This window comes from Typopeltis vanoorti, chromosome 11 (genome assembly GCF_054136105.1).
Source record: "Typopeltis vanoorti isolate ZY-2024b chromosome 11, IOZ_Tvanoo_1.0, whole genome shotgun sequence".
NCBI classification, from domain to species: domain Eukaryota; kingdom Metazoa; phylum Arthropoda; class Arachnida; order Uropygi; family Thelyphonidae; genus Typopeltis; species Typopeltis vanoorti.
The window spans coordinates 47,358,459-47,430,547 of record NC_143559.1 but is presented as its reverse complement, the minus strand read 5'-3'; the positions used below and the strand labels follow the sequence as shown (position 1 = coordinate 47,430,547).

The 72,089-nt window shown below is 35.1% G+C and overlaps 2 protein-coding genes across 2 annotated transcripts in view; one reads left to right on the top strand and one right to left on the bottom strand.

Annotated features, from left to right (window-relative positions):
- LOC150101533 (cytochrome P450 2J4-like) overlaps positions 1 to 1,753 on the top strand; it is a 19,075-nt gene extending 17,322 nt beyond the window's left edge. Inside the window, exon 8 of the mRNA XM_090400737.1 lies at positions 605 to 1,753. Within this exon, the coding sequence (XP_090256863.1) occupies positions 605 to 783 (179 nt within the window). The 3' untranslated portion in view covers positions 784 to 1,753. The remainder of the gene's footprint in view (positions 1 to 604) is intronic.
- Positions 1,754 to 32,797: 31,044 nt separating this feature from the next.
- On the bottom strand, positions 32,798 to 59,773 carry LOC150101532 (cytochrome P450 2J6-like). The gene is made up of 8 exons (XM_090400629.1): positions 59,547 to 59,773; positions 42,457 to 42,581; positions 38,847 to 38,953; positions 36,348 to 36,649; positions 35,596 to 35,714; positions 34,190 to 34,445; positions 33,573 to 33,760; positions 32,798 to 33,229 (listed from the first exon to the last, which is right to left on the bottom strand). Exons 1-8 carry the CDS (start codon positions 59,756 to 59,758, stop codon positions 33,048 to 33,050), a joined length of 1,491 nt encoding a protein of 496 aa, XP_090256755.1. The 5' UTR covers positions 59,759 to 59,773; the 3' UTR covers positions 32,798 to 33,047.
- Positions 59,774 to 72,089: the final 12,316 nt, after the last annotated feature.

Here is a 72,089-nt window from a genome sequence, read left to right as displayed (position 1 = left end):
TATCCACAAAGCCTGATCTGTTCCACAATAATTCTATCCACTTGGACTTAGGTAAAATCACTAAATCGCAAACGAAGCAAAGAAATGTGATGTCTGCTCTCCACTTTATTTTACTCTAGATATATAGGAAACGTTGACAATGAAATGCATCGTCAAAACGCAAACTTCGTTCTCAATTTTTAATTATCATTTTGTTGAACACAACTTCTAATGTCTTCGATGAAAGAAATATCCTAAGGATCTCAATAATTATGCCTAATTTTAAAATAACTTATGCTTGTGTTAACACAGAGGAAAGTGATGAAATGGAAAATTGTATCCTACATTATCGATATAAGATTATAAGAGAAGACTGACCAACAAGCACTGCGAAGTAAAATCAGGCATCAGCTAAATATTGTACTTTGAATACTTTATATCATTCTACTGTTTTATAGCTGCTATATATTATTTGTTTTATTTATTGGGTTCAACCTCCTCTCCATCACTTGATATGTATGACTATGGAAGAGGAGGATACTTTTTTCCAGGCAGACTTTTTTTGTCTTTTGTACTCAATGATCAGGAAATATAATAAATCGTGATTTTTACCTTTACTTTATAGGAAAACGAAATTGTCCAGGAGAAGGTGCTGCCTATATGAGTATCTTCATGTACGCATCCTCAATATTACAACACTTTGTGGTGAAATCTCCCGATGGTGGGAAACCAAATATGAACGTCGAACAACTGCATACTTTCTATATGCCTATAAAACAGAATCTGTGCTTTATACCAAGATAACTGCCAGGGCATGATGGATAAAGAAGATGTGTATGATATAAAAATACAGAAATGTGTACAAATAGTCTAAATTTTAAAATACATACTTCAGTAATTACCGCTGAAAGTTTTAATTCTAGGTTCCATGTAATCTGTTCATTAATGAGTCAGTCACGAAATGAGTTATCATTAGTCAATATTATCCTGTTTACATAATATCGTAATTTATTATGGTTATTTAAATGAGAATTAAATATCTTCTTTTCTGCAATTATTGTACGTATGTGACACCTTCAAGGAGTCCAAAGATTCATCGTGAGAGGGAACCTATTCCACAACTCTCCGTCTAAACCACTCAATCCACCAACTACAGAAAATCGATTATTGGAGATTAAAAGTGGGTTGAAAAAAATTCCCGTAAAGTTCTAAATTCCACGTTACAGTCTTTCTAATAGGAATTCCTTTAAAAACATGGATAATTTTAATGAATCCTCCAAATATTTCAAAGATTAAAGTAATGACTGCAGCGAATTAAATAATAATAACAATAAAAAAAATTGCCGTTCTCATCAGCATTCATTAATGAAATAGTGAACTTTCCACTTTTCTCTTAATATCCACTTTTTCTCTTTTCTCTTAATATCTCTAAATTTCCACTTCACACTTTCCTCTTAATCCTCGATAAAGTGTCATTAATGTCTTTGATAATTCATTATTATTAATAATTATTACAGAACTTTATGTATATTAATACTTAATTAAGAATTAAGAATGATGAAAACGAATGAATAAAATAAAGGTGAGTAAATCATAGATTTAATAACTTAAACTATGATTAACTGTTTGTCTATCGCTTATTTTCTTTAAAAACTGTGTAATAATAATAATTGCCTAATATTGTGTACATAAGATTATGTACACCATCAATAATATGTTGAATTTCTACAGCAGCCGTTATTTTTTATATCACTGCACATAGACAACATTCGTTAACTAAAAATGCTCATATACGAAATTAAAAATTGTAAACTTTGATATAATATAGGTTTAAATAGAAAAACAAAAAACAAATGACTCTAAACTGAAAATGCAGTTTTGTGTTTTCTATTTTGCATTTTGTTCTAAATTTTTGCAATTTATTTCACCTAATTGAAATAATATTAAATGATTCATAAATAACACTTCCACACAAATTATGTTTTCATATATATAATATGATAAATCTGGATTTCATTTAGTGCAATGAATGCATGAAACGGTTGATGTACTTGAAATTCTTGAATTATGACTTTATTAATGACTTATGACTTAATTATTAATTCTTGAATTAATAATTGACTAGAATTTTTACATTCTTCATAATTCTAGTTATTCTGATAAGTATGTTAAGCCAATTGCTATTATATCTAGCGTCCAGAGTAGAGAGGCTTGAAATTACATAATTAAATAAACATAATCTAAAGAAGAGAAGAAGAGTAAAAACGTTTAGATACCTAAATCCGTGGTTCTTAACCGGTGTTCTCCGAAAGGCTTGTGTTCCGCAAAATGATTACTAGTGTTCCGCCAGTGAAAGAAGTCACATAACACAGTTCTGAGTGTAATTAATACATCGAGTTGTGAATTTTCCTTACAAGAAAAAGAACAGTTTGTTACCTTGTCAACGGATCGTACTCTAAAAATGAAATTCTCTGAAATAGCTCTTGAGGAAGTTTGGAATTTTGTCCAAGCAGAATACCCAGCTCTCTACTATGGCACTGAAAATTTTGTTAACGTTTTCAACATCATATTTGTTGTTTTTATCTATTCAAGGAGGTTTTACTCGAGTACGCTTTTTTCATCAAATTAATTAAAATAAATTCATTTTTGAATGATAAATATGTAGTGAATTAATTAGTTCAATGTGAAAATTTTTCGTTTTATCATTTATAACACCAAAAAAGATATTTTTCGTTTAAAATATTTGAAATTTGAATTTGAATGATTATTTCTAAATGCATATTACCCTATTGAGAATGTCATAACTACCAACTCTCACGGCAAAAGGGGAAATGAATCCATATTCGGCAACGGACCATTGAAAAAAATGAATATTCTGCAGCTTCATCTCATTTTTCTTTATTTTTTTTTTAAATATTTTTTTCTTTTAATCTTTAAGACTGCGTAGACAGACATTACACATTAATAAACTGTCTTTTTGTATCTTTTTGGAAAAATCTTTTTGGATTATATTAGGTGTTTTTTTAGAAATCAGCTTTGGTATACAGGTCTTACAATGGCTGCACTGCATAGTTCAGAAGGCCTGGACAGAGCGACGAATTCCCGATAATTGGAGTAGAGCTCTCTTAGTACCCGTATATAAAAAGGGAAATAAAACTGAATGTGAAAATTACAGAGGTATTTCCCTACTGAGTGTTGCTGGTAAGATTTATGCAATTATTATTATTATTATTATTATTATTACGGGCAACTCCAAGGAGTCCTTAGACTCATGGAGGGAGGCCCTAAACATCGTGTCAAGAACAACTATTCAACATCCACACAATATCTATCATACTTTGTCTTGAACTATCTTTCTTTCATCTTTTTTAATTAGAAAATTATTTTTATTGATTACAGCGGCGATGTAAAATGAAAACTTTTAATCAAGATTAACTGAATACTTTCCCATATTTTTTGGACAGTTCATAAAATTTCAAATGAGGTCCTTTTCCAAATAAAAATATATTTCCTAAAAATGGAATTCCTGGTGGACCTGGAGGAAACCTTTTTGGATTTCTTGATGTTTTCCATATGATAAGCATTAATAGACTTATTACAATTGAGAGCAGTAATTGCTGAGTAGAGAGCACTGCATCGTAAAACATGTTGGCATTAAGTGTGGATTCTCTTCAGTACAACAGGGAATCGAAGTGGTCCTATCACGAAAACAGTTCACCCTTGATTTCACGTCCAAGCCCCAGTGTATTGTGTTTTATCTCTAATATCTATTTATAGAGATAAGAAATCTGATGACTAAATTACAATGTAGTGGTAATATAAAAATGCTTCATAGTAAGTAGCTCCATCTATAGTTTTTGATTTGTGCAATACTCTTGCAAAGGCATCAGATAACTAATATAAAACAGCTGTATTTGGATAAGAATTTAACGAAAGTTCATATCTGGGATATTCACTAGCATCCCAGCACTAGATGATTAGATTTCAGTGAACAATTCCACATCGCTATATAATAATGCCACTATAACTAGCCTTTTTATTAGTATTATCTCTGATAATATATTATCGGATACTGAGGATAATAATAAAACTATATTCGGATATCACATATCCGAAATCCATCTATGTAAATTTAACGGCTCCAGATACGAAGAGCTTAGAAAGAAAGGCCCAGCGCACCCCTCCCCCATCCCGATTACCTCCAACACAATTAATAAATAAAGAGTCCACGGTTTAACCAAAGGAGTTAACAATTATTTATCAATGGATATCCTGAATCGCTGTTAGCGATCTATTGTTACGAACAATTTCATGTTATTTATATACATATATAGATGAAAATTATGACAAAGAAAGCACTTATCAATAATCCATCTCATAACATATTACATTTCATCGTATATATTAAATAGTGCGAAGGTTATCCTTTATGTTGAACTGGGACTATATGAACAAACATTTTCGGAAATTGAATCCACACTATTAGCTCAAAACAGAAGTTATACATGTATGCATTTAAATTACAAACCAGGATCAATATTATAGATTTCTTCATTATAATCAATATAATCGATTGTTTTACAAGAGAGCGCTCGGTTAAAAAGGATTCTAGTTGGAGTCGTCACATGATATTGATAGCAGCTATATGTTATCAACGTCACCGCACAACTCCATGAACATAAAATTTTAAATTAAGATCGTTTCAATGCGAAATACTTAAGTGTAAGTTCAGAACAGACAAAGAAAGTGAAAATACAAAATTGTGAAGTTTATTCGTAGCGTTACAGAAGAAAATTGACTTATAACACTTTAACGATTAGGAAATATAATTAAAACAAATTACAGAGCATAAGAATTCATTCGTGAAAGGAACTTCACACTTGTACATAACATAACAACAAAGGTTATTAAATTTATGCAAATATGATATCATTTTATAATAGGTGCGATAAAATAGTCATAAATTGGAAATACAATTTGAAATGTAAGAATTGTGATCATAAAATTTATAATCCTTTTTTAACATGCTATATTATTATAGGTATTATAATAAACTATATGTGCACAGTGGATTAAACAGCTGAAAATATGAGAGGAATAGTTTTCTGATCATTAATTTTACATTTTCCTCCATAATTCTTACTTTCTCAATTATAAAATATTAATTTAATAATTACTAAAATTAATAAAACGGTTGATTATTAAAAATATTAATCATTCTTACTTAATTCTGACACTAACTGAAACCATTAAATTGTTCTCTATAGAAAATATTTAAATATCAGACTCACGGCTATGACACAACTGGTCTAACCGCTCAATGTTTAGTCTTAATTACTAGAATCGTTCGGGCAAAAATTCAACCTTCTCTAACTTCCACTCTAAGACGTATGATATCGGTCGACCGCTTTTTCTACAGAGATACTGAACAATCGTAAAAGGGATACAAGGGGTGTAGAAAAGACTTTCCTTCCAGAAATTAGGGTTTTTTATTCCTCAAATCATGCAAAAGGCAGCAAGAAGATCAAACTCAATTGACAAACATAAGATAGACAGGTTGCCTAATAGAAAAGCGAACATAGAATGGGTTATTCAAAAGTATATATTCTTCCAAAGTTTAAAAGTAAAGTTAATTAATAATAAACTAAAGCTCTCCGATAAGGTCGAAATTCAGTCCAATCCCAATCAAATGAAATGGGCAATTGGGTTACTTTTCCCTTCGTTTCATTATCTTTGAAATCTCTTAAGGATTTTCTATAAAAAAGTAGGCATATCGTTGTTTCATTATTTTTTTTTCATATCCTGTAGAAAATTCTGTATGGTGTTCATATCCTGTAGAAAATTCTGTATGGTGGATCAAAAATAAAATAAAATAGAATAGATAAATGGAATCGATAAATACCAAACAACATTAACAATGCCATTAGTGTAGCCTAACTTACCGGTATCTGTGGCTATTCAGCAATATGTTCAGGATTTAGAAAGGCACAAATACACGATTCATATTTCCTCAAGCTTCCGAAGATATTCTGGAGAAAAAGTTATAGCAAAAGCTTTATAATAGTTAAATAATAGTTTTGATGAATTTTGATTATTAGGTGAATTATAGATTTCTGATTATTTGCCTTTCGATAAATTGTGTTTCAGATTATTTTCCGATGAACGAGTTGTGTTACTTCGAGAAACTATTTTTATATAAACTGCTTTTTCGATTAATTGCTGATCAATGTAATGTTTTCGATTAATTCCTAATTCGATGAATTATTTATTTTATAAATTGAAATTGCCATTCGGTAAATTGTTTTCATTGATTTTTCTTCGTATAGAAAACCTTCATGAATTTAGGATAAAATTAACATGGTTTAAATCTTTGTAATCATTCACACAAATAAGAAAATACAGCTTACAATATATCATCAGGTATTTAATATTTCACTCACTTCCTAAACAGTACATAAGAAGCTCCAACAAATTCCTAAACTCCTCTATAGGTGATTATTACATTTGTGCGAGGCTCTTTCTCGATGAAATAATAGCCTCGATGCAATATGTTAGAAGCACTAAAATAATTTCAGATTTCGATTTTCTCGTTTTCTGTGTTTTGAATTTCGATTTATGTTTTATCTTAAAGGAGTACTAATTTCAGTTTTCAGTTTTTCTCTGTAATTTCGTCTTAACCAGATTATAAGATTATAATACACTAATAAATTTGTTGATATAATATGCTAAAACTAAAATATATCAATAAAACACATCTATAAATTAATGAATAACATTTTATGGCTATCTGACTTCCATTCATAACATAATTTAAAAAGCAGATTAAGAATATATTGTTGATTCAACAACCATGTTAAAAACTATTGCAAGTTCAAATAATTTTTCAGAGAAATTTAATAACTAATCTCTTCTTTCTTTCCTCTTTCTTCCTTTGGTCTTTTAAGGGAATTTAATGACATGACTTGCCAATTGTCATTCGTTTCCATAACCTTAATATCATATCTTTATATAGTCAGAGAAAGTCTTGTCTAGATCGCACGTGTTTTTTCTGGCATGTTTATTCGTTTTCAGTTATGAAATATCTAATTTTTATGGAGAACAAACTTCCACGTCTGCAAGAGACTCAAAGAATCTTCAAACGGACTTTTCAGCTACAAATGAAAAGCACTTTCAAAGAATCTTGGTGTTCTGGACGGGAATCGAACCTAGGATTCTCACCTAAAGCATATATCACTAAGTGAGAATAAATAGGTACGAATGTCTAAAAGGAGAAAAGAATGGTGTTTAAGAGAGAAAGAATGACGACAAGTATGCTTACAGTATTAGATTAATTAATATATATATATATACATCATATTTATGAGAACTCAATCAAAATAAAAAATTTTACAATACAGTATAAATAAGTGAATATAAAGGGAATTAAGTCTTCTTATTCCATAAAACTTCCTCTTGAATACATATGAAAGTACATTACTATAAAAAGATTGAAAATTTAGTCAGATTGTGCACAGAGAACTCTGGCACGACATATCCCTCATTGTATCATAATTACATTGCTGACAATGTAATTATGATATTACATTGCCAGCTGATAATTACTTGTTTATTTTACAAGGTTTATATGCTGTTTCTTAGAATACAATTTTTCCTAAGAGTAATTATACAATTTATACTAATATATTTTTTTATTAATATTAATTAATTAATTAATTAATATATTTCGAGTAATGAATCAAAATATGCAATCAAAGGAAGCCTATCGTTTATAGATTTTTAAACATAAAACAAAATATGCTCACTTTCATAGGATTTGGGGACATTTTATTAACAGGTATCATTATTATTAGTATGCCAATTGCCCTTTTTGTAACAGTTTTATCTATCAAGACATGTGAAGTAGTAAACTAAAACGAACTGAAGAACCTCTTTTGTATATCTGAACTCATCTGACTTTCCGAAAAAAAAGTTGTCAATACAAGTACAGCAGCCAACATAAACACTTGACGGCGTAAGTGTGTTAAGGTCAGATCATAGCATCTGTCACTTCTGAAAAGTAAACAGTGCCAATTTAACTTTGTACAGTTCTTGTTGTAGAAACAACGAGGCGTTTTTTTTTGTTTTTTTTTTAATTTTTGTGTTACAATGTTTTTTATGCTAGCAGGCGTTCTTATGTAACATTTTTAAAAGTTAGTTTTTTGTTTACCCAAAAGTTGCGCTACTACCAATTGAAATAAAATTAACACTTTGACACAATTGTATGAGGTTGGTTTGACAGTTGAAAACACAAACATAATCTCTCATATTTCGTTGTTTCTTTTTCTCTGCTTGTGACTGAAGACTTTAAATTTTTACTTTTTTATTATTTACATTTTTTTTTTATTACATGTTTTATTATATGTGTTTTTAGTAGTATAAATACGTGCAGTATTTATTAATTAATTTCCTTGTATAATCCACACATGTGTACAGCATAGTTTATAAACTTATTTTTTTAACCAATGTGTCAGAGATAAATTATTATTATTATTATTTAATACAAGTCGTGTATACCCAAGGAACCATGCAAGCTCGTTTAGAGCAGACTTTTACAAACAGTGGCCAGCATCGACCGTGAGATGCGGTGATTAATACCTTGGAGGGTAATGGATGGCAATGCTGTAGCCAATGAAGTTCTAACTGAGGCTTGGCTATTGTTGTTACCCTCCTGCCGTGATCAAAGCTTTAATAGTTCAAAAACACCTTATCTCTACACTGTTCTCTACAGATAACGGGGAAGATGAAAATAATTCTTGCTTCGCCCCTTTAAGCCAGTCCTTATAAGGACTATAAGGACTTTTACAAACATAAAACCGTGCCCTGAGCGGGACTGGAACTCAGGACTTGGTGGAATTGCTCTGCACTCGACCAACCAAGCCAGAAAGATTTTAATTTCTAAAAAATAGAAAAGCTAGAGATTTTAATATCTTTTTAATGGAAATACGGAAAACTAAATATGAAAATGCAACATTTAATGTTCTCGTAATCATATTATTTATAACTGTAGTTGGTTTTTTCGTTATATTACTTACTATAACAGCCACTTCATTTTCACTCAGTATGCGCAGAATGAGAAGAGACAAACGTGGATTACTTAATTTGATATTAACCACTATATATTTAATTTAATTTAAAATAATGGATAAATTTTCACTTTTAGGAAGACATTCACAGATAATTTAGAGAGCATGCATCCATGATCATGAGTACATTTAATTAAAATAAACGTTTCCTTTTTTTTTTTTTTTTGTCTAGATGGGTGAAGCAAGTATGCTTTTCATATTCAGTGCTATCTGTAGAAGAATATCTATGGATGAGGAAATATAGGGCTATAAGCTCTGAACATGGCAGGAGGGTAACAGCAATAGCCGAGTCTCAGTTAAAACTTCATTGGCTACAGTACTGCCAACGATACCCTCCCTGGGTGCCCATTTTAGTCGCCTCGTACGACATGCATGGGCTGCACTGAAGCTATTCATATCCCATCCATCACACGGGGTCATAAACGGTTACTATCACATTCATATTACATTTATATTCCGTTTATAAAATTAAAAGTATGGTGTACTTGTTTAATGCCACATTTCAAATTTTTAAAGTTAGTTTTAATCTTAATTTAATTTTTGAAATATTTTGTATTTATACAAAACTATTGAAATTAAGGGGTTTAATACAATTATTTTTAAGGTGATAGATAAGGATATATATTAATTTAAAAAAGAAGTATATACTACTGCAAATTTCTATAACGCAATGAGGTCCAGAATAAATTTTTCCCTATTATAATTCAGCAAATTTTATATAGTGGTTTATATGGACGTAATAATCTTATACTGTACAGTTTTTATATGCCAGTGATATAGATTTCATGGAAATATAGGTTTTATTGCTAAGAGGGAAAAAATAAGCTAAGAAAACCGTACTTTTATACTTTTATCAATTGAAGCATAACAAGACAAGCATTTCAAATTTCAAAAGTATATCTGAGTGCATTGTCATTTACTTATAAATGAATTGAACAGTTTCATTGAGACTTCCGTTCTTTTATCGTTTTTTTTTATTTCTTGTAATTTAAATATTTTATATTACAAGAAATAAAAATAGACAAGGTGACCTTTGTATATTCGTTAAAACTCCATATATTAACTCTTATACACTTGACTACAATCATCACTGATTCTAGTGTTAGCTTATAAATGCAATTTGAAATGAAATAAAGCTATTCAAAATATTACAAGAACTTAGGGCGGGCACTTGGCATCTGAATGCAAGGAGTCATTAATCAATCTAACTGTTCTCTGTTAACATGCGTGCATAATTTTAAGAAGAATTTTGGGAAATTATAAAGACTGAAAACAATATTGCACACTAAGAGAGAAAGATTTGAAGTTTATCTAGGAAAGCATTCGCCTGGTTAAGAATTATAGTCTAATAAGGTCCAAAGCTGTAAAACTAATATGCTTATGACAGCGTTCCACTCCCCCCCACCCCTGTTCAATCATTGTAGTATATTAATCATGCAAGAAAAAAAAACAGGTACCTTTCTCTAAGCTGGCTTTTAAGTGACAACGATTGAATTTGCTTCTTAATATCTCAATCATATTTATTATTTCAACCTATTTCAGTTTAACTGTAGATTTATTATTTTTATTATTCATAATTTACTGTAAATTTATTTATTTTAGTTATTTTTTTATAATTTATAAACAACTTCAAATGTCCAATTGCATCTTTGAATTGCTCCCACATCTTGAGATCGTAAAATAAACACGCTGGCAATTCTAAAAGTAAAATTTTGAAACATACTTGGAAGGTTTTCATAGTTATTTATAATTCCAATGTGAGAATCGCAACTGCGTCTTATAAAAACACTAGTTGACAGATAGTGATTTAGATACACTTCGAAAAACAGGAAGTGGATAAGTCATCAGGAGTAACCCTAACCTTGATGTATCAATCAAGATAATTGCCTTCCTGAACTCAACATACGCGAAAGAACTATATGTACAATTATAGTTAATAGTTGATAATAACTCAACCAATAGTGATATTGAGTGCTATATTAAAACTTTTCTTGATTAATATTTTTAACACTCCTACAATTCCATTTTATTCTCACCAAAAACGTAGAAGTATGTTCCTTGCGCGATGTCGAGTAACAAAGAGGGTGCTCTAAACCAACGGACGAAAAGGAAAATATCCAGCTGTAGACGGACAGAAGACATTTACCTGTTCCAATCTGTCCGTCTACAGGGGGATATTTTTTTTTTCTTCAGTTGGTTTAGAGCGCCCTCTTTGTTACTCGACATCGCGCACGGAACATACTTCTACGTTTTTGATAAATTTCATCTACGTTTGAAAAAAAAAAATAATGAAAGTAATGAAGGATTTTGCACTTGTTTTGGATAATATTTAAATCTGAAAAATAAAATCACTAACGAGTCATTTCTAACCATAACCTAGGTGCTGAGGGGGGGAAGTTAAAAAAATTAAAAATATTAATAAAAAAATCAACTAAGGCCTTTTATTTCCATATAAAGAGTAGGCGTGGCTGTTTTAGCATTATCTAACTTTTTAAAGGTTGAGTGGCCAGTTCAGTATCCACTGGTTAGCCAATCAGAGAGAGCTGGCCCAAGAAGAGACGTGAAGAGACCGCTCAACAAGTGTCGCCATCTCGTGGTCTCTAACCCTAACACAATATATTTTTAATATCTGAAATAGTGTGGATTCTACGATCGATTTTCTTGAATTTACGGGAAGACAAACCCTGTTTACAGGAGAAAAACCCTCTTGCCCTTGCTAGAGATCGACTAATTCGGAAACACGTCGAAAAAAGGCTTACAAAATTACCTGTAATCACCGACTAGATTTGAAACCAAGTCATCCTTCCTGTGGTCAAGCGTCGTGGTGTGCAAACGCCACATCAACTGAGCTGCACATGCTCTAAAAAAAAGTTCAGACCTTACACTATCCTAAGTCCTCTGCAAGAATTGCTCCAACATCCAACCAATTCATGGAGAAAGAGGTATAATGTAGAGAAATTATGAGCTGAAGCTTTTTCTGATGCTCTGGAGCTACAATGAAGTTGTCACCACCTACATCCGGACTTATCATGTATTGAAAAATTCATCGGTACGTTCAATGTATACTGCGTCAATCCAGCAACCATGAAGATATCTGTCACACCTCACCAAAAGAAGTACATGCTGTGGAAAACTTAATAACAAAAAAGCCCCTGGACCTGACAAAATCTCTAACAAGGTTATAAAATCACTCCCTTATAAAGCTGCCATGCATGTAGTAGCAGATAGCAATGCAACACTAAGGTTCAACTACTTTCCCATCCGGTGGAAACTGGCAGATATAATCCTCGTTCGTAAATCGGGAAAAGCCCCACTCAGTTCCTCCAGAATTACCGACCCATCAGCCTCTTACCATGCTTGGGAAAAATTGCTGAAAAAATAGTCCACAACCCACTATAATTGCAGCAAACATAGCCAACTTCATCCCTAAAGGGCAATTTGAATTTCGTGCAGAACTACATCTCAACAGGTCCACAGGTCAGTAGAATGCATCACAACTGGATTCAACTGGAAACAACATACAAGCGGTCGTCGGCGATGTGGCAAAAACCTTCGATAAGGTCTGGCACAAAGGCCTTATTTACAAATTACTAGCCGATAATTTTCTTATATTCCTAGTCAAACTCATTGATTCCTACTTAAAGAACAGAAAATTAAAATGTGTGGGCTCAGATCCTCTGAGCCCAGGCTCCCTCCTCTCCGCACTACTTTTTAATATTTACATTGGAGAATATTCACAATATCAACCACAATGGCATTAAACACGGACGACATGGTGGTTATGACCAGATCATTCAGTCTGCAACTCGCAACACAACGACTACAAAATGCAGCAATAAAAAATCCAGTATACATAGAGCGAAAACAAAAATTATGAAAGTTCAATTTTCAGTAATAAAATAAAAGTTGAATTGGTCGTTACGTAGAGCCTCTGTTTCTAGTGGCTCCGACAAAACGTTAAGCAAATTTGATCGTGGTTAATAGTTGGAAGGGGTTCAACTGTTCGAATCTGTTGGCTCACAATTTCTCAATGAGTATTTGGAATCCATCCCTGGAGGTGTGACATAAAAATAATAATTTTTTTACTAAAAATAATAATACTTTAATTTTATCTCCGATAAATTGCATATATATGATATAGAATTTAAGCAATGATGCTACATTTTCTTTCATGTGATTCAAGAGCAATTCCTAATTATAATTAGCATATGTGCGCTGCTATAACAGGATGATTCTTGTGTTATTAGTTACAATTATAAAAGCACCATAATTTACATGTACTATTGTTAAAGTTAACATTGCAATGTAAAATTGTAACACTGCGTGCTAAAATTTAAAGTTTTTTTTTTCAAAGTTTGACAAAATATGATCGTATACATACATAATATGATCATTCATGTGAATAATATATTAATATGTTTAATTTCAATATTTCTTTTACTGTAATAACATTTTGTTTATCATAATACAGTGTATTTACATATATACTATAAAGCGTACCATTACAATTTATGTTCTGTACAAAATGTAGAGTACAGTGAATTTTTTATTATTTTTTATTTTTATACAGCCTATTTACATATCCAGAATTTACTATTATTATTATTTTTTTATTATTTCTCAGATAAATTATATACATTATATGAAGACAATTATGCATAACAAATACTTTCTCGTACATAAAGTTTTTTCTTTTGAATAATAATAATAACAACAATAACTGTTTACAACATATATTATTAAAATATTCGTAATGATGATTATTACAGATGTTTCTTTGAAATGTTACACTCTGTATATACAATATCAATCGATATAATCACTCTATATTGCATACTTTTGTTACAGTTATTACATGCATCACATACATTTGATTATATATGATACATTACTTACATTTGTTTACATATGATACTTACATTACTTACATTTGTTTACATGTAATACATACATTATATACATTGGTTTACGTGCAGAACATAGGTTGTACAGAACATAAATGATACGTACATTACATGCATTTGTTTAAATATAATACATCTTGGATGAGAACTGATTTCTCTGCTTTCATCCTCGAGGCTTATTTGAGGATGATACCAGTTGGTTATTATTTATTGTTTTTTTGCAGTGTTGGGAAGCTACGAAATCTATGATTGAGAAATTCGCGCGCGCGGGCGCACACACACAGACATACACACAGACACACGCACACGCACGCACGCACGCACGCACGCACACACACACACACACACACACACACACACACACACACACACACACACACACACACACACACACACACACACACACACACACACACACACACACACACACACACAAATTACTTGTGTGTGTGTGTGTGTATCTGTTGTTGCTTCGCTGAACTGGAAGCCTGAACGAATGTATTTGTTCCATTAAGTTTGTATGGTAATAATGTAATTATAATAATAATATAATAAACCTTGAAAAGTGGTGCAGAAAATGACAAATAGACATCAACCCTAATAAAAGAGAAATTCTATTCACAATAAGACCAGCATCACATGAAGGTGTAATAACAATGTTCACATTGTAATTCCATGACAATTCAAAGTGAAATACCTGTGGATACAACTAGATAGTCGTCTCAGCTTTAATCCCTACATTTTATATATCTGCAACCAAACCAACAAATCAATCGACTTTGCAAGCAGTGAGAACAAGCAGCGAATTTACAAAACAATCATCAGACACCAACTTGAACCTATGGGTCACCTGAATGGGTCACACTTCCCACAGCAACATCAGGAAACTACAAGTGATACAAAACAAATGCCTCCGAATGATATTTGATGCCTCGTGGTTCATCAGAAATGCTCACCTCCATCGAGACGCAGCCATGCCAGATATTCCTACGGTACGAGTACTTCACGAGATAGTCTGTAAATAATTCGTACAGGCAACTCTCCATCCCAACCAACTTGTTCGAGACTCCTCTAACTACAGCGAAAACGACAGCTGGAAAAACTAGCGCCCAAAAGCAGCTCTACTGGCCGGTATACGCGTTCTCACACAGCCCTAAATGGGAAGCCAGGCACTCAAAAATCCTCCCCACCTATACGATAACTCCTAATAGACAAATGCATTGATATCCATTGAAATATGTCAAAACCATTAAGCCTTAGCCGTATATACTTAGATTTGAAGTGGTCTTCAAATCTGTTTTGGCGTATGGATTGATATCCATACACCATATTGCCTAAAACCTAAAATCAGGAGCTTCAAGCAGTCCTGGACGGATGGATAGATGGCCAGTGATATATCGCTATGAAGATTGCAGATCGCTCTATATAGTATATATATAGTATATACAGAGAGAGATCATATATTCCCTAGATAGTATATACAGTGTATTAGTGATGATGATGTGTCAGTAGATAAAGGAGATGATTATGGTATGATGACCTTCACCCCCCCCCCGTGCATGCAAGCTACATTCGTAAAGATGGTCAGATGGATCACCAATGCTTCACATTAGAGAAAATCATTTGATGCTCTCTAATAATAGCTGATTATCATCTTATATGTGTATTATAATGGAAGGCTAAGTCACAACATTTTAATAACTTTGTATTTAACAGTTATTAAAATTTAATTTATCATAATTTAATTTAGTATATTAAAATTTAACGGCTGGTTAAATCTTATAGAAGGAGGATCCATTTGATTTTATGTATAATCCTAGGTATTCACAAATCCGGATTCAGATCTGTGGATGAGAGGGCTATCCATATGCCTACCCTTCTACACCTTGTAATTTCGCGCAATCTTATTCCTCCAATCCTATTTCGTCCAATCTTAATCGTCAAATGCTGTTTGTCCAATTCTCCATATTAGTCCAAGGAATTATAAGTAACTTGTGATCATTAATAATAGTCAGTTGACGTTAAAATGTATTTGTAATTTATCCTTAAAATTTGGCAGTGCTGAAGTTTGAAGGTGAACTCAGCCGAGGAACTCGAGGAAGACTAAATTCTCCAAACTCCATAGTTTGGAGAATTTAGTTTCCTTATTTGATTTGTTATCATTAAATGCTCACATAAATATCTTGTAGAAATTTGTACAAATTAAAGCAAGTGGCTCAGAACCACTCTTGCGTTTTCACTCGGAAAAATCACTAGGTTATACATAGTGATATATAAGATATAGTGATATATAGGACTAATTGAGGTTGGACAAAATGACCGATGGGATAATATATATATGAGAGTCTGTGTAGCTCAGTGGGAGTGGCGCTTGCATCCTCTGCGCTTGGTCGCTTGAAGTCAAACTTAAGTTCAAGTCTAATCGCCGACTGGAGGAACTTTTTCTAAGCCTTTCTTCGACCGATTCCCGAGTTCGTCGATCTCTGGCACGGGCAAGTGGGTTTTTCATCCCGTAATCTCAAGAATATCGACCGTAGTACCCACATTATTTCAGACACTAACATATCTTGTTAGGGTTAGGTACCAAGAGATGGCAGCACTACTCTTCCAACCTCTTCATCGATGGCTGCTGTAATTAGTGATAGACATGAGCCAGCTATCTCTGATTAGCTACCGGTGGAGATTGAACTGCCCACTCAGTCTTCAAAAGCTAGATAGGGTTAAAAGGCCTCACCTACTCCCTATAAGGGAATAAAAGGCGTTAGCTGATTTTTTATATATATAAAATAACTTATATAAGAATAGCATGAAAACAGAATGTGTAAACTTCATGTTAGAGATTTTTATTAAAATATTATGATTCCAAAGTCGTGATAATATTTGTATTAGGATCATCCCATTTTAAAATATTATCATACTTTATTTTAAAAAAAAATCATTTCCACACAATTCCATTTTTATTTGGTCATTCCCCCCCCCCCGAATTTTATTGCCATAATTTGATTTCAACAGTTTTATAATTCATATTATATGAGCAAATTGAGTGTACATGAACTCTCACTAGCTGGTTCACAGCGTCATCATAGATTTTACAACAGTTTTCTCAAAGAATAACATTCCATACTGAATATTCTATTTTTAATGACATCTTATACTTTACAAAATATTGACAGAGACAACAAATTACACTGCTTATTTCTTCTTCTTCCCTTCACGTATTAGACCTAGTGGCCTGTTACGGGACTATCCTTAGCCCTTCTAAGCCGTCCCCGTCCCGAGGATAAGGTGGCTAGCCCTATACCTCCTGGTGTATCCTATGTCTGTAGACGGGGCGGTTTGTCTGCTTGCTGGAGAGAAAACCCTAGATAAACTGGGGAGAAAAACCCTGCTGTCCACACCCAATACCGGTTAACTTGGCTATGTCTGAGAAAGATCCTTAAGTCAAGTCATCAAAGATCCTCCTAATGTCAGCGACGGGAATTGAACCCAGGACACTCCTTTCCCAGGCATACGGTTGCGAAGCGCATAGCCACTCAGTAAACCGTGCAGACTTACTGCTTATTTGAAATGCTAAATGTCAGACATTCAGATGTTAAGATTTTTTAATAGTTTATTTATTTATTTAAATTATTTTATTTTATGTATTACTTTATATTTTGTTTTCGTTTTTATTTTTTGTCATCAACGAAATATTGCTCTTAAATCCGATCGGCCAATTGCGATTTACCTTCTTATCATCTGTAATTTGTAGAATAGTTCAAATTACAGCTATTATACTTTTTAACTGAGGAAAGATGAACATGTCTGTTTTATAACTGGCTTTCTGTACAGTTTACAGCAGTTGTATGTTACGTGTTGATTTCAAATTATTTCTTGAAATTTTCTTTAATATCAGTCGCTTAAGAACTTCTTAACAAATTAAAAGCACTGTACAAGTTTAATTATTTATTTATGCACCTTTTCTGAAATGATACTAATATATTTAATAATGGATGAGAAAAGTGGTTAGAAAATGATTAATATATACATATATAAATTCTTGTTGCTACGAATACCATGAAAACGAATGTAATTCCTTAAGAATTTCAAGAATCATAATAATAATATCAATTTAAATTATATATAAATTCATAATGCTAGAGCCTGTTAGCTCAGTGGATGTGGCGTTGGCACACCACGACGCTTAATCACATGAAGGAAGACTTCTTGGTTTCGAATCTAGTCGGCGACTAAAAGAAATTTTTATAAGCTCTTTTCTACCGAGTTAGTCCATCTCGGGTACGGGCACGGGCATTCGGGTTTTTTCTCGCGGAAACTCGGGTTTTTCGTCCCGTAAACTCAAGAAATTCGACCGTAGAGCCCACATTAATTTCAGACATTAAATACGAGTGTTAGGGTTAGGGAGCACGAGATGGCGACACTTGTTCAGCCGTCTCTCTTCACTGCATGCCTATTAATTAGTGATAGCCTTGGCCAGTTATCTCTGATTGGGTATGTGGAGACTGAACTGCCCACTCAGTCTCCAAGAGTTAGATATGGCTAAACGGCCTTGCCTACTCCCTATATACGGGCCTAGAAGGTGTTAGCTGCTTTTTTTAAAAATCTATCGTTCCTTATAATACTAGAATTGATCTATTTTATTTAAGCTAGAAATACTTGTCTTCTCAATGAAGATCGTAGTCTTCGTCCATTACTATTCTCAGAATTTCTTTGGCAGTTAAAAATGTTAAATATCCATGCAGATGAAATCTTTATGTGCATTGCATAATGCTACTGTCAGGTGGGTGAAGCACATGCTTTTCAAATTCCCCTTTGTTTGTGCTGGAAGTTGTTTGGAAAAGGGAGTTTTGTGAGCAATTAAGCTCGCCCGCTGGGGACAATTGTGTTAGCTAAGAACAGTTGGAGGTAGAATAGCCTTCGGTCTTTTGTATTTGAAGTACTCTGTTTCTTTGTAATTGACAGTTTGTACGATCAGCGGGTTGAATGCGAACTTGATTTGACGAAGAAATTTTCTGTGAGATTACGAAGAAGGGAGAAGATGTATGGAATGCCGGTTTCTCGATGAATCTGTGAATTTCTGATGAACCATAGGCTTATGAAAAAGGAGTTTCTTGTCCAGTATTACCCCGAGATATTTGGTGTCTGATTGCCATGGGATCTTTTGACCAGAAAGCAGGATGTCCTCTTTGTAACAAACCTTTCTTATAGAGAACAGCATTGGCAGAGCTTTTGAGGGAGTTTACTTGAATCCTCCAGCTGGTGAACCAATTTTCCACCGCGTTGATGCTTCCTTGGAGTCTAGACATTGCCAGGCAAGGGCTGAGAGATCTTGCTAGAATAGCAGTGTCATCATCATAAAGGCCGTAATGGTTGTTCTTGAGTTTAGAGGGATGTCTTATACATAAGTTGTGAACAGTAGTGGGGCCAGAAGGGAACCTTGAGGTACACCAGACAGGAGTTTGATGAGACGATTCCGTTAATCTTCACTGCAAAATACATGGTCATTTTGCAAATGACCATGTATCTGTGTTTAAGATATGAGTAAATAAGGTTCACTAGTTAATTCGGATGTTGTTTACATTAAGTCTGAAGATAAGGCATTGATACCAGACCTAACCAAAGGCCTTGGCTACATCCAAAAATACAGCAGCAGTGTGAAGGTGCCAGTTAAAACCGTGGGAGATGTGTTCTGTTAATCGGTGAATTTGCTGTGCTGTGTTGTGAGCTTTTGCGGAAACCAAATTGCTCATTTAAGATTATTTTATGTTTGTCAACTGCTAATTGAAGCCTTGCTAGGATGACTTTTTCTGTTACTTTACCGAGCCAGGAGAGAAGACTGATGGGTCTGTAGCTTTGGGGGAGTTGTGGGTTGATACCAGTCTTTTTCAGAGGGATGATATCAGCAGTTTTCCAGATTCTGAGTGGATTCTGAGTTATCCTTAGGCTGACTTAAAGCTTTTCGGACTTGACGATGAACCTTATAAATGTGATTGATATTTAAGTTTTCTTAAGATGAGCTGCAGCTGCATTGATTTTCCAGATTGTCAATTACGGCTTCTACTTTTTCATCATCTGAATGTGAAGTTCCAAGTATGATCTTTATAGGAGGAAGGGGTTTTCTTTTGTTGAGATTTTAGAAATTTCCACATGGGGTTATCTTCTGTGTTGATTTCCATAAGTTTAGATTCCCATACGGAATTTCTGTGTTTCTGGAGAGCTTCCCGAACCTGTCTATTCAACTTGTGTAAGGTTGTTTTGTCTTGTGGGGCTCTAGTGTTGTGGTATCTCTTTCTGGATTTGTTTTTGGCTCTAATCAGGTCCGTTATCTCTTCTGGGATCCATAGGATGCGTAGAAGACAGTGGTTTGAGTGACTAATGCTACTGCTGTGCTGATTTGCCTAGTTAGGTTGCTTACGGCTATGTGTATGTCATCTTTTTTTGCAAATGACCAGAGATGGGCCGATGTGGACAGGGAGAACCTTAGAGAGCTGGTCCCATGCTAAGAAAGAATGTTGAGGAGAGAGCTGATCCTGGATTCCTAGCTTGAGTTGGATGGGATTATGATCTGAGTTAAGCTCTTCTAGTGCTTCCAGCTGGTATTGATATCTGATGTTCTTGAGGATAACTATGTCTAGTACGTCAGAACTTGCTGATGGGCTGTAGTGGGTGGGCTCAGTAGGTCCAGCTACTATTGAAGAGTTGAGTGACGTGTAGTTAGATAAAGTACGGCCTTTCAAGTTGATTGACGAACTGAACCAAGCTATATGTTTGGAGTTGAGGTCACCTGCTATAATTATGGAATCCTTGGAGCCGAGGATGGAGTCTAAGTGTGTTGTCAATAGTGGAATGCTAGGAGGATTGTACGCCGCATAGATTTTCAGTTTGCCTGCGTTGTTTGTGTGCACCTCTACACCTGTCACTTGAAGGTTTAAAGTTAAGGGGTTGGTCAATACATTGCGGCTTAAAAATAATTTTAAATAAAAATGGCCGTGCAACCACCACTAGAGTTAAGTCGGTCTGTCCTATATAGAATACAACCTCTTAGTTTTGGGTTGTTTGAGGGTCTGAGGTGGGATTTACTGATCAAGATTATGTCTGGATTGCATCTCTTTGCGAACTCTTGCAGCTCAAGAATTTTATGTGTCAAGCCATTGACATTCCAGGCTATTATCAAGAGGGAATTTGGTTTGCATTTTTTAGACATTATAGAGGGCTGTTAATATGGAATGGGTTTCTAAATAGGATCTCTTTCTGTAAGATGGTGAGGTGCTTGCCTTGCTTTGCTGAATTCATGCAGCATTATTCCAAGTGAAGAGGTTGAAGCTGATGTTAGTTTGGAACTTGTTTGCTCTTGAGATGAAGGAACCTGAGTTCGTACCGCCTCCACATACGATTTGTACATTGATGAAGGTAGAGTTCCTTCCTGTGCTGCAGAGTGTGAGGTCTTACGATCAGGAGGGCAACCAACTTGGTTGTTTATGGCGTCATAACGTGGAGGAGAATAGTTCGTTCTTGTTGACCCACGATTTTTTGGGTGGAAAAGGCATCCCTTGTAATTTGCGAGATGTGGTCCTCTACAGTTGGCCCAAATAGCAGGTGCTTATTACTGATTTCTTATGAAATGAAGTGAATCTATAAAATAAAAGGTTTAATATAGATCCTTTGATTTTTATATTAACCCTGTTTCCCTTAGGCATTTCTAATTTTTATTTTTATTTTATTTTTTGTTTTTGATTTCTCGACTAACTAGAAAGAAAGAAAGAATATCAAAGCAAATTAGAAAGACTATTGTATAGTACTCAAGAATGCTGCCTACCTTTAACATAAAGAAATTTCATCATCTTCAACTTTAGTGCTTCTTAATTATAGAGAAGACGAAGAAAGGATCATGTGTGAATAAATGATAAAGACTTATTAATAAATTAAGTAATTATTTTCAACTTAATTAAAAATAAAATTATTAATATTTTGGAATACCTAGAGAGACGCTTATGTTTCAAAATCGTGAAAGATCTGAAATCGATTGTCTTAAACTATTCCTATCCTTCTCATCCCTCTAGGACGGGTTGATTCCCCTCCTAGTGAGGAATTTCAGGCGTATTAATGCAATCGGTTTGCCACTCCTCTCTTGCATCCCCTAAGGGCGATATTCATGACTGTAATCCGTGTGTATACACCTGGGCCAGTTTGCCTGCTTGTGGGATGAAAAACCCTAGTTAAACTTGGGGAAAAACCCTGCTGTCCAAGCCAAAGACCGACTAACTTGGCTATGGCTGATGAAGATACTGGAACTTCTCATATTGTCGACGGAATCGAAACTAGGACACTCCTTCCCCCAGACATATGGTTGCGAAGCACATAGCCACTAGGTTACCCGCGCGGACCTTAAACTGTTGTCTTCAATTATTATTTGTTCCCACTTATTTGAGATTATCACACTGCATAAACCAAAATCTCTTTCAAATTATTTTCGTCTCGTTGTGTGTTATTATCACCTCGTTTCGAGACTTGTTTTACTGTATTATCGTTAAGTCATATTTTCAGTAAATGCATTGGCAATCTATTATTTTTAATATTATTATTTCAGGAGACATTAGTCCACTTAGAATAATAATCGTATCTCTTCTTCTTCTGCAGCTTCTCCCACTTAAGTGGGGTCACTGTTTGTTATGAGTCTCCTCCACACCTTCCTGTCTTGGGCTGTCACCACATCCAAGTTCTTCATCTTCAAGTCCTCTTCTACCAGCTCCCTCCATCTCTTCTTTGGCCGCCCACGCTTCCGCCTTCCTTGCACATCCATCTGCATGACCCTTCTTCCCACATATTCGTCCTCCCTCCTCATCACATGACCAAACCATCTCAACCTTGCCTCCTGTATTTTCGCTCCTAAGTTCGTAACTTTCACTGTTCCCGTGACATAGTCATTTCTCAGATGATCCTTTCTGGTCACACCGCACATCCACCTAAGCATTCTCATCTCTGCTACTTCCATCCTGCTAATGTTATTTTTCCTCAGGGCCACAGTTTCTATAGCATATGTCATAGCTGGTCTCACTACTGTCCTAAAAATTTTGCCTTTCAGATTGATCGGCACCCTCTTATCGCATAACACTCCAGCCATCTCCCTCCAGTTCCTCCAACCTGCTTGTATCCTGCATCCCACTTCCTTCTCACCTCCTCCATCTTCTTCCACTGTCGAACCTAAGTATCTAAAGTCTCTCACCTTCCTGATGACATTTCCTTCCAGCTCCAGGTCTGTCTCCTGGCCACCGCCCACTGCGCAACACATATACTCTGTCTTACTTCTGCTCAGTCTCATACCTCTCTCTTCCAGTACTTTTCTCCATCTTTCCAGTTTAGTTTCTGCTTCTTCTCTTGAATCTACACACAGCAAGATGTCATCTGCATACAACATTGTCCAAGGTGCATCTTCTCTCACCTCCTCTGTTACCACCTCCATCACAATATTAAACAGAAACGGACTTAATGCTGACCCTTGATGCAAGCCAACTGTTAATTGAAAACTTTCTGTCTGTCCCAAACTGGTCCGAACACTTGTCTTCACATTTCTGTACATTTCCTGCACCAACCTGTCATATTTCTTCGGCACCTTCTTCTCCCTCAGACACCTCCAGACTTCTTGCCTTGGCACTCTATCGTATGCTTTCTCCAGATCAATAAATACCAGATGTAGCTCCCTTTGTTTCTCTCGATATTTTTCCATCATCTGTCGTAACCCAAAGATAGCATCTGTTGTTGATCTACCAGGCATGAAGCCAAATTGTTCCTTTGCAATCTCCACCTCCTCCCTCAATCTACCATCAAGAACCCTTTCTAGGATCTTCATTGTGTGGGACACCAACTTTATTCCTCTGTAATTTTTACAGTCTTGTGCATCCCGTTTACCCTTGTAGATGGGAACAAGAGTACTCTCCCTCCATTCCTCGGGTATATTTTCCTGTTGGCAAACTTTCATGAACAGGTCCCACAGCAGGTCAATTCCCTCTTCCCCCAGTGCCTTCCATGCCTCCACTGGAATTCTGTCGGGGCCCACCGATTTTCCATTCCTCATCCTCTTCATGGCCTCCGTCACTTCCATTCTACTGATGTTCTGCACCATCCCCTCAGAAGGCTGCCCATCTCCTCTGTGAGTCCTTGCATTTTCCTCATTCAGAAGTCCCTCAAGGTATATTTTCCATCTGTTTCTTATATCCACATCCCTCCATAATACTCTTCCTTCAGCATCTTTGATCTGCCTCACATGTAAGATGTCCTTAGCTGCTTTATTTCTACATTTCGCTAGTTGGTAAATTTTTCTCTGTCCTTCCTTTGTTTCTAATTGATCATACAGATCTTGATATGCCATGGCCTTCGCCTGTGCCACAACTCTCTTGGCTTCTTGCTTTCTCTCTTTGTACACCTCTCTGTCCTCTTCCACTCTTGACTCATCCCACTTCTGCTTTGCCTTCCTCTTAGCTGTCACTGCCACTTGTACATCATTATTCCACCACCAACCCTCCTTCCGCTCTCTAATCTTTCCAGATGTCTCACCAAGCACCTCGATTGCACAGCTCAGGATTACTTTTGAATTATGTTTCCACCAATCTTGTACACTTTCCAGTCCATCCGAAATCCTCTCTAACACTCTCTCCCTAAAACGATTCCTCACACTCTCTTCTTTTAAGCGAAACCACTTAATTGTCTTCATCCCATGGCAACCAGAAGTTCTTATCTTCGATCTTATTTTAAAGTCTGCGCACAGCAGTCGGTGTTGTTGTGCTACTTGATCTGTTGGAATTACCTTACAATTTGTCACAACCTTAAGATGTTTTCTTCTAGTCAAAATGTAGTCAATTTGTGAGCTGTTGTTACCACTTCTAAATGTTATCAAATGTTCTTCCCTCTTGAAGAAAAACGAGTTCACAATTGCCAGATCAAACGCTACTGCAAAGTCCACAACCCTCTCTCCTTCCTGGTTCATCATTCCCACTCCGTGGCCACCATGCACCCTTTCACAGTCTCTATTCTGTCTTCCTATGTGCCCGTTCAAGTCTCCTCCGACAATCACCATCTCATTTTCTTCCAATTCCCTCATTTCTTCATCTAACACGTTCCAGAACTCATCTTTTTCCTCTGCTGTACAACCAACTTGCGGGGCATATACACATAATACGACCACCCGCTCTTCTCCAAGACCCAATTTCATTCGCATGATCCTGTCGTTCCTTCTACCCACGTCCAGTACTTCACCCTTCATTCTGCCACACACCACAATTCCTACACCATTTCTTCCCTCGTTATTCGCTCCAGAGTAGAACAATTTATATCCATCTCCCAGTTCCTTTGCCTTTCATACGATTATGAAATTAAATATTTCATAATCGTATGAAATATTTAATTTCCAAATTCATATTGTGCCATTAATTTCGCCAAATTCGGTACTGTTTAACCGAAGTGTGTGGCCACAATAGTAGCTGAATGGTAGATATACGTATAGAGATAAAGATTGAGTTTTCATTATAAAAAATGAAATAGATAATTAAAAATTAAAATTAAAAAAAAAATTCCGGTCCAGTTTATGAAGTTACGTTTTCATTCACTCATTGATCTTGACCTTTGGATTGATAACCATTTGTTGCAAAACTTTATTGAGCCATAATCTCTGTCGCCTCATTGGAACATCTTATAGGCCAGTTTTATCTCCTATTCGCATACTTATTTTGAAAATATTTTGTAAACGCGCACATGGATGTGTAAACATATGACAGTATAGAAACTGCATGGATGGAATTTCCTAATATATACACCTGTATTTGGGATTTTATATTAGCATGAGTCGCCTCATGTTGAAAGAACACGAACTGCTGCCATTTCTTGCTCTCTAGTACACTGTTATTATTTCCAATAATGGTGTGAATACAAGTTCATGAGTATTACGCTGTAACATCGCTAAAATGTATTCAAGATCGTGTCATAGTTCAAGGTTATTACTTGACACATGTCAGCTCGTTTTTCTTGTCTAGCTATGTAACACAATAGCTATTGTTTTACGTAACATCACGTACTTACTTCTATGTAACACAATAGAAGTAGGTACGTGATCCAACACCTCTACAGTTTCGCTTGAGTACTTTGTATGTATACCACAGTTGTTATTCATTCTTATATTCAGAACGTGCGTCAACGAGTATGTAAGTGAAACATTTAAATTTCATTCTAACTCTTAAATAAATGGAAGAATGAACATAATAAAACTTGAATGAAGGAAACAAATTGTACTATTTCTTTATATTTTTCATCTATACTTGACTCTATATAACTAATTCCAACCTTGAATTCTGAAAAACGAAAAAAAAAAAAGTCGCAAGGTGGTACGCGATATAGAAAATAATGATGACACCGATGAGTGGAAAGTGAGATGTGGCAGGGCTCTTTACTGTCGCTCTATCTTTTTATTATTTATAGTGAATATATTATGAGAATGGCTAACTTAGACAAAGATCCATCTGGTGGATCTTTGTCTAAGACATCTTAGACAAAGACATCTTAGATGAAATTAAAAGAAGGAAAGTCATGGGAAGAAAGCTGGGTTAGTCTCACAAAAAGTTATGAAAGAGAGGTGTAAGGCCACGAAAGTTAGCATTTTCAAAGCCATGGTATTTCCAGTAGTGATGTCATGTGAAAGCTGGATTATTAAAAAGAAAGACAGAAAGCGAATTGATTCATTTGAATTATGAATGTGCAGAAGACTATTAAGAATTTCGTGGACTGCGAGAATGACCGATAAGAAGGTTTTAGAGAGAATGTAAAGACAGAATACTCCTTGGAGGCGATTATCACTAAACAAAAGTTGATGTACTTTGGATATATGATGCGAGCTGATGAATAATAGGAAAAGGCAGTTATGCTGTGAAAGATTGAGGGAATGAGAAGAAGAGGAAGATCACAAAACAGTTGGATTTACAACATAAAAGAAGTTACCAACTTGAACTTACAATTACTGAAGAAAGATCACCAACAGTCGAAAACAACTGTATGAAATATAACAACAACAATTAACTGAAGAAGAAAAAATGGTTATTGAATACACAAGTATTCTGACATGCGTCAAACTGTTTGCGTTTTTCAGATAGAAAGAAATCATTGTAATACCTTTACTGTAAATGAACTTCCAACAGACAACCGAGTGGTGATATTTGTCTCTTGCTTTATATATATATATATAGTTTTATAGTTTTATGAAAAAAATTGAATGACTAGAACCGAGATTTAATTTAAAAGGTTTTAATATAAACACACTACTAGTTTCGGCCTGTAACAGCCTTCTTCAGGTGACATTATAAAAGAAAAAACACTAAACATTGAGGGTTAAAAGACTATGAACAACATAGACAGTCTTTATACATAATTAGCATGAAAACGTTGTAGTTGTATTTGAAGCTGTTCTTTCATTTGTTGCATTGTTGGGAGAGTGCGTGCTTGCTGCATCACATGAACGCCAGTACATGATTACAGCTGAATGACTATCTGGGAGGTTGTGGCTTAAGTTGTTATTTAGATGAACAGGATTGAAGATGATTTCTCTCGACTCCACAATTTTTCTCTCTATTTCGTCACTGCAACGGAAGATGTTTGTAGATTTTTCCCAGCAGACTTTGTGACTTTGGTTATCATCATTAGGATTAGCCGAGAAGAGGATATGACTTGATAATGCACTTGCTCGCTGTCTCTTGTAAGTAATGTCTCTCATGTGTTCTTCCATACGCATTTCGACAGATTTGTCTATCTTCCCGAAATAAGGAATATCGCAGTCACATAATATTTTATATACGCCAGGGTATTTTATTTGATGATGACAAGGTTTTGGGTGGCTAATTAAGGAACGGATCTTTGGAAGTGGAGTCAACAAGGTTCTGATATTGTATTTTTTTAGAACCTTTGCTAATTTATGTGAAACAGTACTTATGTAAGGAATAGATATATTGCTTTTGAATCTATTTGTTTCTTCTGAGTGATGTCTGGGAGGATTAAGAAGGAATTTGTTAATGGTTTTCTTGGAATATCCATTAACTTCGAAAGAAGTTTTCAGATGGTTTATTTCTGTAAGCAGTTCATTTGGATCATCAAGAAGAGAATGGGCTCTATGTCCCAAGGTGGAAATTATTCCAAGCTTATGAGGAGGGAAATGATGGGACTGACTGTGCAGATATCTGTTGGTATGTGTGGGTTTTCTATATATCGATATTTTTAGTTTACCAGAAGAGCGAGTCAGTTTGACATCAAGAAAAGGCAAGGAATTATCCGTTTCAAGCTCAGCAGTAAACTTAATACTTTGATGTCGGCTATTGAGATGTTCGAGGAAAACCATAAGGGATTCATGTCCATGGCTCCAAACAATGAAGACATCATCCACATAACGTTTCCAAACTTTAGGTGTTAAATTAAAGGAAGAGATAGCCTTGGTTTCAAAATCTTCTAATTAAATATTTGCAAGAACAGGAGATAAAGGATTACCCATAGCCAGTCCATGATTTTGTTTGTATATATTATCTTGAAATTTGAAGTAACCGGACCTAATGCAATGTGTAAGCAAGGCTAACATTTTTTTGGATAACTTGTCCTTGAGTAATGTTAGGACTTCAATTGCGACATTAGTGAACAAAGAAGTTATGTCCAAGCTAGCCATGATGTCATTTTCATCAACTGTAATATCCTTGATGTATGTAACAAATTCTGTAGTGTTCTTGATAAAGGAAGGTGATTTCCCTGAAAAACTTTTGAGGTATTTGGCAAGGTATTTTCAAAGATTGTATGTAGGAGAATCGATACCTTCTACAATTGGGCGTAATGGTGTGTTCACTTTATGGATTTTAAGAACACCATATATGCGAGGAATTAAGGATGGAGAGAGCATAGAGATAAACGGACGTTTCAGGATAATTCAGTTGTTGTTTTTAATAAGTTGTTTGTACGATTTTGAAGTTCACGAGTTGGATCTCTCTCAAGTATTGAGTAGGTATCATTATGTAGTAATTCAATCATTTTATTCTTGTAATCTTCGAAGTTCAGGATGACTATTGCATTTCCTTTATCTGCAGGGAGGATGATTATATCTCCGTTGTTTTTTAAACTTTTAATAGCTTTGCGTTCAGTTGAAGTAATGTTGTCTGCAGGTGGTTTTGCGTTATTGATAATAAAGATTGATTCAATACGTAGAAGGTTTGCATCTTGTGGAGGGAGAAAAGAAGCAGCTCTTTCTATTTTTGTAAGTAGTGTCTCCTTTGGTATTAATTTTGGGGAAGGAATGAAGTTTAGACCTTTACTAAGGATGCTTTGTTCTACATCTGAAAGTATATAGGAGGATTTGTTGATAACGACTTTGTCAATATTGATGTGTGGTTTTGAGTTCCTATTATTTTGTAATCTCTTTAACGTTTCAAATTTTTTTATAAGATTTACTTTGTTATTATATTGTATTCTGGCTGCTTGAGATTCACAGTATGTATTAACGGTATGCCAACTTTCATTATCTAGAGATTCTTCCAGTATTTCAGCTATGATTCTTTTTTTATTGAAAAGAAAAGCGAGAGTGCGTTTAGTATCCGATATTCTTTCAGACAGTAGGTCTAATTTAGCTAATTTAGCAACTCGAAACCTACTTTCTCTACCTCTGCACGAAAACTGCATGAAGTTAAATGGCTGTGTAGGCCCACCTGCTAAGAGGACCAGTGGTGGATACTTGTTTTCATAGGTAGGTAGGAAATTTGAGTTGAGGCTAAGTGAGAACACGGCATTCCCACCTCTTAACTACGCGTTTTCTGATTCACGGCCTTTTGTTAGTAGACTGTCGGGTCTACAGTATTTGCAGTTAGGTCTTTCGATCGATCTACGGGATTTGGCTAGTAGGCTCGGATATACCGGATTATTCGCGGAGCAACGCTCTTGTATTCCAGTAAATCTCAGTTACCTGATAGGAAACTGGCATTAAAACTTCTGAAAACGTTTTTCAGATCTGCAAAGATCTGAAATAGTAGACTACTCTAAGGTCCACTATTTCAGATCTGCACATAACCCACGCAGGGGCTAAAATGGGGATGATGACATAAAGATCCAACCAGACACAGTAGAAGATTGCCGTAAATTAACTAAAACGATTGCTTGCTTGGATATACAACACAACGCATTCTCCCACAGTTAAAGTCAGCAGAATGTTAAGATCTGACAAGAACCCCATGACACTAGTCCTTGTAAAGGTTCATAACTCCTACAAAACTATTTACGATATAACATTAATCTGTGGGCTCAGGATCACACCTGAAAGGGAAAAAAGATTCATTTGGTCAATGTAACAGATGTCAGAAATATACTGCTCAAAAGTTATGTAGAGCTGAATATAAGCGTTTGAAATGTAATGAGGGCTACTCCACCTGCACCAAGTCGAAAACCACTCCAGCCAAAGTGCCAACTGCAGTAGCCCACACCTGGCCATTTATAGAGGATGTCTTTACTATCCGAAAAACAAAAGGGTAGTTTCAAATACACAGTCTACCTCTCTCTTGTATGGAGACATCAGAAGCTTCGGTTCCCCAGTCTCTCAAGTACAACACAAGGAAACAGAATCTCAGCTACAGCAGGTTGAGGTCTTTAAGAGAGTGAATAACCAACGTCAGGGAAGGACATATGCCGACATGGCTCGCCCAATAAAGGTAACACATCAAGATCAGGACTAATCACAATCACATCCAAACCTAACAGCAATTATTACAGCTTCTCTCGCAAATATACTTCAAGACTTTAATAAATCCAACTCATCATTAAATTCTACAAGAAGATTCCTGCATGAAACACAGTCCATTCTAACAGCACTCACTGATGATCAGAAATAGACTTCTCCCGGGTTCACTACAGATTACAGCTTGGAATGCTAACGGCCTAACTATTAAGATCTTAGAACTGCAAGAATTTGCACAGAGATCACCCAGATATTATTTTAATAAACGAAACCCATCTAACCTCTGCAGATAATCCTAAATTGAAAAGGAAACAGCTCCACATAAAACGACAGGCTATATTGCAGAGGTTGTGGCACTGTCATCTTTATTAAAAATTACATTAAACACCATCCATGAATCAACCCTCCAACCACTAACCTTTAGATTACAGGCATTGAAGTTCACACCAACAAGAATTTTGCTATTTGGCTCCCTAATTTGGCATTAGGGAGCCCATTGTCATCACTGGGGACCTAAATTCCAATATTCATCATGTAACACTAAAACTACCAACAAAAATGGCCGCATCCTTTTCACTTACACGTGATTTAACTACGCTGTTGTGTCAGGTCGCACTGAGCCAACTCATTACAGTCCTGCTGGAGCAGCTGACATCGTAGAAATTGCCATTCTACAAAATATTAAATATCAGTACAACCTTAGAACATTAAATGAGCTATCGTCAGATCATAAGCGCCATTCATCTTCTTCAGCTAAGAAAATAGGAATAATAGTTTCCCCTCTCCCCCACTCTTTTATAGCTTGAGAAAATTATTTAAATATTAACAGAATATATTGGCCCTGTCCCTGTATAATATCTAAGGAAGAAGTTGACATACCAATAAAAAATCTCACAAACCAAATCAATGAAGCTCTAACAGCAGTCACCAAACCTACAGTTGCCCTCCAGCACAATCGTCTTCCAGAAGATATCATGAACTTAATAAGAGAGGAAAACAAAGCAAGGAAAAGATATCATAACACACGTGCTCCTCAAGATAAAAATATCCTGAATAAACCAGTTTTTTGAGAGGATTTCTTTCAGAAAAGAAAAGAAACCAGGTATTTTCCCTATTTTTTTCTTTAACATGTACTTAGGACGTCACGTTATGAAAATGCTCGCTATTCAGGAAGTCGCCAACTTTTCCCGAAGCAAGATATTCCAGAAGAGCTCGCTCGCAGAAATAAAGAATCTTACAAGGGAGTTTGTTAAAAAATTACAAAATTCTCTGGAAATACGAAGTAGTAATTCTTATAAAATCCATAAATATATTATGTTTACTGAGGACAAAAAATATGACGAATTACGTTTGTGTAGCCCTTCGTACTGGGAGGTGAAATTGTTAAAGAAACGCTTGCGAAGTGGTTTGTACATTAACGAGAGTGAATTCAGAAAGAATATCAAAAAGAATATTTATTATATTCTTTTAAAGGGGAAAATGTAATGTGGTCGGCTATGGAAAGGTGGAGAAAACTGGGAACAGTTTTCATGAAGAAAGAAAGAATAGCGAAGCGTAGAATCTAAGGAACTAGAAATCTTTGCTCTCACCGACCGGAGATTTTCTGCTGGAAGGTTGGTTGATGAAAATGAATAAATTTGGGAATTTCATTAATCTATAAAGTTGGGTTAAAATTATTAAAAAAAAATAGGAATTACATCAAAAATTCACAACATTTTCATGGTTCCGTGTATTCATAGTCCAAAGTAACAGAAAAATAAAAAGGTGTATTCTAAAAAGATTCACTCAATTCCATTACTATAATCTAAATATTAGATATTATTTTATTCTATGTACTTAATGATTTAGTTGATTTATCAAAGCATTAGTTCATCCAACTAGTGAGATATGTTTTGTATGTATACTAACTTTGTATGTAGGTATAAAAACACGCATTTCAAAATGAAAATATTTTATAACTGTGTATCAGGTTTCATCCCTCAGTAATTTTTGTATGTCTTTGGTAGCACTGAGGATTTCATAGCGAAATTGGAAGAAAGAGGAATTGCGCACTTCGCCCATAAATTTCAGTTGTCTTGATTTTTATATACACTGGGTTACATTTCTTAATAGAAGAAATAGATAATACGAAAAACATAAAACTTTACATTTCATTTCTATAAAGAATTTCTATAAATATTGCATTCAATAAGTAAAAAGATCTTTAGTTTGACGGCATTTTAAAAGTAGACACCGATAATGTATTTAAAACGGTGAAAAGGATTTTGTTAAAAAAATGTGAATGTTTTCATACGTCCATTCCATTTCTTGTTATTCCCTTGCAATAAATCGCAAAAGTTGTTTCTTAGGATAAAGAAATAATTCAGAAATCTTTGGAGTAAGATCTGTCTTCTTGCCTTCAGGTGGCAATATCTTAAACTGGTGTATAATGTGGGTGATTATAAGAAAAATGGCCGTCATTGCTAATGGTTCACCAGGACAGTTACGTTTACCTGTAAGAAAAACAGGAAATACTTGTCACTACACAGAAAACATATACGTGTACAATAACATTGCACTGATAACATAATCTCATCTTTTTAAAAATATATTTTAATCATTTTAGTTTCGTTTCCAAAAAGTAAGAAAAAACAAGGGTTTATTACCTCTTAGAGCAACTTCCTCCCTTCCCTTTATTATATGTTACAAATAAAGGCTTCGATCATCATAAAAAAACAACTGACAATATCCCATCATTTGCAATTTCTTTCAGTTTATAATTTACCATTGTTTGTCACTGCGCGTATTGCACGTTTAGAATGAAATATGGAAAGAACAATATAGAACATTGCATACCAATAGAAAAAGGAATATAGGGTTCCGGTCTCTTAACGTCTTTTCCATTTTCACCTAAAAACCTTTCTGGAATAAACTGATCCGGTTTCTCCCACAGTTCTGGATTAGTGTGGACTGCATGGAAAACTGGTATTATGACAGTTCCTTTAGGAATATCATATCCTGCGATTGTTGAATTTGTGGAAGCCCTAAATTGGACGACATTTAATCATGAGACATATAATATTTGTCTGAATAACCCATAATATAAAATGTTTTGCTAACTTTAAAGATGCAAATTTTAATAGGGATATTTATTAGAATTTATTTATTAAAACTTAATTAATATATTTATTATACAATAAATATATTAAATTGATTACATAAGCTTAGTTTACATAAAAGTAAATATGTAGGGAGAAGTTTTAAACATTTTAAAATCATTAATATGTATAAAACTTCCAAGAATACTTAAGGCAAACAGGAGTAATACGTTTGTTTTCCAAATATTTTGTTCCCTGTTTAAATTATATTACTTTAATGACAAAAAAGGTAATGCTCTCCTCCCGCAATAAGTGTATAGACTCCATGGAGGCGTCCATACACTACTACTACTAATAATAATAAACGTCACTTACACTCTAAGGTCGCTTACAGGAAGTATATTTCTGAATCTCTGTGCCTCTTGAATCACAGCTACTGTGTAGGGCATATTCTTCCTATCATCCAAACAAATAGTTCGTGATTTTCCAGCCACTTCAATGATCTCTTTAAAAATGCGTTCTTGTATTTCTAGGTGGGCAGATAATATTAGAATTAACCAATCTATAGACAAACTGCTGGTGAGTATTCCTGCAGGAACGTAAAGTTGGACATTTCCTTTCAACTTGGTCACTGCAAAGGTTTTGAAAACTTTTCTATTAGTGTGAATTTACAGATAATGAGGTTTCTATTTCAGATATGATTGAAAACGTGCAATTGTTATTAGATAATCCATTAAATCTTGGTTATAAAAATAAGACATAGAACGCATTTGTCTTTTTTTTGGAGGATGAGAATCCTGAGTTTTCAAAAGTAAAATACCTCCATCCTGTATATGGAATTAAGCAATTTATCATTTCAAAAGAACTCTATATTCATTCGTATCGAGAAGGGAATCTAACTCGTCTCAAGAACATTGTCATACTAACGGAACTATGAATTATTTTATCAATTTTTAGCAATTTGAATAACATTATACAATTAAAATAAAAGTGTTGGAATGAGAGAGTATTTTAAATTCGATCAAACTTGAAAAATACACAATATTTGATAGATATTATCAGCCAACTAAGGCATATGTTATTTTAATAAATAACGTATGCCTTAGTTGTACATTAGAAGTATATTTATATATGAAAATATATTACTTCTGCATTCGACCTTGGTAGCTTCTTGGTCTGATTCCTGTTGACCTCAATAAAGGTCGAAATAAGTATGGATAATTTCACTTTCCTTTTAATTTAATGAAAATAAATATACACTTCTGAAAGGAAGTGTACGTTGCATCATGGGATATTAATAGTGATCATTCTCTATATACAATTGGCCTTCTCATAAAGATAATTCACTGCCAACTTTTTTGCTTTTGTTTCGGTAAGAATTAAACAACAATTTTAATCCTTGGGAAGCATAATTGAGTTTTGTGTGTGCTTAATTGAGATACCTGAAACCATATCTGCCAATAAAATACATTTATCTAGAAGTTATAGCTAATTACGACCTTTACCGTAGTCAGAGGAAGGCCTCTCCCAAATGTAGGAGTGAATGTTATGTATGAGTATGTGAAAGACATCCCAAACAATGATTTGATTCCTTACCCCCAAGGTTCTAAGAGTACTCATTTTTGTTTTCAACCAATTAAGTTTTACGAGACTTCACAATGCCATTTCTTCTGTTAGGCCACCCGATTTAAGAAAGAAAGAAAAAAAGCTTTTACCAAGGAATACCAAAACCATAAAGACGTATATAGACGACAATTGAATCCTTAAACGGAGGTACTCACCTGTAAGGTTGGTTGGTTTGTTACCATGTACTCGTCTTTCCATTTCTTTCGTGAAATTATTAATAAAATCTGGAATTTCACTTTTATCTGGATTTCTTTTACGGTTTTCCAATTCTTTGCTGTAACAGATAAATGTAAGATCATATTAATGCTATAAACGATTGCATTTTAACATAAATCCTAAAGAATCGAAAATTACACATAAAAAGAGAGTCCCCAGTCAGTTTCTGATCAACCAGACTGCAAAACTGACTGGAAACAAGCTGGATATCATGGTATGAGATTGTTTTCATTACATCATTACTTCGATCTACGCTTGCATTTCGCAAGCGTAGATCGAAAAACATATCCACGCATTTCGTATGCTCCACCGGGTGCTTATTATTCTCCTGATTTCAATTCATGTCCTTCGTCTGGTCCCTAACGTCCGGGACATTATTCTCTCTCTCTTAATCCAGAATATTTTAATACCATTTCCTGGTCTAGTGGAATCAATGCTAAGATGGGGCAAGAGTTGATCACTTCCAAAGGAAACCCCATATATTTCTAACGATACGTAGATATTTGCGAAATGAAACTGTTTAATGGGTGCATTGGGTCCAGATCTAAATTTCTTTTTAACTAACATTAAAAATAGTTGAAAGAAAGTTGAAGGTAAAGAATATATACTTTTTTAAGAATCTCATTTAAACATAAAGAATTTCACTTAAATAATACAAAAATTATATCCTAAGAAAAACTTAACTTCTCACCTTATCATTTTATCAAATTTGCTAAATGATTTCATCTGTTTGTCGTAATGTACCCATCCTAACCAACGTAAGATATACCAAATCTTTGGTAGGTAGCCAACAATTGCGCCTTCGTCAAAAAATTCCAGGAAGTCATCCATTAACTGACGAATAAAAGGCCATATCGGATCATTATGTTCGAAACGTTTTCCAAACACCAAAATCCAAATAGCATTTGAAAAGCTGACAAAGATATATTTATTATAATCACAGGGTTTTCCGTTATGTTTTTCGATCTCTTTCATCAGGTCAGATATTTCTTCCTGGAAGGAAATACATATTTGATATAAATGGCATTAGTAAAAAAATGTCTCATTTACATTTCATTGAATGGACTCAAGACATCCGATATTGTATGCAGACAAAGAATTATTTCTCGTATTATATAATCATTTGTCTATATTAATATTTTATATTTTTCACTCTTAAAATTTAAGCACCAGTTACTAGTAAAAGTAATAGTTTTATATCAGATTACTAGTGGTAAGTTGAAAAGATTTCTTTGTATGCATCATTCCGATTTCTTTGGGTTTGAGACTCCTGATCTGGGCACCTCTTTTACCAGTGTCCACCGGTGCAGCGCATTTGGCGAAGGCTGGCTGAAGTGCTTAGGATCCAGTTGCCAACTTTGTCCGAGGTGTTACTATTGTAATTTCCACCACCGGTGAGAAAAGAAAAAATACCTAATTTCTGGGATCAATGTTTTAAATATCGCATACGGAAAACAAGTAAAAAGCATTTCCTCACTGAGGAAGCCAAAATTTACCATCGAATTAGGAACTGCTTCTCCACCTATTTCCCTCGATTCGGGGAGCGGGAAAGATACCCCTTGGGCAAGAGCGGTTCCTAAGGAGATGATGTAGACCAGCAACCATGCCAGATTACACAGGAGAGAATTAAAGTGTGCATATATTTGTAACATCATAATTTTTATGACTTTTTAAACTCATATTTTTATTAGTTTTGTCATTTTAGTCTACTTTCATTTCAGTCTAATGTAGGGGGGGGGGGTGGCCTGAACAAACGTGCGCTACGAAGGCCAACATCGAGGCGGTCCTGAGCCCTTTTAGAGAGGGATCTGTCGAGCCTGGTCTCCCCAATTTGTTCACTTGTTTTTATTGTTTTTATCCGTGGTTTTACAGGTATTGATACTTCGTATACTGGTTTTAATAATATTTTAATATTCATTTTATCTGTTTACTTTTGTTAAGTTTTTAATGTATTTTGTTTTCCTTTTTGGGACTTTTCCTTTAATGAGTGAAAAGTCAAACGACCGCATTAGAAGTACACGGTGGGTCACAGCTAAAATGTGAGGCATTTTTTTTCTCCTCTGTCACTATTTCACTCTATATTTTATATCTTCCTCTCTCTTTCTCTGATGAATCTCAGCGCCACTTTTATGCTTAAAAGGCCGATGATCAGAGACTTGAACTAAAAGAAATTTATCAATCCTTCATAAATTTCTAGTTTTATGTTCCTATCTGAGAATATATTTCTAAGATTTGAAATAAGCCGTTATCAATCAGGCAGCAAACGAATGGAAAATTATTCATCGTAGAATGATAATATAAAATTAAATTGGCATCGAAAGTTGAACAAATACAAAGAATCACAAAAGCCGAACACTGTAGTAAGCAACCATTTAGCGACCTTCTAAATCACATATAATAGTGAACATTTATGAGACTTCGCTAAATAAAAAAAAAATATAAATATAATTCAATTTTATGATTAAATTTAGAGTAATCAAACTATGTATAATTCCGGTATAACTCTTTTAAGATTTTTATGGTCATGCTTAAATTCTTGAGAGTTCTGCTATAAGCACCATAAAATAACTAATTGTAAGTTAAAACACATATCTTATTCCATCCCATCTTCCGTTAGTCGCATTAGGCTCAAAAATATGTAACAGAGAATCATGGCTTTCAGAAACCTGATACATCGATTAATACTATCTACATTGTATGCTACGTTTGAAAATTGCGTGCGTATTGCAGGCTTGCCTGTTTTGCGGTACATGAAAAAAACCCAAGTTTTTTTCATGTACCGCAATTGTGTCCATAATTGTGTCAACGGTTGTAAATGGTTTAAAAATGGTGTGTTATGGTAAATGTACTTAGCTGGGTTTGTCACGTTTCAAACAATAATATTCATGTTAATTAAACACCAGCTCCTGAGGTGTTTAATTAACGAGGACCATACTTGATGTAGGATGACATAGAACTGAGTAAGTGTGCTTAATATTTTTGAAGTTATTTGAATTTTAATTATAGGAAGACTTGGTTGTAATATGATAATTCAGATATGTGCTTTCTCTTCTTTTCCATATAGGTTTTATTGCTTAATTATATTGGTCTTATACTGGAACTATCAAGAAGTGGTATAAATGAACGTTATATGTAATTTTAGGAGAAATTTCAAATTTCATGTTGGTATTCAATAAATAAATGAACTTACGTGCAGATATTCTTCGAAGAAGGACTTTCCCATTCCTGCGTTCCTCAATGTTGTCACAGAAACTCTTCTTTGCTCCTCCCAATCCACTCCATTTGCAGAACCAACTCCTGAAACAGTAACAGCCTTACAGTATACTATTGCTGTGAATCTAGTTCGAAGTACTCTCATTCCTCTACTTAGGACGGAATTCAGTTCTCACGATCTCGTCGTAAGTTGCAAATCACTTTGTGAATCATCAGAGTATGTTAAGAATTAATATCTGCTAAAATGTGTAGGTCTATTTGTTATATTTTGAACTGATTTGGCTCTTTGTTTATGGTACAATAATACAAGTAAAAGTTATAAAATTACTGTAATATATAATGAAACATGAGGAGTGTACAGTGAATCGCTGCGCTTACAGTAAAATAATCAGCTGGGAACAAATGGAGAAAGAATAATTCTTCAAAGCTGTTCTTTTATTAATTGGAAGATTCATAGGAGACAGGTGAGGCTAGTTCCTTAACAACAGATTCTTCAAATGTAGAAATTGCAACAAGCATTCTGAGGATAATTAACAAGATGCTTAACTTGTGGAAGATCAAAGATATATTCAGTAATGAGGTGATAGCAGGAGTGTGCTTTTTTAAAAATTTGTACATTACATTCACCTTGCGTCCTTCTCTCTTCCTTGCTAAATCTATCCATGTTGGAATTAATTTTCTCAAATAACCAAATTTCTTGCTTAAGAGACAAATATCTCTGCTAGTTATTACACTGTTAACTTTTATGAGTTGAGGATCGACTTCTTCATATTTTTCTACTTTTTTCTTTCTTCTCGTTCTTCATATTCTTCTGCATTTTTCTTCCTTCTCATTCTTCATATTCTTCTACGTTTTTCTTTCTTCTCCTTCTATACTCGTTACTTCTGTAAGGTTTCCATTAACGAGCTCTTTTTCCACAGCTTACACCAACTGCTATCCATCTTCATTAGTAATCATCACTATTTAGTTTTCAACACAATCTTGTTACCATTCTCTTGAAAGGCGTTGTCTTTAAAATCGTATACAGTATTTTTAGCAGCTCCTTCCAAACATCATTCATACTCTTAGCGGTCATCTCATTCCATACAGAACTTACATTCTTTGCACAAAGAATTTAAGTTCCATACAGAACTTACATTCTTTGTGCAATGCAAGATATTAGGAGTATATTCCATTCACAAGTTTCTTATTCTCAGTATCAGCAATAGCTCAGGGAAAAAATTATTATTATTTTTTAAATAATATATCTCGAAAGCAGCATAATACCCTGATCCATGGGTCGCGAGACTGGATTGGTATACAGAAACGTGTTAATGGGATGGTCGTCATAAGTACGAGTGGTTGTAAGTCGTGGAATGACTGTATATAATTTCCATAAAAGAGGGATTGAGTTACCTATAAAACATCACTATGCCGCTTGTGAACAACTGGTCAAGGAGATGAAAGGAATCTATTTATGTTTCAGAACAACGGAAGAATTTCCGTTTTTCCTTTGGGAAAAACTGTATTGGGAAGACTGTTCTGGAGTACAGTGGTAAAGAGTATAAAAGAGAAGGTTGAGAAGTTGGTTCGGTTTGTTTGGAGTTGGCCAGTGATTGAATGATCAAGAGCTTAGTGAATGTTGTAAATGAAATCAGTGGGTGAATGAATGTTGGTATTATCTGCTCAGGTCGGGTGTTTATGAGTGGGTGGGAAATGGGGGAAAGATGGCAATCACTTCGATGGAACAACGCTCGTGAAAATATTATGCAAGAGGCATACAACGGAAGCAGTAGGTCTGTGCGACAGTGTCTGCAGCGAATCTGAGAGGAAAGAGTCACCAGTTATCCAACTCTTCTGATCAAGAAGCATTTTTAGAGGTAATTGGAAACCGGAATATCACTTTTAATCATTGTTGATATACATTTCCATTAGTAATAGAGATTCCTGTTTTGGCTTAGAGATGGCAGCATATGAAAATCATGTCTTACACAAGACAGTGTAAGTATGTGTTTCATGGAAGTTCGAAGTCCATTTAAAGAACGGGTGTTAATCGTGTTTGTTTGCTGTGTTCAGTTCATTTATCTATTATTACCAGCAGAAAAAATTCACAGGAGCCTGGTTTTTAAAAGAAAATCAATCTGTTTATAAAAATATTCCCCTTAAAAACCAATTAAAGATATGCGCACTTTAATCAGTATTTCCATTACATATTTTTCAAGTGAAAAAAATGGACAGAAAATCTTTATTTTTTGAAAAAGCAAAGAAACATTCTGTATTTAACAAATGCACTACTTATAGGAACCATTTTATATATTTGAGTGCAAATTATACTTCTTAAAATCATTTCTGAGATTGAAGAAATCACTGACAAAGTCAAATTTGTACTAAGTATTTTGCTATAGTCATTATCGTTATTAGTGATTACGGTTAAAAGTTTAATCTCGCTTATTAATTAACGTTGTCTAGAACCCGAATTCGACGATACATTGTGATTGGTCGGCGAATTTAGAGCACATTGAAAACTGGTGATTTTTATCTGTTTTATTGAGGTTTTCCCCTAAGAAAATTAAGCAGAACGGTCATGATGGCAAAAGATTCCATGCGTAGGCTGTGTAGAAGGAATGAATGAGAGTTTTTAGATGTGCGGAGTGAGTCTGAGGAAAGATTGGAAAATGAAATTATAATGGGAAGAATGCTGAGAATATAAGCATAAGAGTCATAATATTACATAACTGTGTAATCACGGGAATGGGCTTTATCATAGAATTGATTACAAGGAGGATTTTCGTCCTTTAGACCCATCAAACGTGTGCAAAGTTGTCTACATATATAGGGCACTAGAGAAGAATAGAGATCTGCAAGTTGTCCAACTGTGTCATGAAGACTGCAAAAGAACTTGCAGGTAGATTATTATGTCTGTACACGAATGCTAGGAGTATCAGAAATGAAGGGGTCGAGTTGGTTGCCTTAGTCAATATGTTGGGACCTCAGATTGTAGGCATTAGTAAAACTTGAATAAGAATCAGAATCAGACATACTAAATGGTATCGAGTGTAAAGGATACACTATTTTTAGGAAGGATAGAGAGGATAGGATAGGATAGGAGGGGGAATGCTGCTAATGATATCGGATGACTTGAATCCAGTTAGTGTTGAGACATATCGATTGTTGGTGATGAAGAAATGCATCATCAAATAGAGATGATGGGAGCGAAAAGAGTAATTGATAATGGGAGACCTTAATTATCCAAATATAGATTGGGTAGCAGTAAAATCTCATGAGAAAAATGAAACAAAATTTATTGAGCTGTTGTGGGAAAACTTACCCGAGCAGCATGTAACCAAAGGAACTCGAGGTCAAAGAGTAGTAGATCCGAATTTCATTAAATCAATATACACCGATGCATATATTCACTTGAATAATCCGTTTCGATCCAAAGATCAGTCCAAGAATGATATGGTTATAGTCTATTTTCTATTAACTGGGTGATAATTTTTCTGTCATTCTGCCTTCAATGAAAAGTACCTTTCTAATTTATAAAAATAACTTCGTACGAAAACTATCAAAATATTTATATGTTATTAATTTGATATTTGTTTACTTACCTAACGTATTTGGTATGAAGTTATTAGCTCCATAAGGTCTATTAAGGAATTCTGGTTTAGGTAAAGTCTCTTTAATTGACTGGAAATCTGTTAAAACCACTGCAAGAGTTCTGCCAAGGCTGATACTAAAATAGAAATATGAATCAACAGGCTGTAATATAAAATTAGGTTGTGCTATGTAAGAATAATAATCTCAGCGACTCAAGTACATCTTATATCAACATGTACAAAAATAGTATCCTCGTGCAGAAGACAAAAATAAATAAATAAAATAAATTCAAAGTTACTGTATTTTATGAAATATTGCGTCTGTCTATTCAAGTGTTTTAACAGTTCTGGCAAAGGGTGATTAATAAAAGTTGTTTCACGAACTTGACTTGAATTAGGTGCATGAAGCCACGAGTTTCGCGTGCCATCCTCTTCGGTCCAGTGCTGTTTCTTTTGCTTTCCCCCAGCTCGACCATCCTAGTTTGTTTCGTTCTTGGATTACTATCCGGCGCCATGCCATTTTGAGTCTTCCTTTCTTCCTTTTACCATCAGTCGCCCATGTCAATGCTGTTCTTGTGTGTTCTGATGTTGGCATTCTCAATACATGGCCTATCCGTGTCCATCTGTGTTTCTTTAACTCTATTGTAATGGGTTTGGTTTTGGTTTTGTTGTAAATTTCAATATTTAAGATTTTATTTGTCCAGTAAATTTTGAGAATTCTGCAAAGATATTTTGTTTGGAAGGCATCTTCCTTTTTGTTTGGAAGGCATTTTATTTTCTTTTTGTTTGGTTAATTTCCATGATTCACTTCCATAAAGTAATACAGATTTAGCAGTTGAGTTAAAAATTTGCACCTTTAAGTTTGTTTTTATATTGGATGATTTCCAAATTTTCTGTAAAGTTTTAAATGCGTAGAAAGATTTTTTATTCTTATTGCAATGTCTTCGTTGGTACCACCTGTAGTATGTTTCACGAAGCATACTACATAAAGAAGCAACGGGAAATCAACATTATTAATTCAATGGCACATGATAAGCAAACGCGAGGCGAAAAACTATAACAAATATATGTAATTTGTTAAATTTCACCGAGTTGATTCAGCACATGCGGTGTAATAATTATTACAGAACAATGTTCTTGTAGCAAGTCCCAACAAAACCTGTCATATTGTAGAATCAAATGAGTTCGTATATTCGACTTCCCATAGAATGCGAAAAATCTTTATCTGGAAAGTGAGTTAGTCGGTTTCATTTGATAATCCAAAACATGTATTGAAAAGTAATAAATTGGGCTAAGAAATGAAAACTTCTTATTTTTACAACGATTCCCTTCACTACTCAAATATGTTAAATTATATTTGTTGTTTTAAACATAACAATAATTATATTTTTTTCTTATTAAATATGATTAGCTCCACAGAATACTGAGGATTTTGTATTTATATTAACTGCAAGGTGATGAATGATATAAATATAATATACTCTGTATTAGATACAGAATCACTTTTAAATGCTAGTAATCTATGTCTACCTGTAGCTAGGGAAACATACGCAGATTGCTTTCTCTCATTTTTGAAACATATTGCTCCATCTAAATAAATATATGTGTAAGATTAAATCCCGCAGAACAGGACATTTATGATAGAACTGCAAAGAGAAACGGGTGATGTACATATCATATAGTAAAACATAATGATAAATAAATTATTTAAAACTGAGCACGTTTAAAAGATTTATCAAATGTTAAAAATAAATTAATTTCATTAATACAGTGGATTCTAAATAGGCAATGCGCGCTATTGATTTCGGTATTCTTAATTTAGGGGATCTTGGTCAGGAAGGTGACCGAGATCCCATAAATTCGCTACATCATTATGAAACCGTGACTCGGTTATAATTTTATGCGTTTCCATATTAAAGGAAATTTTCCTTTCTTGAGGCATTTTTTGTATGGGTTGTTACAAATATGGAAAATTCAAGAAATGTTCTTAAGCGTATGATACTAGATATCCCTTCATTACTGAGGTTTTTCTTGGCTGAATTGATTTTCGTATTGATTCGATTTCATTAGGAGAAGTTTCATTATCGTTAAGAGTGCCTAATTCTGTCCTCCCCCCACCTCTCTCTCTCTCTCTCTCTACCCCAAAATATCTACCAAACAACCAAAGATGAACAACCGCGGTTCCACAAGAGATCCTCAGCCTCCAAGTATTCTAGAATCTTCCCAACAACCTGTAAAGGGGATGAAGAGATCGTGCTTCCCGAATACTCAAACGACGACGACAAAAAAAGAAACACAAAATGCAGGTATTCCTCACATTGAAGTCCCGTTGACATCTGAGCAGCTCCAGAGCTTCTATAAAAGAGTTCTAGGGTGATCACAAAAACGGGTCGCAACTTACGACTATAGTCGTCATCAGTGGTCTAACTGCCCAGCTGGAAGAACTAAGAAATCTTCTCGAGGGACAAAAAGGGAAAAAAAAACATCACCCTCCGAAAAATAATTTATTACCTGATCAAAGGTCTTGAATCCCAGTGTCAGCTTAATTATACTTAAAGCAAACGAGTTGCATCATACAAGCCAAAGTAGCCCAGTACATCATGAGCAAGTGCAAGAGGATGTGCCATACCACTGCAAAACAGGCTCGTTCAGCAGTATATCCTTACCCATCGGCCAGAAATAGTTATGCTGCAGGAAGCAAATACATACAATTACATGGATTAGAAATCACTATATGGTATCCACCAAAAGAGCTCCCTAAAATTATGGATCATCGATACCTTTCATGGTTGCACAATGTGTACAATCATTAATCCTCAAACTGGAAAAAATATATATATACAGTATATATATAGAATCAACTCAGCAAAGTTAGTGAAGACCACCTGATACTGGAAGGGAATTTCAACTGTAGTCTGGATGCTGCAATGGACAGACACAAAAGCCAGGAACATAGACTCTCACTAGCGAGAGAGTAATTTGTTGATTACCAGGATGTAATCAACTAATTCCTCATATATGGTATTAAAGCTAAAGTTTGATTAACCAACTTCTCATGTATCGGTTCATAAAAATTTGATCATAAAAAAATATCTACGAGCTGACTGATATCTTCAGACACCTACACCCACATGAAAAATTGTACTTCTGTAGGGCCAAAGTTGGTCCTACCAGTGTCCTTTACCAGCCACGGCTGGTGGATACTCGTATACTTATTAAAGGTTCCAAGGAGAGTAAGTGGTAATGGAAACCGCTGTCTCCATAGATAGATAGATAGATAGATATATTTTTTTTTTTTTTTATTGTAAACATAACAATCTTATATACAGGATTAACCGGTTTTTGGTTCTCTGCAGTCAGACAGAGAGGTTACATACTCTTGTTGAGGTATGTTACATCGAAGTCACTTATAAGGCTAATTACATTTTTTTTTTTTTTAAATAAATTAAAGCCATTAAGAGTTATTTTAACATGATAACATAAGATCTTGTTTTAACATAAGAACATAAATGTGGAAGAACATAGAAGTTACTATTGCACAATATTATCTATTAACATGAGAGTGCCAGCTGATTAACTTTCGCACTGTTAAGCACAACAATCCTTCTTTCTTCCCCCTTTCTTTTTTTTTTGGGGGGGGGTAAAGGTGTCACTTCTATGCTGGAAATTGGATTATAATGCAGTCGCCCTGCTCAGCCAGGAGTTGATTCCGTGGATTCCATTCTTGGTGGAAAAGATCTAAGGTGTTGTTTTGCCTATGGTAGTGATGTTCGTGTAGGATCCGACATCTCACCTTTTGTTGGAAGGCTGCAGTGAGTTGGTCAGTTGCCTCTCTCTGTGAAGTTGCTGTGCTGTCTGGTCTTGTATGTCTGAGGTAGAAGTTGTATATTACCGCTTTTGCGGTGATGAAAAGGTAATTGCAGAATGAATGGTTATTTGGCTCCACATGGACGAGATTGAAATATTCCTCTTCTGTATGAAGATTACCACAGGTAAGAGCTGCCGTTTCCCGAGTCAAACTGATTAATTTAGTGTTGACTGGGCATTCCAAGTAGACATGCCGGACCGTTCCTAATTGGTAGCAGAAGAGGCAGTTATCTGAGACGTTTGAGTTAAATTTTCGTAATATAGTAGGAGTAGGTAATATATTATGCCACATTCTCCACTGAATATCTGCGTCAGGTTTGATGGCTCTTGTGCGATATGGTAGATCCCATTGAAATAGTGTTTGATCAGATGATGCAGGATTTTCCATCAAAGTGCTTTGGTTTGACTGTTGTGTTAGGGTGCTGTAGATCTTGTTGGTGTTGCTGGGTGTAAGTTTCTCCCATGAGTTATTGGTTTTTATCAGAAAGATAGGCGCCAAAACTTCTGAGTTTGGAGGAGTAAGCCCCACTTCTGTTATGCTATCAGGCATAGCGGCTTGAAAAGCGGCCTTTACGGTGTCTATCTGCTCAGACTCATTCCCATATTCCAGGTTTTCGAGCGAATTTGGAAAGCGCCAGGTGAGGCTTGGAGAAAGAATGTCACCCAAGATCCTCACGTTTCGCCAGCTCCATGGAGGAAAGAAAAATTCTTTCTGAGTGATCGGGCTTCTTACCATCGTGTTGTGAAAGATGGGTTCCATGAGGATTTCAGGTAGGGATGCTGTCTTCACTGTGTGCTGGAGGTTTAGCTTCTTCCATCGTCGAAGGGCGTCTTTGTAGAAGTTTGTTAAACTTACAGGCACTTGAGCTGTTGTCATTCTTAAGGTGGTGGAGAGAGAGAGACCTCTAGTGGCAGAAGTGAAAATATACTCAGTGGTACACTTGTGTGATATTTCCTGTTGTAGGGCATTTATGAGAAATCGAGCGCGGAACGTTGTTATCCTGTTGTCAATGGAGACCAACTTTTGTCCTCCATCTTTGAGAGAAGTACATAGCTGGGAGTAGGAAAGCCAGTTTGTTTTATTCCATATGAATCGATATATGGTTGACTTTATTTGTTTGATGAATTGAACTGGTGGCGTAAGGATCTTTAGTGTATGCCAAAGGACACTGGTGGCTATTTGGTTAACGATTATTGTTCTCCCTCTTGTGGAGGCAGAGGCTCGTATTGCTGCCCACTTTCCTAGAACTTGCTTGAAACGCTTGTTTAGTGTTTCCCAGTTCTTATCCACATAAGAGGGTGTGTTTCCTAGGTAAATCCCCAGGTATTTGTTTCCCTCTGTGGACCAGGTACCAGACATTGGGGAATCGGTTCGGTTTTTCCATTTGCCACACCACAGTCCTATGGTTTTATGTGTGTTTAGTTTGGCTCCTGAGGCTGCCTGATATTGTTGGTATGCCACTTGTATGTTATGAAAGTCCTCTTCTTTGCGGGCTATAATTGTAACATCATCAGCATATGCTGTCAGGGTTATGGTTTGGTAGGGAAGTTTAGGGCGGCATGCTTTGAGCAGCATGCTGAGTCTACACAGAAAGGGTTCGATGGCAATTGTGTAAAGAGGACCGGAGAGTGGACAGCCTTGTTTAATACCTCTGCTGTATGGTGCAGTTATGGTAAGCCTGTTGTTTATTTTCATGCAAAACTGTGCCTTGGCATACAACATTTTAATAGAGTGAATGATGCCTGAGCCAAAGCCAAATGCTTTCAAGCAGTTGAAGAGGTAAAGGTGTTCAACGCGGTCGAAAGCTTTTTCTTGGTCTAGTGTTACAAGACCCATTGTTTCACTGTTGTTGTTCGCTATGCTTATGAGATCCCTTATGAGATGTAAGTTTTCGTGGATAGATCTTCCAGGGATGGAATAGCTCTGATGCCTATTTATTATTTCGCTCAGAGCGGGTTTAAGTTTGTTGGCAATGGCTTTGGATATAATTTTGCAGTCGGTGTTTGTGATAGAGATGGGTCTCCAGTTTCCTAGTTTCGTCGCGTCTCCTTTCTTTGGAATGAGTTTGATAACTGATGTTGTCATATTGAGTGGAAAGCCATTGGTATTCGCTTCGACAAATACTCTGTAGAGGATAGGTCCAAGCTGTTCCCAGAAGGACTGATAAAATTCAGTGGTGAGCCCGTCTATGCCAGGAGATTTATCTTTAGGTAAGGAGGTGCAGGCAGTTTTCAGATCGTGTAACGTGATAGGGAGTTCTGTGTTACTCCTTGTTGTTGGTGAGAGTCTTTTCACATCGGAGAGAATTTTATTCGTGGCCTCCATAGATGTTGGGTTGGCTTGGTACAAATTTTTGTAGTACTGCAAGGTATATAAGAGGATTTCGTCATTATTTTCTATGATGTTTCCATTATCTGTTTTAATAGCAGATATAGTGGTGCACTCTTGTTGGCGTTTTTCTAGTGAAAAGAAATACTTTGTAGGGGCATCTGCGAAGTTAATATGTTTGCGTCGTGCTCTTATTAGTGCTCCTCTTGCAGAGTGCTCTAGGTGTGAGCGTATGGTGGCTTCTAGGGACTGGTATTCCTCAGATTCTGGATGATGCAATTGCTGTTGTTGTTGCAAATTTTTAAGGGCTGAATGCTTGTTCAAATTTCTTCGGTGACTATATTTTTGGGTGAATACCTTAACTTTGGATTTAAAAAGTGACCACCACTCGGAAATTGATTGTGAAGTAGGTATATTTCTGATGAGAGTTTCGATATAGATTTTAGAGGTTCTGAGATATTCTGTATCCTTTAGTAGGCTGTTGTTAAATATCCAGTATGCTCCTCCTTTGTATCTGGTGTGTCCAGGAAAGCAAATGTTAAGAAGGATGGAATCATGGTCTGATGCATGAGATGGATGGTATGTGACTCTCCTGATGTAGGGTATTGTGTGCATCGATGTGTAGTATCTGTCGAGCCGTGCCTGGTATAAGACACTGGTAGGACCACCTTTGGCTCTCCAGGAGAACATTTTCTCATGTGGGTGCAAGTGTCTGAAGGTGTCAGTCAGCTCGAAGTCATTTATTACATCCTGGAGAAGCTGAACTAGTGAGTGTCGATGTTCTTGGCATTGCTGTCTGTCCATTGCAGGATCCAGAGTGCAGTTGAAATCCCCTGCCAGTATGATGTGGTCATTGACCTTGCTGAGGTGGTTTCGCACAAACTCCAGTACCTGCACTGCAAGCTGGTCATTTTGTGGGATGTATATGTTAATGATATATATTTTCTTTCCTGTCTGAGTTGTAATGAGTGCATATATTGCACACCCAGGAAAGGTATCGATTATTTCTACTTTTAGAGCGCTGTTTTGGTGAATTCCAATGCTGACTCCCGATCCATGAAGTTGTATGGCAGGACAGTGGTGCATGGTATAAGGCCAGTTCTTCCAGTGTTGATATGAAGCTTTGCTATTGCAATGGAAGTTTGTTTCCTGCAGCATAACTATTTCTGGCCGTTGGGCAAGGATATGCTGCAGGACCAGCCTGTTTCGCAGTGGTGTGGCACATCCTCTAGCGTTTAGTGAGAGAAGGTTTATTGAGGTGCTCATTATTTTTATGGTTTAGTTTTATTTGGTGCGGTAATCCTCACTTCCTTTATGGATAGTTACGCTGCCGCTGGGATTCAAGCCCGTTTATCAGGTAGTATATCCTTTTCCTGAGATTGGTGGTTTTTCTCCCTCTTTTTCCTGCCAGAATAGTTCTTAACTCTTCCAGCTGGGTGATAAGACCACTGATGTCAGCGGTGTAGTCATAGGCTGTCAGCAGTTTTTGTGAAGAGCCTCGAACTTTTTTAAGAAAGCTCTGAAGCTGCTCACTTGTGAGTGGGCCTTCAGTGTGAGGAAGACTTGCATTTCCAGTTTCCTCTTCATCATCTGAGGACTCAAGAAGCTCGATCTCTTCATCCCCCTCTACAGGCTGCTGGGAGGGTTCCAGAGTGCTTGGAGGCAAAGGTTCCCTGCTGCAGCTGCGCTGGTTTGTCTTTGGCTTTTTTTCCGTTTTTGTTTCTTGCTCCTCTTCGTTATTTGTATCTTTATCAGAGTTAGTTAGTTGTCTGTGTTCCGTTTCCTTTTCTCTAGGATTGCTTTTAATCGATGTTGGTGGAGGTTCTTTCGAAAGTTGGGTTTCTTTAGTGCTACCACTTGATTTTGTCTCCTCGGTACTGGGCTGAGAGCTGTTTCCTTGAGATCTTTGTTGTTTGTTAGGGATGCTCTGTTTTTTGGGGTTGGCTGCTTGCTGCTTCTGATTCTCTGATTCGCTAGGGTTAGTAGTGTTGTTAACCGGTTTCTCATTTCTGGGTATATACGGGCATAACTTCCTTACATGGCCTTCTTCGTGGCAGTAAAAGCACTGAGCAGCAACAGTAATATAAAAGGTGTAGGGTACTCCATCTATTTCTGTGTTGATTATTTTGGGTATGGAGCCGATTGTATTGTCGCCAAAGTGCATTAGAGCCTGTCTTCTAAAGCTCTTGATGTGAGCGAATTCAGGCCTAGTTGTAGAGGCGCGTAGCGTTCGGATTTTACCTGTCACTGCGCCGTATTTTGATAGTAATCCGCGAAGCATTTGATGGCTTATTTCCGGTGGAACATTTGACACTGTTACTTTTGTGGGAGCAATTGCGATTGGTGAGATATTCACGTGGCATGCTCCGATGTCTATTCCCTTTTCAATTAATGTCTCAGACCAAGATGCGTTGTTAAAGTACATTTGTACGGTTCCGGCAACTCTTGATATGTGAGTTATATTTTTGGGGGGAACATGTTGAGCTACTGCATCTAGATACTTTTCCAGTGGGGTATTTTCGATTGCGAAAATTACAATTCCGTTATCTCGGGAAAAGCGGTTGGCTGGGTGAACGTTTGTACGCGTTGTGGCAGTGGTATTAATTCGCGCTGAAGTATTAGCTACAATGTTAGCATAGGAGACAGAGAGTACTGACCTTTGTCCGTTGTTGTCCGGGGGGCTGAGACTGATGTCTTTTTCTTCTCTGGCGATGTGGCTGGTGTCGTTTCCTTGATCGGAATTCTGCAACCTTTGACCGATTCCTGCTGAGCTCGGGCGTGGACCGGCTGCTGCTGGTGGTGATATGCTGTGGTTTATACTGGCCATTGCTTCGGGCGAATAAGGGGAAACGCAAGCTATCACAAATTCCCGGTACTCGAAGGCATACCGTTGTAACAATAAGCACACGAACAAAGAAGATTTAAAAATTTTAAAATTAATATAACTTTTCCTAGCTTCACAAATTTAGAAAACTAATTTTTTAACGCGATAGATTAGGTGCTTACGATTATGTAGATATAAATCTTGAAGTTGATTGACGCATTCGACCGCACAAAACACAACTTTAGGCAAGAGCGACCTTGGACACGTCTGCACACTTCAGCGACAAGACAATATAGATAGATAGATAGATAGATAGATAGATAGATAGATAGATAGATAGATAGAGAGAGAGAGAGAGAGAGAGAGAATAATTGCTAATCAAATAGCTACCATAGTCTTTGGCATATATTCTCATGCCACCAGTGCATTTGATCAAATAAATACAGTTAACCATCTATCAAGTTTTATGGAACCAAAGAAACTGGCTTTCTTACCCCGAGGTACTGTAAGTATTTCTCTTAAAGAAAGAGGGCAAAACATGATATCCATTGAAAACACAATCACAATGTATTGCAATTGGTTTTACCTCAATACCCAGCAACAGGGAATGGAATAAAACTGCCTAAGGTATTTTTTTCAGTTCTGCTATTAGAGGTATCTCTTTCTCCACAACTTTAACAATGACAACTGCCCCTGTGCGGTTGTGATTCTTAAGGTTGTGGACGTTTTTAAGGTTGTAAAGTTTGCTAGACTCGTTGCCAAAAAGTCTAACAAACTTTTACAGACATGCCCTTCGAAGATGGAAGGACTTACATCTCCAGCACACAGTAGACAGGCTCCCTTGCTGAAACCGTCATGGAATCCATCTTTCACAACGCAATGGCAATGAACTCCATCACTGAGAGAGTGAGAGTTTTTTTTCCCTCCATGGAGCTGACGAAGTGTGGGGGCGATGACATTTGCTCACCGAGACTTACCTGGCAATTTCGAAAATCACTGAAACTATGAATTCATGAATCAGGCTGAACCCGTAAATGCTGTGAAATCTGCTTTTCAACAGCTATGCCTGATAGCATAACGGAAGAGGGAGGCTCAGCTCCTCCGATATAGAAGATCCAGTTCATTTCCTTTTAATTAAAACCGTATCTTATTTATCGATGGCCTGATAAAAACAAGAAATGCGTGAGAGAGAATTACACTCTCCAATGTAATCAATATCTACAGAACACTAATACAGCATTCCGACCAAATTACATCTTTGGATAATACCGTATCATACCAGCAAACACAATTCATTGGGATCTATCATATCGCAAGAAAGCCACAAAACCTGACGTTCAGCGGAGAATATGGCAGGATATCCTTCCCACTCCTGCTATACAACACAAATTCAACCCAGATTTTTCGGATAAATGTCTCTCCTGAAATTAATCCGTTCGTCTAGGGAAACGGCAGCCTTAAACTGTGGTTGTGTTCATTCAGAAGAGGAATATTTCAATCTTTACACGCACAGTCAAGAAAACCATTTGATCTGCAACTCTTCATCGCTGCGAAGGCAATGATATACAGTTTCTATCTTCGACACACAACAGCAGATAGCAAAACACCATCCATGAGAGAGGCGAGCTGACCACCTGCTTGCTTCTAATAAACGAAAGTGACAAGTCTTCTCCTCCATGAGCGTCATCATCACCACAAACAAAACAACGCACTGGATCTCTTACTCCAAGACTGGAACCAATGGAATCAACTCGCTGAGCAGGGCAACTTCATTACAATCCACTTTTCAATATATATTTATATATATATATATATATACATATGAATTTTTCGTAAATTTATTTATCTGTTGATTTGTATTTTTCAGAAATAAAAGACATCTGTGTTAGTTTAATAGGTAATAATATGTGTGCTGTTTCATTCTTGTTTACTGCTAACTTAGATATACAGTTCCAAATAGTTTATGCAGTAGAAACATTGCAGGATTTTTTCCACGATTTTATTTTTGCGTTTGTAATTGTGTACTGACAACTGTATTTAGCTTTATAATAATTATCGTGTGTAGTTTGCCCTAAATCGTCATTGTTGTAAGCGCTCTGATATAGTCTTCTAAGTGCATTAACTCTTCTTCTTACATCTGTTAATTCTTCGTTGCCCCAAGGTCTGATTACTTAAATTTCTTTACTATCTCGTTTTTGGTTTTGGTATGCTTATTATGACTGTGATTTGTGTGTGTGTGTGTGTGTGTGTGTGTGTGTGTGTGTGTGTGTGTGTGTGTGTGTGTGTGTGTGTGTGTGTGTGTGTGTGTGTGTGTGTGTGTGTGTGTGTGTGTGTGTGTGTGTGTGTGTGTGTGTGTGTGTGTGTGTGTGTGTGTGTGTGTGTGTGTGTGTGTGATATTTAGCTTAATACAGTTAAAACACCTCAGAAATCTTACCTAACGATGCAGTGGCACATTTTCCACAGTATTTTGACATTGGCATTAGAAGACAGTTTTATCCTCAAACGTTTAGTGCAATCTTTCGATTTCGAGCCAACTGCTCTTCGTTCTTAAATGATTTCACTGGAAACATAACATATAATTAGCTTTGGAAGATATTTCTTGTCAGAATTTGCTACTCGAGTGTCTTTACATTCTTTAGAGATTTCGTTGTAAGTCAATATCTGTTCTGTTCTTGGGATTAGAATAACACTCTTCAATTAGTAATAATATTCACTTTTGTGGTTTCGATTTTGATTTTTCTTGGATCTATTTTGTTTTTCTTTTATGATATTCTTAAGTTCTTCGCTGTTTTAGTAGAGGTATTGGCTTGGCTATTAAAGCAAACATGGTTTTACTGAGTGAACCATAACTAAAAAACGGGTTTAAAATCTGAATAAAGTTTTTGATTACTCATTTTTAGTATATTTTTTCATGTATTCTAAGAAACGTTTGGGAATTTATGGAAGGGAACACCTAACGCAGAATTTTGGCGAGGGAATAATTTCGCCAAGATCTACAATTTATTCGCCATCACGTTCTCCAAATCTGTCGCTCCTGACTTCTTCCTATGGAATTACCTGGAAGTAAACAAGCCCAAGAAAATCCTATAGCTCAAGGAGAATATGCATGCATGCAGGAATTCAGGTGCTGAAGCTAGAAATATTAAATGCTGTCATGGAACATGCCGTAGAAAGGTAGAAAGTACCCGTGTTTGTGAAGCTAAAAATAGAAGATATTTACGTGATTTGGTTTTTTCATAACTAACAAAAACTCTCAGAGTCTGAATGGCTCAATGAAAGTAGCATTTGTACTCTACGACGTTTAAACGCAAGACGGAAGACTTGGATTCAAATCTAGTCGCCGACTAGAGGAACCTTTTCTAACATTTTTTTGACCAGTTCCAGAGTTAGTCGATCTCTGGAACTGGCAGGCGGGTTTTTTCTCCCGAAAACTCGGGTTTTCGTCCCGGAAAATCAATCATAGAACCGACTATTTCAGACATTATAAACATTGTGTATGGTAAGGGAGACCACGAGATGGCGGCACATCTCGTGGTCCCTAACCATACACAATGTTAGCCTTGTTAGCCATACACAATGTTAATCTTGTTAGCCATCTCTTCACTGCTTTGTGCCGATTAAATTAGTGATAGTTATGGGAAATCTATCCCTGACTGGCTACCAGTGAAGATTGAACTTCCCACTTAGTCTCCAAAAGTTAGATAGGGGTAAAATGGCATGGCCTACTCCCTATACGAGAATAAAACGCATTCGCTGATTTTTTTTATAAAAAATCTCCAGGTTCTGTGTTTCATTATAACAAAAAATAATAATAATTAATAAAAATAAAAAAATTAATAAAAAATTATTAAATGTTTAAATCTTTCCATGACTTAAGGGCCATCGTGTAGTATACTTTTTTGACGACTTGTGAGTATAAAAGAGTAAGCTGAGCTAAATTAGTCTGCACCTACTTGGTTGTAGTGGACTGTAGCGCCTTTAACACTTTCGTTTCATTTTCCCTATTATTGAATACTTTTGTTAGTTTGCTCACTGCAGTTAGTATGTTCTTTTTAAATACTTCCTTAAATTATCTCTTATTTTGGTAACTTTATGTTGCAAATCGAAGGTTCTCGAACTCGATTTCGTTCCGTGTTCGTAAAATGTTTTGTCTTAAGACACTGTTTCTCTAACTCACAAAGCTTAAGAAAAATGTATCTATTATTTAGCGATATCCGATTATCTTACATTAATTTTTAGAGGGGTCGAATTTGATCAGATAATTAAATGAAAAGTAAGGGATAACTTTAGTTTTTATTATTTATCATGTGGTTAAACATTTCCAAAAATGTATTATTTCTTGTAATAATTAGAAATGTTTATATAAGAAAGATGTTACTTACGCCCATCGAAAACTATTCGATTGTGATATTTTATTTTTAAAAAAAATCTTTTGCCTCTATGTAGTTTTTTTTTTTTTAATTTTTGTAACATAAACTTGAGAGAAGAAATTACTGAACTTTTCGACGACGTTTTCACTACATTGAAGAACTGCTGACTTGTATACAGGGGTGCGCCAGTAGTGTCCGGTGCCTATGTGCAAAACTTTAGTTGGCGCCCCTATATCCCTTCCCCCAATAAAAAACACTTTATAAAAATGTTATTTTTAATATTTGATGCCAATAAAGTGAGTATTTCATTTTGAATTTTATCTCCTAAATAGGAGGGCATATTTTTAAAGTCAGGATTATTAACTACACGTCGCGTATGTTCCGATATAAAAGAATCAAACGTTTCTAAATTTAAAAATTGCCATTGCTGAGATCTTAAAGTTTATTACTTTTACCACGAAGAGATAGTACAAAAATTATTCTTTTTATAACTTCATATCGACGTTTCCTTTCATTATCCAAAACTGTTTGTTGCAAATGATCAATACAAGTTTTATTTTTATTTTTTAAGGATGTAATTAATTCTGTCCATTTTTTGTAATTGTTCAAATGATTTAATTTTTTTCTCATGACGATTCAAGTACATTGCGAGATGTTGCCTATATTCTGCTGATAACAGCAGAATATAGAATAAAGTTAAAAACTGCAGCAAATTTTCTTATATATGTTTAGAGCAAATGCGAGTGTAAACAAGATTAAACAAATTCAAACGCGCGCCATCCTGTAAACAGTAAACTCACGCAAGTTCAAGTTTTTACTTGTTTTTACAAGTTTTTACTTGTTTACGGCCTTGTTAGAACTAGGATCAGAATAAAATAAGATCTTAAGGAATAATAACAAATAAGTGATTAAAAATAATTTGTTTAAGACAAATCTATAAAATATAATTAAAATTTAAACAAAAATGTAATTTATTTTGATATAATTAATGAATAATATATTTTTAAGTATTCCTCGCCTGAAATCTTTGGCGCCTGTGTGCGTCGCACACATTGCACATATTGCCGGCGAGCCCCTGCTTGTATACAAGCGGCCTTCACTTCGTCGCCATGTTCATTACACCTCAGGCAGTAGTGCGCTTGCGTCAACATCGTGCTTCCAAAGAGGAAGTTCACTGAGTGCGATAGAGCAGCGCTTCCCAAACTGTCGGCCGCGGCCCCCTTGGGGGCCATAAGTTTTGTTGAGGGGTTCGTGAAATAATGAAAACAAATTTAAAATGTTTTAAGACTAAGTAGATTGTTTTTATTTTAAAAGAAACGTATTTAACTTTTATTATTTATTATTTCTTTTTTGTTATTTTTTATATTTTAATGGAAAAAATCACAGATTGGTTCACAAACTTTGCTTCCTGCGTATTTCGGCGCTTGATGAATATTAGTAAATATTGCTTATTCATATAAGTTTCATTTCTAAGCAGTGGTTAATTGTATTTACTTCGAATGCTCTCCAGGGAAGCTCCAAATCTTCCTGTCCCTTTCATCACACGTTCGTAATCAGTGACTGTTGATATTGACTTTATATACATATCAAAACTCGTTTTATATTATCACTGTCATCCGAGCTAGTTTTCTGTTTTCATATTTTCATAAAGCTTTTATCTTTCGGTTGCGCCATCTTTTATTAATACCGCACCAATCATATACACGTTTTAATAACCTGCCTTTGCTGTCTGTTTCGCGTTAGGCTTAATTACCTTAAAGGGAGAAAAGTCACAAAAGAGAAAAATGTTCCTGGTCTGGGGATTTCCTTATTCAGGTAATATTCACTAATTTCATGTTATCAGTCTGTGGTGTGCCAGTATCGGTAAGTGGTGATATTATTTGATCTATTCTACGTTAAAAAATTTAATTTAACCCTGAGATGGATAAGTGGCCGATAAAAAATAAAAAAAAAAAAACCACGAACATCAGAAGAAGCAGAAACAGACTCAAAAAAAAAAAAAAAAAAAGACAGTATTTCATATTTTACCATCGTCTTCAGAACCAAATGGTAAGAGGCAAAAAATGTAATATATGCATTTGGTTTTTGCAATATTCGCTGTGTATGTTTTGTATTTATATTGAATATAAATACAATAAATATTATAATAATATATCTCTCTATTATGATTTTTTTTCGAGGGGGGCCGTGTAATATTTTAATTTTTGCAAAGGGGGCCCCGACATCCAGAAGTTTGGGAAGCACTGCGATAGAGCATAAAGAATAGTTGTTGCATTCATTAGAACACAACAAAAAAAAGACGACGTTCTAGAGAGGGGAGTTGGAAATTTTAGGGGAGAAAATAGTTTTAAGGAAATTCTTAAGCCAAAAATAGTGGATAAGAGCGTTATGAGGAGAAACAAATATTATCACAAAATTAACAGATAAATTTTCTTTATATGAAGTAAAGTAGTAACAGATAAAATTAATTATATACTTTCTCCCGAAACAAAGAACAGTTCCTTTTTGATACCCGTATGCAGAAAGGGAATTTCAGATAAGCGCTGTAACCTGTAAGAGCTGAACTTTTTATACTTAAGGATAATGATGAAGCTTCAACAAGGAAACTGGTAACTTTAAAGTTATCTTCATATTCTAAAGAAAGAAGAAACTGATACAGCAAAGAATATATGAAAGAAATACGTTCTTTTTAAGAAAGATTGTACAACAATTTATTCTTTTTTTTTTTTTAAAGGAAAAACAGACATGAGTTAGACATTTATATTTTATCACCATTATTGACAATTGCAGAAACTGTGTGTTATTAAAGTTTGTGCATTCTCACAAAACCCTGTGAGTTTGAAGAGAAGAAATCTTATGTAATGTTTATGTTCTTTAACTGTGTTAAATGTGTGGGCCTTTTTTCGCTTTAGGAGATAAATTTATTTGAAATGCAAACTTCTATAGAGCGCTTGCGAATATAAACATTTTACACCCACACCATTGAAGATAATACAGAAAAATCAACACTAATATTATTTATAATAAATATATTATTTTTGAATTTCCTTTGTCTCTCACTCAATCTCTTAATGTATCATAACAACATTCCGGGTACGAATCTGTAGAATTTTATGCTGTTTCACATCTCCAACGTACAAAGTTTACAAAAAATGCACTTAACAGTTTTGATGGTTGTTCCTAAACGTGCAGCGCCAGTTCCATTAACTTTGACCTTCAAAAGATTGTTGCTTGTTGACTGCAGCCCCCCCCCCCTTCCCAGAGGCAGCAGTTCCAACTGTAGAAACGTTCTATAGATGACATTGGTTAAAGAAATATGATCTGCACGTTATTTGTAGTAATAGGACACATAACGTGATGTTAGAATACACCTGCCATCGAAATTGAATCAACCGTTTGTGAAGAGAGAGATTATTATTTAACGTTTGGGGTATATGTACATGCAGTGTTTTCTATTTAATCTCCTAGGTAACTGATCATGTTGAATCTTTCGATTCTATGGGTGTGATGTACTAATAGTGTTAGTACCACTTTCATAGTTCTTGTTTTACTACTACAAACGTTATAACTTAATGATAAAATAATTGAAATGCTATCAATGAATTTAATTTTTTTAAAACAGATTTAAAAAAACTTTGTAAACTGATTTAAAAGTAACTCACTTTTCCATTTTAAGCGACTGTATAAATTATATCAACGTTCTCCTACTCACCTGAAAACACTTCCATACTCTTTGGCAAGTTCCATGAATTGGACCGCTGGTTCTTTTTTCAAATATGGCAAATATCCCACTATTGGTAAACCCCTGGGTCCAGGAGGAATATTTCTTTTCCATCTGAGAGCATTTTGTATCCAGTACACTACGATTAACACAACAAACGATGCAAGCAAAGTTTGTTGAAACGAAGACAGGTATTCAAACATTCTATTAACTGTATGTTATTCGCTTTGATTCCGAAAAGGTTATGGCAGAAAAAACGACGCTTACTTCCTACTTAAAACTCACGTGGAATTAGATATGACGTCAAATGTAATCAAGGCTATTTTGATACTGCAAGTGAAAAACTAGCTTGATTCTGTTCAAGGACATATCATGCCTGTGTATGGATGGTGTTTTCACTTATATAAAAACGACTTACAACAGATTAAAATTTCTGGCATTGAAGTCGACTTAATTATATACAAAAGGTCACCTGACTAATTCTGTAATAATGAACTTGTTCCTATCAGAAAACAAATATTTTAAATTCTAATTACGCTGTTAAAAGAACTATTATGACTTCAAAGCTAATTGGTTTATACTGATCTCTGTATGTACCAATTTTCTCGAATCAAGTCAATAATATGATGCAACTTAACAAATAAAAAAAAAACTTGTGTATAATGGAATTTGCGAAACAATGCCCAGGAATTTTAAGTTTATTCAAACAAAGCAGACGTCACCTATCCAATTTAGAAAAAAATGCAACAATACATGATAAAAAATGCACGATTTACTACCTAATTTATCTACTTACACTCCAATCTTTATTTCTGTGTGATAATAGATGTCTTTAAAGTGTCTCTGATAAATGCTAGTTTAGCTAGCGAAACGTCAACTGGTAATTATTTAATTTAGTTAGTAAATTATTTATTTTCATTTCAATTGAAAGTAGTTTATATTACAGAAACTTTATCTGTCACTGGTAAGCCATAATCAGAAGCATATATAATAGCGTAAAAGTAAATGATTAAGTAGTATTAAAGTTATATAAATAAAAATTTCACATTTATCAAAGAGCAAATTTGCCTAAGGCAGCTACATTTATTTATTTTCTAATCTATCAAATATTAATCACTTTTTTCAGAAGGGTGGCAAATAATACGTTCTGCAACCCCTGAGATCTCACTCCTCCACTATAATTATTACTGATCGTATTTCCACTTTATCTTATTAATTCTCAGGTTTCTTCGATTAATTCTCATGCAAGGATTTTTGTGGAAATAAGTTTCAATATATATTATGGTCTTTTTCAATTAATAACCAAGTAGATTTTTAGTAGTATATGATGTAATATAGTACTATTACAGCAAACAAATTTCTCAAATCTGCTAGATTATAAATATAACTAAAAGCCCTAGCTCAGTAATATATCGTCTCCGCACTATATATGTATTTATGTATACACGACTTAGAGTATTTTTGGAATGACAATGACAGTATAAAGTTTATATAAATCAACTACCATAATAAAGTTTATGTTTCTTTTAGTAATATTTTATTTAGTTTTAGAAAATAGCTAATTTGAGAAGGTTTCAAATTTGGTTAACTTATAAATGCTTAAAATTTTCCTATACCATCAATTGTTATACAGATGAAAATATAAAATTTGACTTTAACGACCGAAACTTAAATGTGTATTCCTGACTTGGTGTAATGGGGAGCTATAGTCAATGAAGTTTTAACTGAGGCTCGGTTATCGGTTATAGACAATATAACAATAACCCAGTCAATAACACCCCATCCACACAGATTTTCTTCAATCAGATGAAGGGATCAAGAGTCAAGGACTCAGTCCATCTCCCCCCCCCCCCAAAAAAAAAGAACTTAGATATTATTGTGGTTATATTTAATCTTCTGTTACGTAATACAACATGCCATTTAACTGGTTATTGAAATAAATTTAATCTTCCGTTACCTAATACAACGTGTAATTTAACTGGTTAATGAAGAACAGATTGCGATGTAGATTATAATAGAAAACTATTCTACAGCTTCAGTGATTCTACTGTACATTAATTTTTCAGAATATATTAATTTTGAAATAATCCAGTAAAACATAGCATATTCATACAGCGATCCCTCTTTGTAAACTTGTAATAGATTCTAATTCCTTCAGTTTATTAAAGCTATAATTTATTGCACGACCCACATTTTGTAATAAATCGGCAAACTGCTCGTAACAAAAATATGACCTTCATTTACGAATAAAGTTACGAATTATCATATATTTTCTTGCTTATGAAATAAATAAACACTTCTTTAAAATCATACCTAGTAACCATAGATTAGCGTATTAAGTTTCTTGTTACCACATTTACTTTTCTTTCTCCAATTCTAATTAAATAGCTAAAATGTTTAAATTGCTTTTGCATGCTGTTAATTGGAGGCCTAGTTGACGTCTTTGGCTTTTCATATTTTCATAAATTTTGTTCATTTTCGTACCAACTTTCTCGTAGACGTTATTTAATTTTGGTTAAAGATTTTTGAAGATTGCATCTGATTTAAGAGGATAACACCACCTGTAGAGTAAAGAATAAAGAATTAAGGTAAACATTCTTATCTGTGCTTGCAAAAGCATTCTATCAAAGCACAGTATAAAATGTATAGAATTCAGGCATTTATTTAAAACTCTCTTTTCATAACTCTAACCTCTCTCTATTGGCAAAACCATGTTACAAATATTGCATCTTATGAATGTTTGTGTCACGAGAGATTTGAGGTTAGAATTATCCCCAGACGGTAGTTTAATTAATGATAAAAATTATAAAAATTAAATTTATTAATTTCATTAAATATCTGATTAAAAGTATCCGGACATCACTCTGTTATTCGTAAACTGAGTCCAGATGTCACTACGACCTCACTTATCCGTATAAAAGGAGGCACGGAGCTGTGTGATGTTCAGCGATAAGAAGAACGAGAAGAATGGGTTGGTCAAGGGAGCTCAGTGGCTTCGTACGTGGACTAGTTATTGATTGCCACATCAGTAAGAAATCTGCCAGAGACATTTCAATCCTCCTCAAATTGCCCAAGTCAACAGTTGGTGATGTGATTGTGAAGTGGAAAAGTGAAGGCACAATCACAACAAAACCATGGTCGGGTAGGCCGCGTTTAATGACAGATAGCAACCGTCGTGCGTTGAAGAAGGTGGTTCGTGGAAATCGCCAGACATCGAGTGAAACAATCACCCGGGAGTTCCGCAGTGCTACCAACTGTCTCGTCAGCACCATGACTGTGCGTCAAGGGTTAAGAGGAATGGTGTTCCCATGGTCAAGCAGCTGTCCATAAACCAAACATTTCTCCTGTGAGTGCTAAGCGTCGCCTGCAGTGGTGTAAAGAGCGACGCCACTGGACAGTGGACAACTGGAAACGTGTGATTTGGAACGGTGAATCCAGCTTTTCCATGTGGAAGTCCGATGGGAAGGTGTGGTGAATGCCTGGAGAACGATTCCTGCAAGCGTGTGTAGTGCCAACAGTGAAATTTGGAGGAGTGGCGTTACAGTGTGGGGTGTTTTTCATGGAATGGACTTGACTCTCTTCTAACATTTTATAATATATCTAATTTTTATTCTAGCTATCTCGATTATACATACTTTACTTTTTTATATCACTTATTAGCACTACAATAGTATTTTTATCTTATATTTTATTATTTATGATATTTTAAATTATATTTTTAATAATTTTACGTTTCCTGTATTTGTATTTATTTCTTACCTAATTTGGAAACTTTGTGTATACCAACATGCGCAAATAAAATTTAGTTAAAACTCGATAACAGAATGATACACAGTTTTTGAATTTATAATTTTCAATAGTAATAATTTACTATTAATAATATTTTATTAAGTTTCATCGCAATTATTATTGTTACTGTCAATATTTCCATTGAGTACATCTTGAGTAAGAGTTGATCTGAATTTCATCCATTTTCTTCCAAAATCCATCAGCTCTGCTTGTAATATTCTTTTGTGATATCGTTCTGATTTTTAAAATATCTAGCCTAGTTTTATGAATACACGAGTGGGATTGCTTTCAAAATTCTTGAAATCCAATATTTTCACATTATTCATAAATATTACGTACATTTAACAATGATACATAAATAAAATCGCTGGAGTTCCAAACCAAAGATTCTAGATGTAATAATTCTTTGGGTTATTATTTGGAAATATGAGAATATTATAAAGCTAAAGGCTTTGTAATATTCTGATATATTTGTATGTAATGTAATGTGATCTAATCTAAGGTAATTTGTATTTGATCTAATGTATTTGATTATTCTGATCATTATATATCTATAATTAGATTATGAATATATTGATAATGCAATCATCTATGTCGAATAAACTGCTGGTTTTAAAATTTGTATTTTATTTATCACATCTTTTTTCTACAATATGCAAAAATGGACCTTCTCACAACCATATACCGGTTTCCGCTGAATTCCTGGATTTTTATTTAAATGTTTCCCAGATCATTTCTTGTAATGAATCGTAGCTTAAAAGGCTTTGGTTTGTAAGTTAAAATGACTTCCCCTTCAATAATGTCCTTCGCAGTCTTTCCAACGGGAAGTTTTATTTCATATCTCTGGATCACTGCAGTCATAAAGAGAAATATTGTCTTGGTAGCAAACATCTCACCAGGGCAGTTTCTTTTACCTGAATGGGAACAGAAAAACATATATTAAGAAGAATGTTTCTCATAAAACATGGTTCCCATATATTTCTCACTGTTGTCTAGAAATCACGTAGTTCTTGAAATGCATTTATATTACGAGGTGATTAATAAATAAATAAAATTCTATAATTTATGTAAATTTTATGCTGATATAACAATGTTTTTGAATTCAATTGCATCGTGATGAAAAACCCCAGATAAACTGGAGGAAAAAACCCTGCTGTCCACGCCCAAGACCAGCTAACTTGGCTATGGCTGAGAAAGATCCTGAAGCTCCTTACGTCGTTGACAGGAATCAATCCTAGGACACTCCTTCCCCAGGCATATGGTTGCGAAGCTCAAAGCCACTAGACTAACCGTGCTGACTACATTCAGATTATTTACATTGACAGATGGCGAACAGTAAAATCGCAGTAACGTGATTTCTGGAGCAACAGATTAAAATAAATAGCAATAAAAATATCAAAATATCTTACGCATTTAAAATACGGAGCAATATAGTATAAATAATTTGAAAAGTCCTATAGGTTCCCTTTTCATCACCAAACTCAGTGTTTGTATACACAAATGAGTAGCCTTGTCAATGGTATATGCAAATGAGACATGGCATAAAAGATGTCTTTTGGGTGTGGTTTACCCTTGCGTGGCTAGAAGGAGAACAAGATATTTCGTTACAGAAAACTTCCTGGATACGTCTACAAGATATTATTTAACCGATGAATTCAGGTAGGGGTGCCATTAGAGCCATTATAATATCTGGGGGGGGGGAAGTCAGGCAAAAATAGGCAAATTCGCATGCGATTCGTTTCGTGCTGCACAGACTGTGGAACCAGTTTTAACAGTTACAAACTCCATCCCTGAGACGCAGTCAAGAAAGGCAATGGGCTACTACGACAGTGCGTCACCGATATCTGCGATTATCGGCTTGCCAAAAGAGAAGTACTAACCCAAATCACCTATAATAGACTACCCAGGCCACAGGGGAAGAACATTTGAAATGGAAGAGGTCCACATCAACTGGGAGACCAGAACAATGGTGGTTAATATTGTTTACAGACAAGTCTCTATTTTCTCTAAAGATCTGGAGAGAACCAAGCACACGTTATCATCTCTTTAATATCCGTGAAGAGGATAGGGTTACTATGGTGGTTTAGGGAAGTATTTCGCTGGGTGGATGCACTGACCTGTACTTCTTAGCGGAACCATGAATGCTGCAACTTACACAGACAAGATACCGGATCACTATCCCATCCTCCCTCTCTCACATCCACCAACCCACCCAAAACCTTGAGATATTTAAGAGAGCTTTCCGGGAGCAATGGTTGTTATTACCAACAGACACTGGCAAAACAACATTACAAACTGTAGGAAATACCGCGTAGAGCATTGTATTACTATGAAGGATGACAACATTCCTAATTTTCATTTTGATTGTTTTTGTGTATACGTTTGCTACTGAATTAAACAAGTTTACAACACACACACACACACACACACACACACACACACACACACACACACACACACACACACACACACACACACACACACACACACACACACACACACACACACACACACACACACACACTCAATTTAACGAAAGTAATTGAAAGCCACGAATAATAAGATTAAAATTATATCAGATGATGATCGTTTTTAGGTCTCCCCTTACATTTTTTGCCTGATGGCTTCATCTCAAGCACTTTCCTTCCAACGCCGCATAACATGACCAAACTACCTCAATTTTAATTCCTTAATCTTTTTAGATGCTTGGTTTAACTTCGTTGTTCCCCTGGCAGTGATTTTTTTTTTATCTTGTCCAATCTCGTTACGCTTCTTGCAAGTTTCAGCATTCTCATTTCATCTACGTCCATTCTCTTCACCCATCTCCCGGTGTCACTGATATCCATCAGTGTAGTCAATCCCCGTACAGTAGACCGATTTTAATTTGGTGAAAAGAACTTTTTTTTAACATAATAACAAATGTAGCGCAAACAGAATATTTTGCAGTACATCATGATTATATACATCCAGTTTGTACGATGTACATCTTTAACATATTCTATGTTTTTGAAACTTCGGTGAAAAAATATCAAACTATATTTTGCAAATAAGGGGGTAAGGAATTTAAACATTCGTTGTTGGTCTACCAAATCACTGCATTTCCACCCAATATTTGTTAATTGAGTTAGAACGAACTGTTTCAGACGAGGGCCACCATGTGTCAGCAGTACAAGCACAATCGTTTCGGTGACTCATTTAAGTTTATGCAAAAAAGATTAGATGAATTTCTTCCGATATTATATTTATTAATATTGAAATAAACATCTCAGCCAGCATATTTCGTAAAATTTATATAAATAAATGAAACATTAGAGTGAATTAATTATACATACTGCAGCGAACTATAAATATACCAGAAAAAAAATCATACCCAAAGAAAATGGCATATAATAGGGCGATTTCACAATGAATTTTCCGTCTTCACTTAGATGTCTTTCAGGAATAAATTCGTTTGGTTTTTCCCAATATTTAGGATCGTGATGAATTTTCCATAGATTTAGTAACACGAGCGAGTGTCTGGGAATGTCAAAGCCACCAACTGTTGTGTCACCTAAAGTACTGAAAAAAAGAAAAAAAATGAAGTGAAAAATATTTGCAAATATTAAGCATTAGAGTATCTGTATGTAATAAGGAATAATCGGATAATAAGGATTGCCACGGTTTGTCGCTTATAAAATGTCGTAGCCTAGGACTACAGTGCAATTATTAAGAGAATGCAATAATAATGCAATAATGATGATCCTGGACATCATCCAGGACCTCACTCTAGAGATTAGATCAAAGTGGTGGTATTTTTCCCAGCTGTTTCAGGCATGCACCAACATCCTGTAACACGGCCAAAAATTGTGCTTCTTCTATCTTAGGCCAGCAAACAATTGATTTGGTAGATTGCGATTTAGAAGCAGCTATTTTAATTCCATCGATTATTTCTGCTTTTATAGTATGATCGAATTTAAGTATGAAATTCTGAACAATTAAAAAACTTTTGAAAAATAGTGCTAAAAGAGTTGAAAAATAGTGCTAAAAGTATTGTTCTTCTCTTTCGATTAAAATTTTCTGTCCTTTTTTATACAAGTATGTGGAAGTTGTCAGACGACTTTGAACAGCATCTGAAGCGACCATACTCCAAGTTTGATCAATGACGTGTATACAGTGCAATCTGCAGGAAGAAAAGAAGTAAAATGAACGGGTATTTCATGACGTTCTGGTTATTTTTTTTAAACACAAATGCATTTTACTCTTAAAATTTACCATACGTTCCCATTGACACATAAAAGTGACAGACTGATAATATGCGTTGAACTTAAAAGCAGAGATAGAGAAGACTGAATTTTATCGTAACGATTATTATAAACAAACGTTCTGTCAGCCCAAACGAAGAGAAAACACTTACTATCTTATAGTAGCTATTGGTAGTATAGTCTGTAAGCGTTGAATTTCCATGAACACAGCTTGAGTATATGGCAAGGATGCCCGATCTTTCCAGGTAATCGTCCTTTCTGTACCGTCAAGTCAACTATTTCTGCATACATTCGCTTTTGTACATGTGGATAAGCAGCTAAAAATATTAGCATCCAATCGATCGAACTAATTGTAGTATCTGTTCCTCCAAGAATGACGATTTGAAAATTTCCTCTCAAAATGGAATCTGCAAAGATAGAAAAAAATACCAATAAGATAAATTTCCTCTGCATACATTACGATGTAAATAAAATATATCCAACTCTTCCAAATAAACGATGTGGAGATAAAATGAGGAAATATTAATTTGAGTTTGTAGTTTGACTACATATGGACAGCGATTGGTTATCGGTTAAATATTTTTAACTGTTTGGAAAAGGAATTTTAGATAAGTTTATGGTTGCAATTTATTGAAATTTCTTGTTAAAAGAACAAATGCATAGAAAGGCTGTTTGGCTAACAGTTTTGAGTCATCATAAATAGACTGTGGGTGAAGTGTAATGATTACAAATTAGTCGAAATGTTTTCATCTCTTGACAAAATAATTTCAGTAATTTTATTGTGCCTTTCGTTTTATTAAGCCGAATAGAACTAAAGCTAACAAACTGTGATTATGATGTCATTGTAATATGTCTCTTAAGTAATATAGAGTATCTTCAACTAGTGATTAATTAATCACTAGTTGACGATATTTTATACAGTTTCATCGTATATTAGATATGATGAGAATCCAAGTCGTTGGTGAACAGGTGCAAATAGTGATTGTTGTGAACAGGTAATGATAGTGATCGTTGGTAAACAGATGAAAATAATGATCGTTGATGAACAGGTGAAAATAGTGATCATTCAAGAACAGGTGAAAATAGTGATCGTTGGTGAACAGGTGAAAATAGTGATCATTGATGAACAGGTGAAAATAGTGATCGTCGATGAAGGGGTGCAAACAGTGATGGTTGATGAACAGGTGAAAATAGTGATCGTCGGTGAAGAGGTGCAAACAGTGATGGTTGATGAACAGGTGAAAATAGTGATCGTCGGTGAAGAGGTGCAAACAGTGATGGTTGATGAACAGGTGAAAATAGTGATCGTCGGTGAAGAGGTGCAAACAGTGATGGTTATTGAACAGGTGCAAACAGTGATGGTTATTGAACAGGTGAAAATAGTGATCGTCGGCGAAGAGGTGCAAACAGTGATGGTTGATGAATAGGTGAAAATAGTGATCGTCGGTGAACAGGTGCAAATAGTGATCGTTCGTGAGTAAGTGAGATATATTATTGCAATAGGACAAATGCTGAACATACAGAATCCGTATGATAGAGTCAGAAATTGAAATCTTCCATTTAACCAACATCATCTTAGTCTGAGATTGTGTACATTATGTGCAACCTTACTTTATAAAACCATGTATACATTATATAATTCTAGTTACGGAAATGTGTGAAATTTGGTGTTATATTATTGGATAATTAAAATCAAACAAATAATAAATAATTAATTTCTGCTTAAAATCTTAATTCATTTGATACTACGCAAGAGTGTACTCAATGAAATTGTCTCTATATTTGATAAAATTCTTGCCTTTAAACCTCGAATCCTTTCCTTCTTTTTTACTGCTTTCTATTTTTGCCACATAAGATTCAAGGAAACTGCGATATTTTTCTTTAATACCTTCTTTCCTAATGGTGTTTATCTCTTCACTTTTTAACACGATTATAAAAAGAGGACAAAAAAAGAAGAAAAATTAATACACGAATTAAAGACTTTATATTCTTTACAGGGAAAAATGTACGAGGACAATTGTCAACATTATTAACACGTTTTATAAAATAATAATTAGTGTTGAGTATTTTAATGTAAAATAATATTAAAACAAGAAAATAGATAAGTATTTACTTACTTAATTCGATGATTGAATCTTTCTAGAATTCGAATACCATTCTGATGCATTCCAATTTTCAGTAAATTGCTGATTGAGAGCAGTGTAGGTATACAGAACAATATACCAACTTGGTCAAATAACCTAGGCATAGCGTATATCATATCATCAAGAAATGACCTCTTTGTGGAACTATCTAGTCTATTACCACTTAGCATATACCATATTATGTCAGCAATTGTTGATGTGACGTATTTTTCGATCGCCACTGGCTGGCCATGGAACTCTTCAAGTTTTTCCAACAAACAAGAGATCTGCGTCTAATAGTAAATAAATTTAGTATCAAACAAGTATGGGAATTATTCTAGATAATCATAAAAATATTTCATTTGTCAGTATGTTATTATATAGACGTTATTCATTATCAAAACGACTGCAACTAGATTAATGTTGGTGGTGTATTCATTGTCATTTGTAACAGAATTATGTCTGACTTTGATTAAAACTGTTCAGGTTGAAATCAATATTAATATGAATCTACAAGGTTTAACAGAGCTTTTAATTATTAAATTTGTTAAATTAAATTATTTTATCTACAGTAAAAGTTGGGCAGAACGATTCGAAGTAATTGAAAGAATTTTGTACAATTTTTACTGTAATGATTTGAATATCGATAAAAATATTTTAAGCCAAACCGAAATCATTACATGAGTAGGAATGGACAGAAAAAATGAACATAATGGTGAAAGTCATTTTTCAGAATGTACCTACAGATATATAAATGCATAAATATAATTTTTTTCTAGGAAGCCAAATGTTTCGTATTATGAAAGCTGATAAAACACACACAATATTTTATTTTAATAATTGTAGACTAGCTATTATTCAAGCTACTGCTTTGTTAACCGCATGTTGTTAGTTCAAATCTACCAAATATTGCTCATTTGTAAAACATTTTAGGTGGCAGATGATTGTTATCACCAGGCGTGATGCCACTGATTTGATTATTAGAGGTTGCTATGAATTATGTTTGGTCTCTGGATAATGATCCCTGAATTCACTCACGACTTTTTAGTGATATTGAGGAGTTATAAATGCTTAGTTTATTGTTTTAATTTTTAAATTTTCGATGGGAAGTGCATTCAAGGATCAATCAAAAGGGAAGCTTTGTGTATATTCTTGCTTGTACACTAATTAAATGCGAGCCTTCCTGTAATGAAACTATTACTTCGCACATGACTAAAATCGATGGTAGATGGTGGTAAATTATTATTACTTAATCTGTAATCTAAATTGTTTTGAAATGAGATCAAGGTCTGAATCCTATCTAAGAGTTCCAGAAGCATATCAGAGATTAGAGACCTTTATGCAGATGTACGTAAACGTCACTTAGTCACATGCGTCACCACTTGTCCCAAGAAAGCTGCTAGTCGGAGTATCCGTCAATAGTGTTGATTTCTATGGGAAAAATAAAGGAGAGCCTTCGGAGTTCGATAAAGGGTTTATTATGGGTGCTCATTTGGCTGGAGCCACGATTTGGGAAACAGAAGAGGTGACTGGTTTCTCAAAATTTAAGATATCGCGTTGTTAACCATCGGAAAAATAATCCACATTGATTGTCTAAGAGGCGTAACTGTCGTCTTAAGACAGTCTGTCAGGAACGAGATCACCGTCATCTGCGAAGGCTTGGACGAACACCCAGAACTTCCTCTGTAAAGCAGTTGACCAAAGCATTTAATGACGGCTGTTCTCAATCTATATCTCACAGCACTTTGTGCAGGGAATTCAAGAAGATCGGTATTGGCAGTCGCATGCCTCTAGGGAAACCCTGTTAAATAAAAGTTTCGAATTCAATGGCCGGTATGTGTACATCTTTTAAGTAATATATCTAGATGTACACATACCGGCCATTGAATTCGAAAAAAGATTTTAAAATATAATTAATTACAATAAATAAAATCCTCAACATATTCTTCATAACTTATTGTATTCATAATGGTAATGTGTATAATGTGTAAGTCAACTTTAGATCATATCGATTTTCTACACAACTGCCCAAAAATGTGCATTTGTACCACTGTGGTAGTAGATTTATCCCAGCTTAGAAGAATTTTGAGCCAGATACATTTACTTAGGACAACCTACATTCAATTATGGCAATAGTCTTATGGTAAATATGATACCGACGGTAATTACTAGATGCAATATCAAAGCGTCGGCAAATATCTTAGTGAACATTAATGAATCGCTTTGGCAACAAAACAGGAAAAAATTACGGATTTCAAGATGGTCATAAACAATCCTGCACGCACCTGCTAATTTCTTTGCTAATTATGCAGAGTGATAACAGTTCATGCTTAGTAAATCCAAGCATGTCCACAGACGTCCTGTTTATTCCATTAAACAGA

What these genes read in the sequence shown, in the direction of transcription:
- LOC150101532 (XM_090400629.1), bottom strand. Translation starts at nt 59,758, where the DNA reads ATGTTTGAATACCTGTCTTCGTTTCAACAAACTTTGCTTGCATCGTTT. An exon ending in GAGTATGGAAGTGTTTTCAG is followed by an intron (nt 42,582 to 59,546) that starts GTGAGTAGGAGA and finishes TTTCTATTTTAG; the next exon opens with TATCAGCCTTGGCAGAACTC. An exon ending in TCTTCGAAGAATATCTGCAC is followed by an intron (nt 36,650 to 38,846) that starts GTAAGTTCATTT and finishes ATTTCCTTCCAG; the next exon opens with GAAGAAATATCTGACCTGAT.